We start from the raw sequence: 71684 nt of genomic DNA, 5'->3' as shown, positions 1-71684 counted from the left end.
ACCCCGGCGCCCCGGAGCCCGCGAGGCACCGGGGGCGAGACGAGGGGACCCTCTCCAAGCTTACAGGCAACCCCGACGGAGGCGCGAGACGAACCGCCACCCTGGGCGCTCGAAGGCGAGGGCGCGCCTGGCCCCGCGGCGGGATCGAGGGACGACCCGTCCTCTACCACGGCCAACGGCGAGGGCGAGCGGAGCGGCGAAAACCTCGGCGGGAAGCCGGGGTTGGCGGAGAGGCTCGGCGCGTTGGAGGAAGGGATGCAGGCGGTGCGGCAGATGCTCCAACAGCTGACGGTGGCACAGGGACCCCGCGACGGAGGAGGCGCAGAGGCAACCCCGGTCGAAAGGCGGCAGGGCGAGTGGGACGGCGGCGACGGCGGAACCCGACCCAAGGAGCCCAACCGACGACCTGAGGCGCACCGGGAGGCGAGGCAGGGTGGAGACCCAGCGGACGGCGGCGACCACGGCGGGACCCGACCCCAGGAGGCCACCCAACGAGCGGAGGCGCGCCCGGACGTGAGACGGCGGGACAACCTCGGCGGCGGCGGCGTCCGGCCCCAGGAGCCCACCCCACGACGGGAGATGCGCCAGGCTGAGAGGCGGAGGGACGACCAAGCGGGCGGCGACGGCGACGGCGGAGCCTGGAGCCAGGAGGCAGACCGAGGGAGAACCCCCCGCCCTCCCCCCCGAGCGAGGGGACGAGTACCTTGCGAGGAGACCCAGAGAGAGGCACCAATGCCGCAAGAGAACCGGAGACACCCCGACCCGCAGCAGCTCCGGCAGAGCCCGAGGCACGACGCAGAGGGGGCCAGGAGCCAGACCAGGACACCCGCCAAAGACTTTGGCATAAAGTTCGATGGGGACCCCTCGAAACTTTCTTTCTTTCTAACTAACGCGAGGTACTACCTCGAAGAATGGGGTCCCTGCTTCAGAACTGAGCGGGGCAAAATCAATGCCCTGGCTATAAAACTAAAAGGGCGGGCCGCCGATTGGTACGTCCAATTGTGCCAATCCGGCGCCCGGGCGCTGCAGGACAGCACTGAATTCCTGCAGGCACTAGAAAGGCACTTCAGGGACCCCCTGGAGCAAGAAAAGGCAAAAAGGGCGCTAGAGACACTTAGACAAAGCCCGCGCTCCGTGGCTGAGTATGCCATGGAGTTCCACGCCCTAGCCGGAAAAGTAGACACGTGGTCTCAATCGACACTGATTGAGAAGTTCAAACATGGACTCAACTTAAACGTCCTCCGGTGGGCACTTGGCCGCGACAACCCCAGCTCCCTCACGGGGTGGATCCAGCTGGCAGCGGAAGCGGAGAACGCCCACGACACGTTCCTCCACGCAAGGAGGGAAACGCAACAGATGGCGACAGCGCGACCCCCACGCACCAGCGCAAGGCAGGTGAGGGCGGGACCCCAACCCTGGAGGGAGGAACGGGACAGACGCTTCGCAAAAGGGCAATGTTTCACGTGCGGCAGGGAAGACCACAAAGCAGCCGCATGCCCCAAAACGACGCCCAGAGAGAGCCCAAGGAGGGCACAAACAGCACCAACCCCAGCGCCGAGAAAGCGACCAGCAGCAAAGGGGGAGTACCGACGCAGACACGACCCCTACAGTTCGGAGGGGGAGGACAGCAACCCAGATGAGGCGGCGGGAAACGACAACCACCTGGCCTAAGGGGCGCCGAAGGACAGGTGGAGAACACTGACAGGCGCTTCGACAAAGGGGTGAGTGAGGAATGCCCCACCCTCTACGTCCGTGTCACCCTCACCCATCGAAATAAAACCGAAAAGGTCTGGGCACTCATTGATTCAGGTTGCTCCAAAAGCCTCATGCACCCTGACCTGGCAGCCGCACTCGACCTCCGCTGCTATCCACTTCAGCACCACTTGGTGTTCTCGCAGCTAGATGGATCTGCAGCGGGAGGGGGCCCGGTCACCCAATACACCGGAAAAACCGCGCTACGGCTCGGCAGCCACGAGGAAAAATTGGCTTTCATCGTGGCACCGGTGGGGCAACCCCGGCTCATTCTGGGGATCCCATGGCTCGTGCAGCAAAACCCAGTCATCAATTGGAGAACCAGAGAGATTAAGTTTGCTGACGGGTGCTACCAAGCACCGTCAGGGGACAGGGTTCCCCGAGCAGCCATGGGGGGGGCGACGACGACTGCAGAACACAGAGAGACAGCTCTGCCAGAGGGACTGCCAACCAAATACGGGGATTTCGCCGATGTTTTCGGTGAGAAAGAGGCGGACAAACTCCCCCCCCACAGAAAGACGGACTGTACCATTGAACTGGTCCCGGGGGTACCCCTACCCAAACCAAAAATATATGCTATGACCCAGCGAGAGCTAGCTACGTTAAGGGACTTCATAGACAAAAATCTGGCGAGAGGTTTCATTGAGCCAGCGAACTCTCCAGTGGGAGCGCCAGTCCTCTTTCGCGAGAAAAAGGATGGGACATTGCGGCTCTGTACAGACTACCGCGGGTTAAACGCAGCAAGCATTTCAAATAAATACCCCTTACCCTTAATAAAGGACATTTTGTCCCACTTGGTAAAGGGTAAGGTATTCTCCAAACTGGACATAAGGGAAGCCTACTACCGCATACGGATAAGGGAGGGGGATGAGTGGAAGACTGCTTTCAATTGCCCATTGGGGGCGTTTCAATATAAAGTACTCCCTTTCGGATTGGCAGGGGCACCGGGGGTATTCATGCAGTTAATTAATGAGGTCCTGCGTGACCACCTTTTTAAGGGGGGTTTGGTTTATCTGGATGATGTATTGATCTACACAGAAACAGAACGTGAGCACGAACGCTTGGTAAAGGACGTGCTCAAGAAACTTCGCAAGGCAGAGCTGTTTATAAAGCTCTCCAAGTGCGAGTTTCACAAAAAACAAATTGACTACCTAGGGTATAGGATTTCTGCTAAAGGGATAAAAATGGACCCCAGCAAGGTCCAAGCCATCCTGGCATGGGAACGCCCACGCACAAGGAGACAGCTGCAAAGCCTCCTGGGATTCACTAATTTCTACAGGGGGTTCACGCCCAGGCTGGCAGAGACTATATTGCCCCTAACTAACCTGCTAAAAACTAAGGGCTTGGGGGACACGCGCAAATCGAGGAACCCGGGGGCGCTACTGAATTGGACAGCTGACTGTCAAACGGCTTTCGAGAGACTGAAAACCCTTTTCACAGCTGAGCCAGTGCTACAGCACCCCGACCCCACCAAGCCTTTTGTGGTGCAAGCAGATGCCTCCGATTTCGCCATCGGAGCCATCCTGCTCCAAAAGGACTCCGACAACCACCTAAAGCCCTGCGCCTACCTTTCCCGCAAATTCTCCGAGACGGAGCGGAGATGGCACGTATGGGAAAAGGAGGCGTTTGCAGTAAAAACAGCCTTGGAAACGTGGCGACACCTGCTGGAGGGGGCCTCCTGCCCTTTCGAGGTGTGGACGGACCACAAGAACCTGGAGGCACTCAGCACGCCAAAACGGCTCAGCCCGAAGCAGGTGCGATGGGCTCAGTTTTTCAGCCGGTTTAATTTCACGCTGAAATTCATACCGGGCAAGAAAAACTTCTTGGCAGACGCCCTCTCCCGACGACCACAGGACGACACGCAAGCCTCCGACATCGTAGGAACAGTATGGACCGAGAAACAGCTCGGCTGCCCAGCTGTCACGCGGAGCCAGACAAGGAATCAGCGCACGCCAGCACGAACGGCGGGGAGCGATCGGAGGCGACGCTCAATTTCACCGAACTGGCAACAAAGACTCACACAAGCACTACAGCAAGATACATGGTTGCAGAATAACCAACAACATGTATCTTTCAAAGACAATATCGCCTGGAAGGAGAAAGCTTTGTACGTGCCCGAATCACTGCGGGGAGAAATTTTACACAGAGCACACGATGACAAATCTGCAGGGCATTTTGGGTTTGTAAAAACCCTCCACCTAACAAGGAGGCAATTTTGGTGGCCAAATCTTAGAAAGGACGTAAAAGACTACGTAAGCAACTGCCCCATATGTGCTACCACCAAACGTAAAGGAGGGAAACCCCACGGGCTGTTACAGGCGGTAGCCAGCCCCTCCCGGCCATGGGAAGAAATTTCCATGGATTTCATTGTGGACCTCCCACCCAGCCAAAGAAAAACTGTGATATGGGTGGTAAAAGACTATTTTTCCAAACAAGCACACTTCATCCCGTGCGCGACTATCCCCTCCGCACAACAGCTGGCACGTTTATTCCTAACACACATATACAGGATTCATGGCGCCCCCTACAGGTTGGTGATCGACAGAGGCACACAATTCACGTCAAAGTTTTGGCGGGAATTTTTAAAACTAATCGGAACCAAGCAAGCACTGTCCACTGCGTGGCATCCAAACACGGACGGATCAACAGAGATCCTTAACTCAACACTTGAACAGTTCCTAAGGGCATTCATAAATTATCAACAGGACAACTGGGTAGACCTACTACCTTTTGCAGAGGTGGCCTATAATAACGCAGTACACCAGAGTACTGGCCACACCCCTTTTAAGGTGGTCTATGGAAGAGATTTTGTACCGATACCAGAATTGCCGCAACCTGAAACCCTGCCCTGCTCACCAGACGATTGGGCGGCACAGCTGGCAACAACCTGGCCAATCATCCAGACGGCTTTAGCAGACGCACAAACAACGTACAAAAAATATGCGGACAACCACAGGGCGGAGGCACCGAACTACAAAGTGGGAGATAGGGTCTACCTCTCCACTAAGTTCATAAAGACCTCACAACCATCAAAGAAATTGGCACCGAAATTCATTGGACCTTTTAAAATCATACAGGTAATCAACCCAGTTACGTTCAAACTGGAACTGCCTTACAATTTGAGACGGGTCCACCCAGTGTTTCATTGTGCACTACTGAAACCAACGAGCACATCTAAATGGCATACGGAAGAACCTCCACCCCCACCCATAATGATAGACAACCAACAACATTTTGAAGTAAAAGAAATACTGGACTCAAGAAAGCAAAGAGGAACACTCCAATACCTCGTGAGATGGAAACATTTCTCACACCCAGAGTGGGTCCAGGCACGACACGTCATGGCTAGACAACTGACAAGACAGTTCCATGAGGCATACCCAGAGAAACCAGCACCATAGAACATCTTTGGGGGGGCAGCATGTCATGACCTCGTTGCAAGGCACAAAGAGCCTCACAACGTGGATCAGGACCATTAAGGAAAAGGGGGAAGAAGATAATCCAATCAGGGATTAAACAAGCACCCAAGGACACCCACACCCATGATCCCATCAACACCTGAAAAGAGGGACGTCAGAGGAGTGAAGATAAGGAGCACATGGTGCCCCGGAGAACGCAACCGTTGCAGGAAGACAAAGAGGACACCGGGGAAAACGCCCACGCAGCCATCAAGGATCCCATCAAGAGGGATCGGGGCATTGAGGGGTGGGGAAGCCCGGGGCAATACAGGAGGGTATAAAAGGGGCACCCCCACCTACCTACCCCGTTCCCGTTTTTCGTTCTGTCAGCTATCATTCCAATAAACCAGAAATCCTTAATACCCATTAAGTGAGTCTGTGTCTTATTGCGGAGCGAGGCTGGCCCTGACAGGACAACCTGTTAGAAAGAAAATTGGAAAATCTCTGCCTTAATTTAGACAGGAAGGTATTGGTGTTATTTTAATTGTTTATTCATTAACCAAATGTATGTGGCCGTCCATTTATCCAGTGAGAATCCAAGCAGCAAACAAAATGATTCCTTTAGCTTAGCAGGAGTGACTTGGATGTATCCAGATTTAGGACTTCAGGTGAAACACAACTTCTAATATAGGAATCAATGTCACAAGCAAGTGTTTATCAGACCCAGCAGGGAAGCCAAAAAAAAAGTACTGGACAAAGAGAGACTGGGAGGAGGGCTTGGGTCTCCAGAAGGTAGACCTAAAGGCATTTTCAGGAGAGAGATGAGAGGATTCCTGGAAAAGCACAGGAACTGGCCAATCACAAGCCAGAGTCAACACAACAGACCAAGTACTTAGAGTGCCTTGACCATCACAGGTAGCAGCATATCTTAAGCATTACCTTAACAGATTGAAAAAAAAAAAGTTTCCTCCTGTAATTGCAGGTCCAGTATATTTTCAGAACGGGAAGGTTGGAGGCTGTATAAAATTCTCAAAATCGGCCAAGTCAAGAAATGGTTTCTTGAGGAAGGTGTGGACCAGTACCATCTTCAAGGCCAGCAGCATCACCCCTTCACTCCGGGAAGGATCTACTATCTCCCTGATCCAGGCCCCTGCCACCTGCCTTGTTTATTTTTGTGCCATTCTATCCCTTTCTTCCCAATAAATGTAGCTAAAGAAACATTGGGCTTCTCCAACTGCCGGGTTGCCCTGTTGCCAGATTGGGAGATTTGATGTTGGGCCGGGATAGAAGCTGATGCATAAACACACCCAGAGCCAGATGAAGGGTTTTATTCTGGCCACTTCATTGCCTGTCCTAATGAAGTCATGTGATCTAGTAGTATATGCAAGTGTCAGGCCTAGCGCAAGAACAACGAACAGTCGGTGCATCCAAACTCCATTAGATATTTTACTAAATGAAGGTGTTCAAATTTTGATACGAGTGAAAAGATACTCATAATGGTATCGTTCGAGTTTTCAGAACCTTCCTTTAATGGACAAAAGCATCCTTTTCAAAGATGCCTTCATAGTTGAAGAAACTCAAAGATGCTTATGGAACACGGCATGGAGTGGGGCAAATATTTACTGAGGAAGTATTTAGGAATTGCATGCAACATGTAAATTATCCTGGAATTATCCGGGTAGGTGAGACTTAAAGCATCCCATCGATCAACATCTTTGTGTTCATCTCCAATTAAATTATATGATAAGAATACCTCAATAGTTCATATATTCAGTAAATATACAAAAATGATACCAATCTTCGTAGCTCAGGGTTGAACTGTGGAGTCCCTGGGGTCCTCTGAGCTTGGTGGCTTTCTTGCAGAGGTTTCACTACCCAAAAAATCTAGTTTCTTGAAACTTAGTTTGGTAACAAAATGTCTGCAAGAAACAGCCAAGCTCAGAGAACCCCAAGGACTCCAGAATACAAAAATGATCATCTCTTTGTGAGCAAAGAAATAAAAGTTTGCCTATTGGCATCAATTCCAGCTTAGGCCAGTTAACAGGGTATCCTGCAATTTGCCCGGATAATTAAGTTGTCTTGGTGGCCTAAACAGCCTCTTAATGTTCTACAGTTTCATTTGAAGAGTTAGGTCTCTTCCCAAGACAGACACACCGAGTGCCAACGTGGGCAGATGACTAAAACTCCTTTGAATCCCTTGTACTGGAAAGTCACCAGCGTGGCTCTCCCTGCAGAAGACTTTCTCCCTGGCCCTCTGCAGCACCCAAGGAACTTCCTCCTTCATTCATTTGGCTATTCAGATGTCAGAAAGAGCCTCCTGTTGCTTTGAAGTCTGAGATTTACGTCAAGCAAAACCTTTGCCAGAAAGAAAGAAAGAAACATACAGATAAGCAGGAAATAAAATCCCTGAAGTTTTAGTTTAGGGGCAACACCACACCCGGAATTATTTGGACAATGAGAAGAAGAGCTATCACATCTGCAGCCTCCACATGGTTGCCCATCTCCAGATCAGGTGCAGAGATGGACCAGCCACAGACAGGGCTCCAGATTTCACATATCTGTTTTCGTGTGTGAGTTGGGCAGCCTTATAAATCTGTTGCATAAAGAAACTGAAATCTGTTTCATAAATAAATTTATTTATTTAAATATCAGTGGCAACTGAGATGAGACAGAGATTATCACAACACTCTCCCTCTGAATATTACAATAGTGGCACCATCCCAGGGGCAAAGGAACGAGAGACAGGTACTGGCGGCTGACGATGTCCTGTTCTGCTAGGAAGGTTTTCCTTTTTGAATTCTCAGGCCTTTTAGCCAGGAGTTCAACTGAGAAAGTGCAGCTGGAAGGGAGGCAGGACTCCCAGGCTGCTCATTTCGATTCCAACATCAACCCCACAGTGACTGTCTTTGCCACACATACACACACCAGCTTATACCAAAATATTGCTCTGCACTCTGTTTTGCTGGATTTTCAAACACTTTACAATTACCGGATGGATGGTCTTCAGAGTGCAGGAGCATCTGACGGATGGCTGGGAGGAAAGAGAGGGCAAGGAATGGAGCTGGTGCAGCCGCGGGTGGCATTGCAGTGGGAAGCCTTTTGGGAGGATGCCAAGCTCCCAGCAGGGCAAGAGGTTTCAGGGAGATAAAGGAGCGGGGTCTGCTGCGTTCCCCTCGATGGGCAGAATTGGGAAAGGTAGAGAGTTCGGAAGGGCTGGTGGGGGTGGGAATCAGCCGCCTGGCCTCGGACACGGAGCACCTCCAAAGACAAACTGGCTGCACGTTTTCCCCACAGCTGTACCACCAGCTCATTTCAAGAACTTTCAAGAACTCTCTTCCAAAAATTACAAAGCCCACGAGAAGGTGCCGAAGGACAGATTTTGACCACTGTGACACTTGAAAGTATTTTGTTTTTTATATAGGCCTTGAAGAAATTGTGACATGTGTGAGAGACAGAGAGAGAGCACTGTCTAGTGAATGTTATGGTATGTTATGGTAGAGGCAATTCTGCAATATTAATTGCCTGTCACATTAGAGTGATATGGGATTTATGTGCGGTTTTTCTAAAATGAATTTATAAACTTGGGAGTGCAAGAGCATCTGGGTGATTGCTGAATTATTCAGGAAGAGAGAAAGAATTGCTCTGAGAATTTGAAAGCACACTAGGCGCTTTGTCTTTTAGCAAAAAACAAAGCAAAAAAACCCCCACAAACTGTGCTGTGACTTTTAAATGTAAGAAATGTACATTTGAACTGACTTCGACCTGAAAGACCAGTTTAAGGACAGATCGTCATGGAGAAAATCTACCCCTGTGGCCTCTAGGAGTTGAATACAATGAGATGGCCCATCATCAATCAATTGCCTCATCAACCTCACGAGATACTGATGTTCTATGTCCAATCAAAAATGTTGTTGTCTAAAGCAGGTCAGATAACTTGCTTCCGTTCCCTCTCACCTGTCTGCGCCAATTTATGTAAGACTATAAGAAGGGACTCCACCCCCCTTTAGGCCCCATATTTTTTCTATCACTATCAACAGAATAACTTGTGCTTCAAAGTAATTGTGTCCTTGTCTCCAGTTGGGTAAATTCTCCTACACTCACCCAAAGCATCTGTACACTCAAGAACAAAGGGAAAAGGGGAAGTCATATTAATTAAAAAGTGGTAGCCCTTTTCTATCATTTGAAGAAATGATAAAGTTGAAATAATGGAGCTGGGGAAAAAAAGAACTTGGTATTTTTGTTTAATTTTTTTTTCAAAAAACTTTAAAATATCAAGTGCTGTTAGAATTATTAACTGACATTTCTGGGAATCACCTACCCATAATATACTATACTGTTTTATTTTGCCATCAAATATTCTTTTGTATTCAGATCTGGTCTCAGGAAAATAATGTAGCATTTGGGGAAAAAGATGAAGACCAGCAGGCCAGCATTGGAGGCCAAGATGGAGAAGATCTGCACAGCCACCATGGATTTCCCCTTGGTGCTCAGATAAGTGGGCACAAAGGACACCCAAACACTGCAAAAGACCAACATGCTGAAGGTGATCAGCTTGGCTTCATTGAAGGCCCCTGGGAGGTTCCTGGCCAGGAAAGCCACCGTAAAGCAGACAGCTGCTAGGAAGCCCATGTAGCCGAGGGCAGTGTAAAACATGGTGACGGATCCTTCGTTGCATTGTAGGATTATCTCTCCAGGCTGAGAGTGCAGGTCAGAATCAGGAAATGAGGGAGAAGTGCCAAGCCAGATGCTGCAAATGACAACTTGGATGCCAGAACAGGAAAGGACAATAGAGTTGGCCAAGCTCTTCCCCAGACATCTCTGTACTTTATTCCCTGGCTTTGTGGCCAAGAAGACCAGCACCACCATGATCGTTTTGGCCAAGACAGAAGAAATGGCAACTGAGAAGATGATGCTGAAGGTTGTCTGTCGGAGGAGGCAGGTGGCTTTTCTCGGCTGGCCAATGAAGAGGAAGGAGGTGAAGAAGGAAAGCAGGAGAGAGACAAGGAGGATGTAGGAAAGGTCCCTGTTGTTGGCTTTGACGATTGGAGTGTCTTGGAATTTAATGAAGATTCCTAAGACAAAGCTTGTGGTTAAGGACAAGGAAAGGGCAATGGTGATTTGGATGATTCCCAGACTTCCTTGATAGGATAAGAAGGTTTTAATCTTAGGGATACAGTGATCTTGACTGGTGTTTGGATGTTGATCTTCTGGACATTTGGTGCATTTTTCTGCATCTGAAAACAGCAAGAGTAAGATCTCCCATTACGCATGTCCTTTAATCAAATACATAGTTTGGCTGAACCTGGAGATGGTGTAAGATGGGGTCTCCCCTCCCCTGTCCTAAGGGAGACTGGGCTGCCATCTCTTGAGGATGCTTTAATTTCTGTTCCTGACATCAGCAGATGACTGGACTCATGGCCTCAATGGCCTCTTCCAGGTATGAGTCTCATAAATGGGCATCCCTTTCTCTGATGACCTCACTGCTTGTCCCCATGTATAGAGAGGGTGTGGTTGAAGCAAGTTTTAAAAAGTGCATTTCCAGATTGGGTCCTCTAAAAGGGCCGTTTTTCTGCCTGGTCAGTTGTTACCCTGGTTGGCAGCTCCCCCTCCCTCTTTTCCCCTCCCACCCGTGCCTGGACAGCAAGGACTATTCTCCTCCCTCTCCTTGGTCATGTCTTGGTGGCTCATGACAAAAACCCACCTGAGTGTTTCACTTTTTACTTTTTTTCCAGCTAGAAGGGAAACCTGGGAGAGCTGTGCTTCTTTTGACTGTGTTGTTTTTTTAACAACACTGTTTCAGCAGGGATGGATGGATGGGAGGGAGGGAGGGAGGGAGGGAGGAAAGATCTAGCTCTTACACTTCCACTGCTGAACCTATTTGAAAAAACAGCCACCCTTGAGCCGTCCACCTCTGTCTTAGTGGACCAAGGAAAGCAAGAGAAACCATCAGAGGGCTGGAAGATGTTCACCATTTCACTGGTGAACCCAAGAAAAACTGGCACCGTTTCTCCACCACACATGGAAGACAGCCCAGCAACCAAGGAAGAAGGGGCCATGCAGCACAGCTGGAGGGTGGGGTGTGACTGTGGTCATATTGATGTAAGTCAATCAGAGGGGAAACCTTCTAAAGGGCCATTTAGGCCAACAGGTCTCTGATTCCAATTCAGTCTAGGGATTCAGTTTTGGGAGTGCTATAATCTGGGGTTTGTGAACATGGCAATGAACAGTAGACAATGGAAGAGGCAGAGAGAGAAGTCTTTGGACTCTGGAAGCATCCTAGACAGTTTTCTGCCTCCTGACATCTCAGGAAATCTGGAGCCATGAACCTTGACTTCCCATTAAAATTGTTCCATCCAGACATGGACCTTTCAAGAAGACTGGCACAATTGTCTTCCAAAGACCCACCCAAGGTCAATATGCCTGGAATTCTGGAAATTCTCACTATTCAGTGAAATAGGGTGAATAGCAATTTGAAGAATGAAAGATGTTTCTAAAGATGAAGAGTCAGAAATATGTTATGTTATGTTATGTTATGTTATGTTATGTTATGTTATGTTATGTTATGTTATGTTATGTTATGTTTTAAATTTACTCACCGCCCATCTCTCCCCTCTGGGGGGCACTCTGGGTGGCTCCCTGGTAATTTTTAAAAAGCTAAGCTTAGAAATGTCTATCAAAATATCCTTTCATGGAAAATGTTGGTATGTATGATCTTCCCAAAAGTCTGCCCCATTTGTCTACTATCACCCACCTTCCTGGGTGGAGATGGTTCCTTCTGCACAAGGATAACAATCATAGCAGCAGATGGGCTTCCCTTCTTGAGCCACCTTCATGAATCCAGGACGACAGCTTTCCACACACCTGGAATAGGGAAGGGGCTGAACAGAGAGAGGAAGAAGATCCAAAAATGATTAGTGATTTAATTTTCCAAAAGGGAGCAAAGGATGATGGGGTTCATGATCTCCAGTTCAAGGCTTAGCTTTGCTGAATTTGAAGTCCAGAAAAACTTATAGCTCATCAAACTGATTCCGCTGCATGTTGCTTCCCTGTTTTTATTCTCTTCTATTTTTTTTTGAAAAAAAATAATTCTTTAAAAAAATGAAATGTTAAAAAATATATATATATATTTAAACTGAAAATTTAAAAAAAATATATTTTTTCTATTAAATAAAAAATTGTAAAGAGCCTCATGTGGTGCACCAGTATTGCAACCGAAACTCTCCCCACGACCCGAGTGCGACCCCAGAGGAAGCTGGATTCTCAGGTAGCCGGCTCAGGTCAGCTCAGCCTTCCATCCATCCAAGGTTGGCAAAATGAGTACCCAGTTTGCTGGGGAAGGTGACAACTGGGGAAGGCAATGGCAAACCAACCCGCTATAGTCTGTGAAGAAAACATCACGAAAGTGGCATCCCCCCAAAGGGTCAGACATTACTCGGTGCTTGCACAGGGGACCTTTTTCCTTTCACAGTTTTTTTTTTTTTGGCACACTACAATTTTCAGTTTAGATTCTAAATGTACATACTAAATAACAGAAGGGCAGGTTGGATTGCTCCTTTGCCTTCGAGAAATCAGTTATGTTTCCCATAGCTCCCTTTACTAAGGATTAATCAATAGTTCACTTGAATTGTTAAGGCTATATTTCTTATTGGTACCTGGATATCTAATCAAATAACATCTTGCCCCTTTGGCAGAATGTAGATGACATTCACTCCCTGCCCAAAGAGGGCTATACTGGCAGTAAGAGCTGCAGAAAAAGTGAAATAAAGGTTTTCCCTACCTTGTTCAGCACTTCAATCCCATCCTGGTTGATCGTAAACTTGAAATCCAGGGATCCATGTCTTTCTAGACTCCCAAATATTACTCTGCTAATGGACATATTATCAGAAATGACCCAGTTCACAATGTCTAGGTCTGCTGCCAAGTCTCCCTTCTCATCCAAATATACCCCTTCTATGGAATTATTGTAAAACTGAGAATTTTGAAGAAAAGAATGAAGCTGGAATGGAAGAGAAAATTGGCCTATTTAGACAGGACTCACAAAGCTCTGTGGCAAGAGCCTTTCATGGGTTTTGGGAGAGGACTGAGTTTCTCTCTCTCTCTCTCTCCCCCCACACACAAAATCCATGTTTCAGATTCAGTTTTCAAATCTGTGCTGTAGCACCTTCTAACTTACTGTATATCCTAATTATATATGATATGGACAAACGCTGTAAGATGGGACAGACAGAATCCTGGGCAGGCTTTCTGGCATCCCTGCGATGTCTTTTTCTGCAGCTGGTCAACCTGACATTAATTTTGAAAGGCTGTCCAAGTTTTTCTCTGCCCCATCTTACACAAAACAAAACAAAGTGGGATCATTTTGCGTTTCTTTTCACACCTATCTCCGGATTGCGTGATCTCCTGTCCAAGTCCCTCCTTCATGGCTTGTGCCTTCCTTCACCCTTTAATAGCACTCTCCCTAAGCTTAGGTCTAAAACATGTTACAAAATGTCTACCGTGATTGTTGACCAGGGAATAAAGCCATTTTAGGAAGATCCAAGGATGACCTTTCCAAACAAGGATGATGCAGAGACCTCCTTCCCCTCTTCCCATTGGAATCGCTCATCGCTGAGTTTGGGAAACTAGTGCAGGCTACCCTGAAGGATATCTGCATAAGATTATGTTGCCTGAGCCTGCCTGCTTCCAGGGCCGTCTCCTTGATCAGTCAAAGGAAAGATCTGGGATCCAAATGCCTACTATTTAAACTGTTGTGAGTCTACAGCTGCTCAAAAACTGGGGTTTTGGGAAGCCAAGGAACACACAGGCTTCCGGTGGGTCATGGTGGACTTATCAGTGCTGCTTTTTGAAGTGGAGTCGGTGGTGCAGCATTTTCCAGGTGCAGGCTGGTTCCTGCAGTCTGAAGTATTCCCAGGAGGTAGGGAGAATCCTAAAGGCAAAACTGAAATACTTTGGCCACATCATGAGAAGACAGGACACCCTGGAGAAGATGCTGATGCTGGGGAGAGTGGAGGGCAAAAGGAAGAGGGGCCGACCAAGGGCAAGATGGATGGATGGATGATATTCTAGAGGTGATGGACGCATCCTTGGGGGGCTGGGGGTGTTGACTACCTTCAGAAAGCTCTGGCGTGGGCTGGTCCATGAAGTCACAAAGAGTCAGAAGCAACTGAATGAATAAACAACAACAACAAGAAGGGAGAATCCAGGAAATCACCCCATTTGTTCTCCAGACAGCAGTTTCGGGGGCAGGGGGCATTGTGGGATGGAGCTCCTGCAATCAATCTGTGATTGGGACTGCTGGGTGGCAGGGCTGTCATCAAGTCTGAGGTTGCAAGAAAGCCGAAAAATGGACTCTAGATCTAGGCACCCATTTCTAAAACACTTTATTTTTTTTGCATATTTGTTACCTAAGATGGGCTTTTTACACCAAAGAAAAGCTGAACCTCTGGGTGATTTTCATTATTTTTAGGATTGTTTAATTTAGAAATCTGGAGATAGATAGATGGATAAATAGATAGATAGATATAAAATTGAAAGTCAGGATTATTGTTTTTTTATTTTTTTTAGTAAGTTTTCAGAAATATTGAAGACTTCCTTTACTTTGATGAATCTGCGGAGCTTAAATTTGACCTCTCTGTTTTTACGATCCTGTGGGAAACTGTGTTTGTTATTACTTTCCCCTAGGCTGATTGGATGACTTCTGTAAGTAATAAGTCGGATACTTTCACTGAAAAATGAAACTACCTTTTGAATGGAGTTCACTTTACTGAGTCTCTAGAGGGTGCAGTAATCTGAGATGGTGAGATACGGAAGAAATTAAACGGATTTTCGATGAGCTTTACCTGAAAGTCACTCAGGTTTTTGACCATCTCTCTTAAGCTTTGGATCTTAAATTATGGAAAATTATAGAAAACTGATAATGATGTAAAATACCCAAATACAAAGTCAATTTCCTGAAGAAGAAGATGGGGATTAGGGACTTGGAGTTAAACCAAGAATCAGGTAAGATTGAACTGTTGAAATTTGAAGGTTAGAGAGAATTTTGTCAGGATGGCTTCTTAAGGGGTTAAGATTACTGTGTCTGTTCTTTGGATGCTACTCTTATTTTTGTGAAAAGGATATTAATAAAGTTAGCTTTCTTTTATATGTGTTAGTAATAAAGTACAGTTAGATTACTTTTTGTTAGTTATAGCTGGCAGAGAGGATTAAAAATCATTTATTTAATTAAGTTATTGCTACAGATGCCAGTCTCAACAGGTGACTCTTACAGGGAGGAGGGACAATATTTAGTTATTCCTCTTTGGTGAAAACCTGTGTCTGAAGATTTTTTCCTCAGGTTTTTAAATGGGGGGGAAATTGTGTTAGATGGGATTGTTGGACTGCAAGTTGAAAATGGACTATGGAAATAATGTTTACCATAGTTAAAATTGGAGTAAGAGATTGATTTTTTTATGCATATCTTTGTTGTAGAAAGTCAGAAGTCACTCTTTATGCATCTTTTTTCTATTCATTTATTTCTGCACATTTATAGCTTTTTTCTTTTTTTTTAGTTCTGTATTCTATCTTTTCTGTATTCTATCTTTTGTATTTTAATTATACTTTGAAAAAAATAATGAAGAGATAGAGATAGATAGATAGATAGATAGATAGATAGATAGATAGATAGATAGATAGATAGATAGATAGATAAGCCAAGGAACCCACTGAGGAGACCCAGTCAAAGGCCACGGATGAGAATCTGCTGCTGTGACTCTACAGACAGAAATGCTGTGTCTTCTCTCCTCATCAAATGTTGGAGGGTCCATCTAACACTCACTCTTGAGGGACAGAACTGTGAAGAGAAGATGCTGAGCACCGTCAGGAAAAGGTGCATCTTTTTCTCCCTCTTGGCCTCTTTCTCCATCTCCAATCCAGAATTATTCAATTTTATTTTCTAATCCTATCCATCCTCCTGTATTTTGCAGAGGAAAGCCCTTGTTGCACCTTCACTCCCACATTGGAGGAGTTTGTAATTCAGACTCCACCTTCAGCCTGGAGAAAAGATGAAGGTCAAAACTTAAGAACCTTGTGGAAGGAAAGCATAAGCTTTGTTTTCTCTCCCAGGCCCTTAAGGCAGCCGGAAGGATGTCACAACACAAACCTGAAGAAAATGTATGTTGTGCACAACAACACTGCAAAAATCTCCTTTTAGAGGCACAACACTGCTCCATCTCTATAGCGGTTTGCAGGTGAATGGGAAGTTCACTAGGAGAAGAATCTCGGCTTTCCTTGAGGTCATAGCCTACACGGTTTATGAGGCTAGAAAAGGTTGGCCACTTGTGGTGACCCTTCACCATTTTGTTTCTCCAGTCCTCTTGAAAAATGAAAACAGTGGCAGAGGAATAAGACTCATTTAACCAAGAGTTAGGGATTGTGTCTGGCTAACGCAGTCTACACCCCACATATCATTGGAATGAACAGGACAGGATTCGGGCGGGGGAGAGATGGTGGTGCTCCTGCTTCAAAGAGAGAAGTCAGAGAAGGGAAACATGCAAGCAAGGCAATAGACGAACCAAGAAACCATTATTGGCAGGAAATGAAATGGCATTTGACTGAATGAGGGAAAGTATGGCTGAACAGTGAACATGGCCAAATTCCTTCTTCCTAATGAAGTTTAAAAGGTGAAAGTGTTGACAAAGAAAGGAAAAAAGGAAAGGGAATTCAAAAGGGAGAGGAATGTAAAGTTGGAATTCAATGTAATGTTTGTCTTTGAATTATATTTTATTTTCCAATTTGATTTTGAGAATAGGAGCCTGGTTCTTATATTTGTAAAGCTGATTCTTAGTCGCAGATGAGAGATGTGCCAGAGAAAAGCAATACCTGCCAGGCCTTCAGCCTTGGAGTCTCCAAGTTCTTCCCACCATTGATCCTTGTCCTCTTAAGTCTAGATAAATAGGCTGCATAGAAGGCCCGGGCCACAGCCCAGATGGTGTTGTAAGTGAAGTAGTTCTCCAGAGACAGGATCCGGTCTATTATCTCCCGAGGTTGAGCCTGCCGTTCTTCTCTCTCTCTGCACCGTCTCCAGACTTTCACAGAAAAGGTATCCTTGGTGTAGGAGCATCTGAAATATGTCAGTGCAAGGTAACGCATCATACGATAAAAATCTAACAACCCACCGTATTTTGCCATGTGGTTTCTCTTCATCAGAAAGGAAAAAATGCTATGAAGGAATTGAATGGATATGTCATCATGTGCCAAAAACATGGTGAAGTCCCATCGGATGGTTGTGATCAGGACTTTCCCTGTAACAGGCTCCTTTAAATCTTCAAAAACTACTTGTATAATCTTTAGCCCCATATTGACCTCATAATCCTCAGCTCCATAAAGAAAGACATTCACTTGTCTCCAATTGCGGTATGGACCATCACTTATGAAAACTTCATTTAGCGTATTGGAAACTGTCTGTGATATAACTGGACAAATGCCATTCCTTAACAACATAGAAGTCAATGTCCTCATGAACCAATGCCCCTGGTCAGTGTCTGGAGCAATCAGACCAACCAGGGTCCACCTGAAATGGAGAAGCAGCTTGACCATCCCTGGGTACTGGACTCCTTCAGCAGGGAGCATCGGATAGAAGAAAGGAGACTGAGTTTTATCGCTCAAAGTCCGGGAAATAAAAGTGTAACTGATCTGAAAAGCAATGAAATATATGTTTATTTCATGCCAATTGTATCCAAAATTGAAGAACACAACTCCGGCCTTAATGAAGCAATAATTACATTCCTAACTAAGATGGCTTATCTACACACTCATTGTTTTATGAAGTGTTTCCCTTTTTGCTTCTTTGGTAGATACTTTTTCAAATTCTTGGAAATGAAAGCTCCCCCAATCTGGACTGTGACCATGGTGGGAGGGAATATGTCTGCTCTGATCCTTCCCTCCCTTTGCCTAACCTGAACCTTCATCCTTAATGCCTACCATGTACACAATATCATTCTCTTCTTCACTTGCAATACAAGACCTCTGACTGAAAGTTGCATGATTAAAAATTCTCTTCCCAGAAAAGATGAACCTGTGGGACTTTGTAGATGCCAGATATGGTCGAAATCTGGATGGAAATGTCAGTCTCGGCCCCTTCGAGAAGAGCCACTGTATTTCTCTGCCTTCCACAGCTGTAGTTGGGAACATTGGCCTCCCCATCTGAAAGCAGGTCCAGCAGAGCATCAGAAGTCATTTGTGCACTGAAAAAATTTTCATAAATATTGTAACCCAAGGTGATGTTTGGTAAGAGGCGGGATTCCTGGTTGATGTCCTGGATGGCAAAAAGGAAGGGCAGCAGTTTCCAGTATTCTGGCGATCCTATCCTAAAAGTGTAAATATATTAGAACATAAAAATGAAAGGAAGATTTTACTTGACCTTTTTTTACAATTGTATTCATAATCCACCAATGCCCAAGAATTCCTCTGAATGAATTACAGTATCTTTAACAATATTAATCTACCTTCTTCTACTTAATTGTTACAACTTCAAAGTTTGAACTATATAGAATCATTACATTCTAAACCAGGAATGGCCACTTAGAGCACCATCTAACACACATACAAACATTTTACAAACACATACAAGGAGCTGCTGTGACTGTTAGCAAAGCCAATATGTTCCAAATTTCTGGACAAGTTTAGATTCTAAAGATCTTGAGTGGAGATTCAGCTTCCAGTGAAATCAGGATAAGATTATGCTATCTAGCATTGATTCGTAATGGGACTCAGAGACATTTGGAAATTCAATGACTAAATAAAGTCTCACCTGTGATTCCTTCGTACTATCAGTGATTTTTTTGTGCAGAAAAGAGAATGTGCATTTTCAATGCAGGGGAATAATATAATAGTCCTTCATTTTTGTGTCCATGTTGACCAGTTTTTAGGCAAAGGAGTATTACAAAGAAGCAACCACCCTCTCTTGACAAGCCATGGTCTAGCGCTACTCAGAGGATGTCAAGGAACGTGAGGTGAGAGATTGCAAATGTGGGGGATCAGGGGGACAATGCCTTGTAAGCTTGAAAGTTGCTTTAATGAAATGCCGGTAGATTCACTTACCGGAAAAATACATTTGAAGGAGTTCTGCTGAAGTTTAAAAGTTGAAACTTAGCCCTGGTTGCAGAGATTATGCCACCAATCAAAAGCTGTCCTGGCCTGTAATAATTTTGTGGGTTCACCCCCTCCCTCTTAGCAGTCAGGAAGCATTTGGCCTTGAGCTTCGTACAGACTCTTTGGGGCCACAGAAGCAGCACAAGCAGCAACATGACTTGTGTTCCTGAGTGAACCATCAGCCCTGTTCTTGCTTTGAGTAAAGATGAAGAAGATGTAGGAAAATCAGAGCCTTCATCCAAGGCAGAAGCTTCAGAGTCTTTCCTAATCCAGATCGGATCCAACCAAGGCTTCACATCTCAAGGGAAGAAAAGTAAACAGAGACCTTGCCTCCCTCAAAGGCTCCCCTTGCTCTTTCTTTCTCCAGAACCATTTATGGATCCACAATTCTCCAAAGCCATGACATCAGCCAACAAGGCTTCAGTCTGGTATTCAGGGGAAAATAAGTTATTGACATCAGTTGTTAGGTTTACTTAAGTCTCCAGAGATTGAGCACATATACAAGTTAATCACTAAGGTTTGGTAATTGTAAGGAAGAGAGACATCACCTCTCTGAACGTTGAATGAGTCAACAGCCAGATACACAAAGGGAGAAGTCAAAGGCGAGCTTCAAACTCTGAAGAGGTTCCACAGAATGGGACAGGAATAATTGTCCCCACACATCTGTTTAAAAATCTCACTATAATCAAGAGATTTTTAATCTGGGTGTGAACAGTCACGTATCAGTATGGATTCAGTTGGTCTTGAATTATGGTGCGCTATGGTTATTGTTTTCATATTAGTCAAGGATCTGCTGAGACAGGTGTTTGCCCATCTTTTGAATAAAGACACTTATTTGTTTGTTTGTTTGTTTGTTATTTCAATTTCTATAGCCACCCATCCAAATTGACTCTAGATGGTTAACAACACTTTAAATTATCATGAAACTTATAGCTACAGAAATCAATAGCTGAGATAAAAAAAAAGAACCAATAAAAACAAATTATGATACTCATTGCATACCACTGCTACACATCTGGAACTGCAAGCCCAACCATGAAAACATATTTTTAAGACCTTGCTAAAGGCCAGCGGGATTTCCCTAATAGATGGGACCCAGAGCATCCTTCCCTGCCCAGCCTGATGGAACAGATAGAGCTATTTGGGGAAGGGCTGTCTCCCAAATAACCTGGCCCCCTTTATGAAGGGCCTCTTGAGTCCTTACTAGCACCTTGAACTGAACCTGGAAACATGCTGGCAACCAGTGCACCTCACAGTTGGGAGGTGTGGCATATGCTGATGGAGGAAGGGACATAACTACCTGCGCCTCTGCAGAGACAAAGAGGAGAGGTAAAGCTGCGTATCACCAGCATGCGGATGGTACCTCACCCCACGGCATCTGATCTGCTCACACGTGGGGAGGCAGCGTTCTCCCCCCAGAGGCAGTTCTCATCCATACAGGCTCACAAGTAATATGGCACCAGGGCTTCCATTTCCTCCCACCAGTGTTCTTGGGGGTGGGCAGGATGACCTCGGATGACCACACACCGTGTGCTGCCACCAGTAGTCTCTGGTGCTTGTGCAGAAGCAAAGTTCCAACCTCTCTGTTTCTGGTCTTTCCATTTCTGACCCCAATTCATGGTAGGAATAGACCCTTTCAGGGGTATGTTGGAAAAACAGGCCAGGACAGATAAAGAGGCCAAGACACACCTCAAGAGGGGAGGGGCTACAATCCCTCATTAGAGACTCATGAAAATTAAATAACCACAAGATCAGGCTGAGCAGCCAGGTATTTCATTGGACATAACGTAGCATGTGCCCAGTGAGGTCCATGAGGCCATTAAGGTGTAAGTAGTGTGACTAGACTACAAAGCCCATGGGCTTTTGAAAGAACAAAGGGTAGTTATTCCATGAACATCGTTTATTTCTAGGGAATTACTTTCCAGAACTTTTCAAGCTTATCAGAATTTCTCAGCCATCTCAGTGTTTTATGGCTGGGCTGACACTTTTGGTTTCCCTGGGAAGAAAGTGGAAGGATCAAGTGTCCTGAGATTAGACAATGTGATGCGCAACTGTCAAGGGCAGATTTTTTTTCTCTGTAGTGGTCTGACTGCTTGGGCACATTAGCAGTTGCAGGGAAAGGGGAAAGAAAACTTTATTTTGTTCACCTTGCACAGAGGCACGGATGGATGGGCCACCGTATAAGATGGGCGGATGGGCGGATGGGCAGGTGGATGGTTTAAAACTCTTTAGAGTCACTTGTAAAGTGGCACAACAGATTTCATAAAAAAAGAAGTATAAAAGAAGCAGAGCAGGTAGACAAAAGCGGAGAAAGATCTTCTCAGCCTGGCCGGAGATGCTGCTTGAGTGAGAAGCAAGTGGACATGGAGCTGTGGAGGCAACAGCTGGGAGAGAAAGGAGCTGGGCATCAGTTGATGGCCAGCAGCAAGGAAAACACAGCTCTGGCTGGAGATGGTGGAGAGCAAGCCCAAGGGGTTCAGGTGCTGGAGAGGAAGACATTGTTAGCATCCCCAAGTTATACTGAAGATAAAACTTGGAGGAGACTGAAACTAGCAGCAAAGTCTTTTGGCTAGTAAAGTAGACATCTAAGACACTGAGCTGTGTTAGTATACCATAGAGTTAGATGTGTTATTAAACTGTACATATTTATGCTTGGTCAAAATATTTATTTTTTTATTTACTTTTTATCCCTTTATTATTTTTATAAATAACTCAAGGCGGCGAACTTACCTAATTCTCCTTCCTCCTCCTCTTTTCCCCACAACAATGATCCTGTGAGGTGAGTTGGGCTGAAAGAAGCAAGGTCACCCAGCTGGCATTCACGGCTAAGACGGGACTAGAACTCACAATCTCCTGGTTTCTAGCCCAGCACCTTAACCACTAGAGCAACACACACACAGAGAGAGACACACACGAGATCCAGTGTTGTGTAGTGGTTAAGGCAACAGGCTAGAAACTAGGAGACTGATTTCAGTCCTACCTTAGGCACGAAGCCAGCTGGGTGACCTTGGGCCAGTCCCTCTCTCTCAGCCCTAGGAAGGAAGCAATGGCAAACCACTTCTGTAATCTTGCCAAGAAAACCGCAGGGACTTTTCCAGGCAGTTGCCAGGAGTCAATACTGACTAGATAGCACAAAACACGCTCACACACACACACACGCAAACACACACAGACTAGAAGTCTTTAAATACATTTATGCACTAAGCCTGTAGAACTATAAACACCACTGCATACACTTGTTCACTGTGTGTGTGTGTGGTTTCATTCCTGTCCAATTTCCACACTCTGCACCCCTGAAAGAGGACCATTGTATCCACTCCCAGCCCTCAGCGGCAAGCCAGGAGAGACCGTCATTGATGGGCTTGAAAGTGGCTGAGAGGTCTTTTATAAAGAGTATATAACTCTGCCAATAAGCAACAAAATAGATGAATCATAACATAAATGGGCTGGAAATGTTGTGATACGTGAGGGACATTCTACCATCTGTGGTGGTCCTGTCAAAAAACTCAAAAATACTGGAAAACGTACACAGTATTTTCTAAGAAATAAAAACAGTTTGAAACCTCAGGGTTTTTTAGTTGGGAATACTTCCAGAATGCCTCATGAAAAATGTCACAGTGTAGTAAGATATCTGCTGATGTCCATGGAGGTAAGGTCATTCTCAAGGGAAAGCAAGTCAGACTCAGTACTGAAAACACATCCAAAGCTCAACTGGAAAAGGTCCAAATTATCCCCTATTTTCCAGGACTTCACATGTTTTTCTCTTGCTGAACCTGTAAATTTTTGTTTTATCTCACTCTGCTCTTAATTAGCCACAATTTTGGAGCAGGCAAAAGGTGGAAACTTCCTGTCCCTCTCTCTTCCCTTTTAGAATATACAGCTGCCCACATTTCTATGCACACAGCCTCAAAGAGAAAAGGGAGAAATATATTTATTAAAAAGTAGTCATCCATTTCTATCTCTTGAAGAGATGATAGTTGAAGAAAAAAGGACTTGGAGCTGTTTTATTTTTTTCTTTTTATGAACAGTAACTGATCTTTTGGGGAACCACCTACCCAAAATTCACTTTATTATTTGACATCACTTGTTCTTTTGTATTCAGATCTGGTCTTAGATAAATAATGTAGCACTTGGGGACAAAGATGCAGCCCAGCAGGCTAGCATTGGAAGCCAGGATGGAGAAGACCTGCATGGCCACCATGTACTTGCCCTTGGTGCTCAGGTAGGCAGACACGAAGGACGCCCAGACACTGCAGAAGACCAGCATGCTGAAGGTGATCAGCTTGGCTTCATTGAAGGTCCCAGGCAGATTCCTGGCCAGGAAAGCCACTGTGAAGCAGATGGCAGCCAGGAAGCCCATGTAGCCAAGGGCAGTGAAAAGCATGACAATTGAGCCTTCATTGCATTTCAGGATGATCTCTCCAGACAGGGAATGCATATCAGAGTCAGGGAATGGGGGAAAGGTTCCCAACCAAATGACAACTTGGACAGCAGAGCAAGAAAGGAGGATGGAGTTGGCCAAGCTCTTCCCCAGCCATCTCTGCAATTTATTCCCTGGTTTTTTGGCCAAGAAGGCTAACACCACTGTGACTGTTTTGGCCAAGACTGCAGAAATGGCAGCTGAGAAGATGATGCTGAAGGCTGTTTGTTGCAGAAGGCAGGTTGGTTTTGCTGGTTTGCCAATGAACAGGAAGGAGGTTAAGAAGGCAAGCAGGAGGGAAGCAAGGAGGACATAAGAGATGTCCCGGTTGTTGGCTTTGACGATTGGTGTTTCCAGGAATTTAAGGAAGGTTCCCAAGACAACGACTGTAGTTAAAGACAGGAAGAAGGCAATGGAAGCCAAGACGATTCCCACATTTTCCTTATAAGAAAGGTAATTTTTAGTCTTGGGAATACAGTGAACACGGTTGGTGTTTGGATGCTGATCTTCTGGACATTTGGTGCATTTTTCTGCATCTGAAAAGAGCAAGAGAAAAATCTCCCATTAAGCACGTCCTTTAGTCAAATGCATTGCTTGGGTGAACTTCATGAGGGTGTGAATGACTGTGGCTGGATAAGTCAGCATGCTTCTTCATTTCCCTACAGCTCAGAGTTCTTAATTTTATACATTATTTTTTCATGTTGCTATTTCATCAATGAACCTGTAGAGAAGGGAGGGAGGGAGGGAGGAAGGTCCACCATTCACCAACCACTGTTGAAAATTAAGGTCCGGCCTTTTATCAGTGCTTCAGGGGACCAGTGAGACCCTGCCTACAATGGAATCAAGTACAGGCATAGGACCACTTAGTACAGCTTGTGTCAGCAGAAGTGGAAAAGATCTACATTTTCCATGGAATGTTAGGTGGAGCTGACCTTCAGGATGAGCTGAATATGGGTTGAGGACATGCTGTATTTTGTACAAACAGCAAGAGGGCCAACTTCCTTTGGGGACAAGAAGGAAGTCTGGCTCACTCATGATATCTCCCCCGCCTCCCCTCCTCCATTCAGTAGTTAATCCATCAGTTGAAAGGTCCCTTTACTTCATCTGGTCTAAACCCCTTTTCAGTACAGGGACTGAAAATTGGGAGTGCTGTAAGCTGGCTAGTGAATATAGCAAGGAAGACTCGAACATGAAAGAGGCATAGCGAGATGTCTCTGGGCTCCGAATGGATCGAAGACAGTTCCCTGCTTCTTAGCTTCTCAGGAAATCTGAAGCCATGAATTTTGGCTGCCCATTGAAATGGTTCCATCCAGAGTTGGACAGTTGCAAGAAGACCTGATCCTCTTCTAAGATCCAATGAATGCTCTGATACCCTGGAAATTATCACTGTTCAGAGAAAAGGGGTAAAGGGCAAAATGAAACATGAAGCATGTTTGTGCATGATAAAGAGCAATGCCCAGTCCTCATTAATCCAGTATCTTTCAAAATCCTATCCCAGTTTAAGCTCCAAGGTTATTCCTTATATATTACTATGAAATAGATTGTACAAATTATAACAATATGAATATTTAAAAGCCAAGTTGAGAAATGCCTGTCATTCATAGCAGATGTTGTGGTATAGAGTCTTTCCAAAAGTCTGTCCCTTTCCTCTGCTGTCACCCACCTTCCTGGGTGGAGATGGTTCCTTCTGGACAAGGAAGACAGTCATAGCAGCAGATGGGCCTCCCTTCCTGAGCCACCTTCCTGAATCCGGGATGGCAGGTTTCCACACACCGGGAAGGAGGGAGGGTCTAAGGAGAGAGAGGAAAATATCCAGTAAATGAATCATGAATTTATGTCCTGGAATGGGTTAAAAGGGGAAGGGTTGTGGGACCACTTGTCATGAGTACTGATGGGAGCAGGAGGCGGCCCCTATCCAGGGGGAAAAACGCATGTGTAGTTTAGAGGCTTTGAACTTTCCTTTGAAGGAACTCGGAGAAGACCCTCCCTGATTTTGGGTTTATCTCTGAGGGTTTCCCATGGCCTTTCAGTTTGGCAGGATTTTCTGTCTAGTAGAGTAGGACGATAAACACTAGAGACTCAAGCTACCATCTCAGCATGGTTCTTCATTCTAAGATAGGACATCACTAGTTCAAGGCCCATCTTTGCTAAGTAAAAAAAAACCTGAAGCTCATCAAATGATATGGCTGAATATTCCTTCCCTCTTAGCTCCTAATTTTCTATAGACCACAATTTTTAGTTCAGAATCTAAATTTTCATACTAAATTACACAAGAGAAGGTTGGATGGATTCTTTGCTTTAATGAAATGAATCACATTACCCCATGGCTTAAATCTACATCCCTTTATAGTGGACTAAGAAATACTTTATTTGCTTTTGAGATATCTGGCCTCCCATCTTCTAGTCCATAACTCTGGAGATCTCTGTACAGATATTCCTCAGTCAACAACCGTAACTATAAAAAAAATTTCTATTGCTAAGCAAAGTGGTCATAAAGTGTGATGTCACAAGACCACAGTGTTTAGCGATGGCAGTTCTGACAGTCCACAGTTACAGTCATTAACCAAGGATCACAGGTCCTTAAGTGAGGACCTCACTTCTTTGTGACATCCGAATTACTTCCTGCTCCTCTTTGACTTTGCTTGTGGGAAGCCAGCAGGAAAGGTCGTAAATCAGGATCATGTGACTGCAATGGTCAGAACCTCAAGGACCAGTCATAATAACCACACCTTCAACACTGTTGCAAATTTGAATGTCACTGAACTAGCGGTCGTTAAATGAGGATCACCTGTAATGGTATGCGGGAATGACCTTGGAAGTTGGGAGGAAGAGCTATAGATGGCAAAAGCAGCATGTAAAAGATGTCTCAGCCTGCAGAAGAGGGAATGGCATGGGAAACATTTCAGAAGGGGTCCTCCCTAGTTTTCCAGAAAGTGAAAGGAAAGGAGGGTAGAACTTCTTTCAGTCTTGCAAGACTCAGTTAATGTAACCTTACAATAAAGATAGAGCTAGTACTCCTGGGTGTGCTTTTTGCTGGGACTACCTCACAGGGCTAACAATCTCACAGCAACAGTAAAAACAATTAAAACCAATATCTGGGCAGGGGGGAGGGAGGAACAACTCTGTTCAACTGGACTTGAATAATTAAGGATATGCTCCATTTTAGATACCTGGAGATCTAACCAAAGAAAATCTTCCCTCTCTAAGTGAACGTTGGTGACCTGCTCACTCCTTGGCCAAGTGGTGCAACCATGTTGGCAAAAGGTTCAGGAAGGGTGAAATAAAGACCTTTTCCCACCTGCTTCAGCTTTTCCATTTCTGCAGTAGCATTCTGGTGGATCATAAATTTGAAATCCAGGGATTGTTCTTTTTAGACTCCCAAATTTCACTCTACTAATGGACTGATTGGTAGAATACACCCAGTTTACAATGTCCAGGTCCACTACCAGCTCTCCATGCTCATCCAAATACACCCCTTTGATGGAATTATTGTGAAATGGAGGATTTTGAAAGAAGGAATGAAGCTGGAATGGAAGAGAATATAAGGATTGTAAGAATTGCCTACCCTAATAGACTCAGACTCACAAGCTGGAACTTAATGATATCTGATTTATTAAAGAATAGTATGCAAATACAAAGAAAGCTGAGAATGAGCAAAAGCATGCCAAATACAAACTAAAATCCCTCGGCACAAACGTAATCCCTCCTCTCGCCCTGCCGTTTCAAACTCCCCCCACCCCCAGGTGCTGGTAACCATTTCTGCTGATGTCCTGGGAAAGAAACCTTGAGCACACGAGATAACCCAAACATATTCCAATCCAGCTGCAAACAGATAACAATCCCATGAGACAGAATCCTCCTCCCCTCCCAGATGTAACACGCATCAGCCAAATGACATGCAAAATGTTACGATGTAATGGTAACATTGGAACGGTGAACATGACATACCCCGCCCCAAAAGTGAAACATTAAGGAGCACATTTCAGAGGATAAGCCAGATGAAAGCGTCTAACTAAAACAGGAGATTGAACATCACGGGCAGACACCCACTCAGGGTGGGGGAAGTGCTTCCAATGAATCAGGTATTGCAGGGCACCACGATCCCTGCAAGAATCAAGGACCTCCTTCACCTCAAAATGTCGCTGTCCGTCAATCATGATCGGAGCAGGAGGTGGAGGCTGCGGGTGCCAATGTTCAGAGTGGCTGACAGGCTTGAGCAAGCTGCAATGAAAAAGAGGATGCAAACGTTTCAGATTGTGAGGCAAAGCCAGTTTAAACATGACAGGGTTCACGATCCCCACAATGGGGAAAGGACCCACAATCTTAGGAGCCAACTTTTTGGAGGGCTGTGGGGACTTTATGAACTTGGTGGAAAGGTAGACCTGATCCCCCACTTTAAAATCAGATTGAAGGGCTCGCCACTTATCGGCGTGCAACTTATAAGTAGACTGGGCATCAGCCAAGGCCTGTTGAATTACCGGCCAGGAATCATCCAGCTGAGCAGCCCAATCAGAAGGAGAACAGGGCTGCATGGGGGGTTGGGGCAACTCAGGGATGGGGACAAAATCCCATCCAAAAATAACATGAAAAGGTGTATGCCCTGTGCTCTGATGAACGGCATTGTTATAAGCCTCCTTAGCAAAAGGCAGCAAATCGACCCAATTATCCTGTTGATAATTGACAAATGCCCTCAAAAACTGCTCCAGGGTTGAATTGAGAACCTCCGTAGATCCGTCAGTCTCCGGATGCGACGCAGTGGACAAGGCCTGCTTGGTGCCCACCAGCTTCAAAAAGACTTCCAAAATTGGGAAGTGAACTGTGTCCTGTGGTCCGTGACCAAGCGGGAGGGGCTACCATGGATCCGGTAGATGTGGATTAGAAAACGGCGGGTCAATTGCTGAGCAGATGGAATAGAAGAACATGGAATGAAATGGGCTTGCTTGGAAAAGTAGTCCTTTACCACCCAAATCACAGTCTTTCTCTAACTAGGAGGCAAATCCACAATGAAATCCATAGAAACCTCCTCCCAAGGATGGGAGGGCCTGGCAACTGGCTGCAGCAGCCCGTGCAGTTTCCCCCCTTTCCGTTTTGACATGGCACAGACAGGACAAGAAGCAACATAACTTTTTACATCACATCTTAAGGTGGGCCACAAAAACTGGTGCCGTACCAGGTGCAACGTTTTGACATTCCCAAAATGACCAGCCACCTTATCATCATGACATCTATTTAAAATTTCCCTGTGCAAATTGTCAGGCAGATAGAGGCGGTTTTGCTTCCAAGCTAACCCTTTGTCAAATGTCACATTGTATCTATTCACCTGTAACCAAGTATCAGATTTCACCTCATGCAGAAACTGTTGTTGCAAGTGAGAGGGCACTGGAGTCCTTCCCCCAACTGGTGAAACTGAAGCAGGAGGCAGCTGTGCATGAGTTTGACTGCATGTGACAGCCTGCAAACCTAATTGGGGTTCTGTCCACACCGTACCCACAATGTCAGGTACCTGGACCGCATCCTGGGGTAGGCGGGACAGTGCATCAGCCAGGAAGTTTTTCTTGCCCGGAATGAATTTCAATTTAAAGTCAAAGCGACTAAAAAATTGAGCCCAGCGGATCTGTTTAGGACTAAGCTTCTGGGGTGCGCTGAGCACTTCCAAATTTTTGTGGTCAGTCCAAACCTCAAAAGGACATTTAGCCCCCTCTAAAAGGTGGTGCCATGCCTCCAAAGCCGCCATGACAGCAAAAGCTTCCTTTTCCCAAACATGCCACCGCCTTTCCATCTTGGAAAATTTCCAAGACAGTTACGCACATGGCTTCAGGAGGTTGTCAGCATCCACTTGCAGCAAGAGCGCTCCAATTGAAAAATCAGAAGCATCCACTTGAACCACAAAGGGTTTAGTGGGATCAGGGTGTTGAAGAATGGGTTCAGCAGTGAACAGGCTTTTGAGTTTGTTGAAAGCCACCTGGCAGTCAGTTGTCCAATTTAGCAATGCCCCCGGGTTCTTTACCTTGCGTGTGTCCCCCAACCCCTTGGTACATAACAAGTCAGTAAGAGGCAACACAATTTCTGAGAACCCCTGGATGAATTGGCGGTAATAGTTGGAAAATCCAAGGAAACTTTGGAGCTGCCTACAGGTATGCAGGTGCTCCCACCGCAAAATGGCTTGAATCTTCACAGGATCCATCTCAATGCCTTTGTCAGAGATCCTTTACCCCGGGTAGTCAAGCTGAGTCTTATGAAATTCACACTTAGAAAGCTTGGCATAGAGCTCCACCTTTCACAGTTTGCTAAGCACCTGTTTTACCAAGCGCTCATGTTCCTCTTCAGTTTCAGTATATATCAAAACATCATCCAAATAGACCAGTACACCCTTGAACAAATGTTCATGTAACACTTCATTGATCAATTGCATGAACACCCCTGGTGCCCCTGCCAACCCAAAAGGCAAAACTTTATACTGAAAAGAACCCAGTGGACAATTGAAAGCAGTCTTCCATTCATCCCCCTCCTGTATGCAGATGCGGAAATAGGCTTCCCGCAAATCCAGCTTAGAGAAGATTCTCCCCTTAGCCAGATGTGCTAACATGTCTTTTATTAACGGAAGAGGATATTTATTTAATATTGAGACCGCATTCAATCCGCGGTAATCCGTACAAAGTCTCAATGTCCCATCCTTCTTTCCCTGAAACAAGATGCGCGCACCTACTGGCGAATTCGCTGGTTCAATAAAACCCCTGGCCAAGTTCTTGTCCACAAACTCCCTCAATGCCACCAGCTCCTTCTGAGTCATGGCATAAATTTTCGGCTTGGGCAGTTGAGCGTCGGGGACCAACTCTATCGCACAGTCAGTTTTTCGATGGGGTGGGAGTTGGTCCGCTTCTTTCTCACCAAACACATCAGCAAAACCTTGGTATTGCTCCAGCAAGCCCACCAGTGCTGTGACAGTGAAATGCGGGGTTGCTGCCGCCGCCCTCCCCACTGCAGCCTCCCAAGCGTCTTCCTCCCCAGAGGCTTGATAGAAACCATCCCCAAAAGTCAAGGTCCTGTGCACCCAATTTATATAGGGGTTTTGTTGGACCAACCAAGGAATCCCCAGAATGACTAGGGGATGACCCACAGGCGCCACCACAAACTGCAGCCCCTCACGGTGGCTGCCCAATTGTAACGCCACCATTCCCGTGAATTGGGTGACCGGTTTCCCTCCCACAGTAGAACCATCCAGCTGGGTGAAAATCATGGGACGCTGCAGTGGAAAGCTGCAATGTCCTCTTGAGAAAATTCTCTTACACTAACACAAAGCATTCATACACTCAAAAGCAAATAGAAAAGAGGATTTCATATTTATTCAGTGATGGCTTATTCCTCTCATGAGCTGAAAAAAACAGGAACTGCTCTTTTCTTTTCACTTATTTTAAGAAACATTGAAAGATCAAAGGCTGTTAGAATGATTAATTGCCAATTATAGAAAACCCACTTTTCTATGTTATTTTGACATCAAGTGTTCTTTTGTATTCAGATCTGGTCTTACAAGAATGATGTAGCACTTGGGGATGAAGATGCAGCCCAGCAGGCCAGCACTGGAGGCCAAGATGGAGAAGACCTGCACAGCCACCATATACTTGCCCTTAGTGCTTAGGTAGCTGGGCACAAAGGAGAGCCAGACACTGCAGAAGACCAGCATGCTGAAGGTGATCAGCTTGGCTTCGTTGAAGGCCCCAGGGAGGTTCCTGGCCAGGAAAGCCACCATGAAGCAGACAGCAGCCAGGAAGCCCATGTAGCCGAGAGCTCCATAAAACATGGCGACAGAGCCTTCGTTGCATTGCAGGATGATCTTTCCAGGCTGGGAGTGCATGTCAGAGTCAGGGAATGGGGGAGAAGTGTCCAACCAGATGCTGCAGAGGACAACTTGGATGCCTAAGCAACAAAGGATGATGGAGTTAGCCAGGCTCTTCCCCAGCCATCTCTGCACTTTATTCCCTGGTTTTGTAGCCAAGAAAGCTAACACCACTGTGACTGTTTTGGCCAAGACAGAAGAGACAGCGAGTGAGAAAACAATGCTGAAGGCTGTTTGTCGGAGAAGGCAGGTGGCTCTCCTTGGCTGGCCAATGAAGAGGAAAGAGGTCAAGAAGGAAAGCAGAAGTGATACAAGGAGGATATAGGAGAGATCCCGGTTGTTGGCTTTCACAATCGGTGTTTCTTGGAATTTAATGAAGATTCCCAAGACAAAGCCTGTGATTAAAGAGAGGATCAAGGCAAGGCCAGCCAGGATGATCCCCAGATTTTCTTGATAGGATAGGAACGTCACAATCTTGTCTATACAGTGATCCTGATGGATGTTGGAATATTGATCTTTTGGACATTTGGTGCATTTTTCTGCATCTGAGAAAAGGAAGAGTACAATTTCCCATAAAACCTATACTTTAAAGAAATGCATCATAAATTTAGGGTGGTGTCCATGACTGCATGTGAAGATAATCAGTCTGAAGTAAGAGGGGGGACCCCAAGAGATGTGGGCTGTTTGCCAATGTTTTCACACGAGCTGCACTGTCACCTGTTGAGCATACTTTAATAAGGTTTCTAGAAAGGAGCAGAGAAGACAAATTTTAGGGCTAAGCTAGAAACCTCTCATTGGAAGACACCTTCCCAGAGAAAACAAGGCACTGGCTCAGTAGGGGACACCCCACTCCCTCAGTGCACAAAACTGTCAGCTCAGCCATAAAACCATTCAATGCCCCCTTCCAAGTCAAAGTCTTCTAAAACGCCATCAGTTTCTCTGAGGAACTTAACCCATGGATGTTCTCCGAGGAACATCCCATGGATAAAACGAGTTAAAAAAATGTAATTCCAGATTTAGCTCTGGAGATATGCAGATTTTTCTAGCTGGTCTGTGCTTACCCTGTTTGGTGAATTCCCCTCCTTCTTTTCCCCTCCCTCCCATGCCTGGACAACAAAGACCACTCACACCCCTTTCCTTGCGCACATCCTTTGAGGAATGATGAGAAAAGCCCACCAGAGTGTTCTGCTTCTTCCTTTCATTCCAGCTAGCAGGGGAAACCATCTTAACTGTTCTTCATTTGACTATGTGGGGTTTTCTTTTAATGTCAGTTTCATCATGAAGAAAGAAGGAAGGAAGGAAGGAAGGAAGGAAGGAAGGAAGGAAGGAAGGAAGGAAGGAAGGAAGGAAGGAAGGAAGGGTCAGTCCACCATTTTCCTGTTCAACTACTGAACTTGTTAAAAAAAAAGAAAAAAAGTCCAGGGTTTCAGCAATGCATGAAGGGACCACCACCAACCTCTCCCTCCACTTCCTGCAATAGAATGAACTGCAGGTGAAGGACCACCTAGCACAGTTTACGTTAGCAGAAGACACTTGCCATAGAGCAAGAAAAGCTAGGTGGAGGTGACCTAAAAGGGGGTTCAAGGTGAGTTGGGGCATCATCATAGATTCCTGTTCTAAATAGTTAGTGACCATCTTCCTGCCAGAGCAAGAAGGCAGTGTGACTCAGCCCCAATCCATGATTTCTTTCTTCCTATCTCACTTAGAGACCATCCAGGAGTAGGAAGCACCATTAAGGCCACCATGTCTGTCATCCCTGCTGAGTATAAGACCCATGTTTGGAAATATTGTTTGCTGGATTTTGTGAACAGAAAGAAAATGGAAGAGGCACAAAGAGAAGTCATTGGGCTCTGGATTCCTACACAGTTGCCTTTATTTTGGGTGCTCAGGAAAGCCATGAATTTCAGATGCCAAAAAACAGGGTTCCATCCAGACAGGGACAGTTGTGGAAAGACCTGATCAATACTCTTCCAAAGAGCCAACCAGTGTCATCCTGTCCTGGAACTATAATTCTTCCCACTGTTCAGAGAAATGGGGTGACGAGCAAACTGAGACATGAAAGGTGTGTGGACAAGATGAAGCACAGGAAATCCCATCTTCCTAGTAACACTAAGCCCTAGTTGTCCAGTATCTTTTCAATTCCTACCTCACTTTAACCTCCAAGGTCATTTCTTATCCCTCACCATGAAATAAATACAGCGAGAAATGAACAAGAAAGGTGTCCATCTGAGAAATTCCTTTGAAACAGCCCTTGCATGGAAAAGATCAAGGTAAAGGCACTTTCCTGAGAACTGCCCCTTTCATTTGGTGTCACCCACCTTCCATGGTGGAGATGGTTCCTTCTGCACAAGGATGACAGTCATAGCAGCAGATGGGCTTCCCTTCCCGATCCACCTTCTTGAATCCGGGACGACAGCTTTCCACACACCGGGAAGGAGGCAGGGGCTGAGCAGAGAGAGGAAGGAGATCCAGAAAATTAATTGATTTTATGAATGGAGGCAAAGGGGGAAGTGTTGATCTGCAATTCAACACTGAGGTTTACTCAGTTTGAAGCTTTGAAAACACTGGAGTTCATCAAACAGGTTCAACTGCATGTTGCTTCCATGTTATCGTCTCTTCTAATTTTTCACAGAATACAATTTTTAGATTTAGAATCTAAATTAATATACTAAATTACTCAAGGAAGGTTTGGGAGAATATTTTGTTTTAGCAAAATGAACCCTGTTGCTCAGAATCCTCTGGCAGTAATATATACATTTGCCCAGGACTAACATATAGTTTACTTAAATATTTAAGGGTATATTTCTTATAGACACCTTGACCTCTAACCAAGGAATATATTGCTTCATTTAAAGAACTTAGATGACATTCAAAATGACACCTTGCCCAAAGAATGCAAACTTGTTGGTAGGAGCCTCAGAGAGTGTGAAATAAACTTTTTTCCCACCTTGTTCAGCACTTCCATCTCTGCAGTCCCATTTGGGTTGATCATAAATACAAAATCCTGGGATCTTTGTCTTTCTAGACTACCAAACCTCACTTTGTTAACAGACATATTGGAGAAAATCAGCCAGTTCACAAGGTCCAGGTCTGATGCCAGGTCTCCCTTCTCATCCAGATACACCCCTTCTATGGAATTATTGTAAAACTGAGAATATTGCAGGAAGGAATGAAGCTGGAATGGAAGAGAAAATGGATATTTTTAGACAGGAATCCAATGTTCTATTTTAAAACCCTTTGCTTGTGCTGGGGGTGAACTGAAGATTTCTTTAGATACAAAAGGAAGGTATCAGATTCATTTTCCAAGTTCTTCAAGAAACAATCTATAAATAATTAAATTGTAAAACCAGCTAACTTACACCTTAATTATATATGAACTGGATAAACACTGAGATGGGAAAGAGAGAAACTTGGACAGGCTTTCAAGATTCTCTTATTATACCCAATAACAATCAAGTGGCATTCTGGAAATCCCTGCAGTGTCTATTTGTTGACCTGTCCTACCTGGAGGGGATGACATCAACCTTGAAAGTCTGCCCAAGTTCCTGTCCCAATTTACATTAAGCAGAATCTGGCAAGGGTTATTCTGAGTTTCTTTCCCAGATCTCCTTCTATCTCTGGACTACGTAATCACCTACCCACTTCCTCCTTAACACAGAAAACTCCTTCTAGTCCTCCCAATTACAGTGCCTCTTACTGCATTTGTTAAACCAGTGTAGTTGTGGGAAAGGACACCTGATGAAGTCTAGAAAGTGAAGAATCACATGGAGGAGACCCAGGGAAAGAGCACTGACTTGAAGCTGCCGACAGAGAGCCCTTCTCTTCCCTCCCTGTGAGTGTTGGTGGAACCATCATTGAGACCCTTTGGCCAGATGGGCAGTGAAGAAATGTAAGGAATAAAGAAATAAAAGAAATAAATCTTTCAGGACCAGACTTGTGAGCAGAAGCAGACCAGCATTGCAAGGAAAGTTTCCTGTTTTCTCTCTCTCCCCATCTCCAGTCCAGAAACATTTCCCCTATCTCATTATCACTACCCTAGTAACTGTGTTTGTGTGAAAGCTACTCCCTCTTAGCAGATGTGTGAGTGTGTGTTAATGTTCATGTATGGTGTGTTAATGTTAAATCTTATCAATTTATCTCCTCCTTTGATGTTGGAGGAAGCCTCCCACATTCTGCTGGGATGTCCTGTGCCAAGAGTCTCCATTTTCCTCTTTCTGCCTTTTCCTACAGCTGACCATGATGTGAAGTGATCATTCCTGAAAACTCCCCCATGTCCTCTGAACGCCTTGCCTTTCTCTCTTTGAACTGAATAATGGGGTAAATTTTCAGAGATGCTTAACCGATCCCTCTCTGAGTGCCGGATACATCAGCCTCAAATATTCTTTGTGATAAAGTTCCCCAAACTTCCATCTGTGTTACTACTTGATTGCCCTCTACATCATTAGCTTCAAACATTAATGAATAAATGGTAGTGATTGGTAATTAATTATTATTTTGGTCTGTTCCTCTTCAAAGCACCTGCCCATGGAATAACTTAGAGAATGCATTTCCGAATAGAATCGTGTTCTTGGGGGCTCCAGTTCTTAAGAACCTCCATGAAAACACTTCTCAAAAACCGTTTAAGTGAGCTCCATTTGTTGAACAAGGCAAGAAGCTATTGGAGAATATTTCTGATTGCATCTAATTTGCAATTTCTGAACTATTATCTTTTTTCTGGGTGATCTTGATGATCTTCCTCTATATTTTTCTGAAAGGAAGTGCACAATTGCACACAGACACAGACACACACTCACACAGAGATGTGGCAGAATGGCCCCTCTGATATTTTATGGGGGAGTCTCTCAGCTGTCCCAACAGTTCCCCTTTTTGAACATGCACAGAGAATTCTGTCCACCAATGTTAAAAAGAAACACAAAGCTCCTCGCAGAGACACAGATTCCCGTCTCTTTAGGTGAATGGGAAGCTCACAAAGAGAAAAACCGTTGCTCACCTGGAGGATTACCATGGATGCCTTTGCCCTACGAGTGTGTTGTGCTAGCGTAACTCTGCATCAGGTTTACAGATGGGTCACTTGACAAGGAGAGGAACTCCAAATCCCTTGTCAGTCTCCTGCCAGTTAAGCTCAACTCCCAGAGACTTTACGGAATATCCATGTACTTTTCCTCCCTCTTGTCTTTTTCCAGATTTTTTTCTCCCAGTTTCCAGTCTAGCCATTGAAGTCCTAATTGGGCCTTAGACTACATACTTTATCAGCCCAGAAAATGTTCACCACATGTTGCAACTTGGTGCCCTTCACATTTTCCTTTCTACAATCCTACTGGAAATGTAAAAGTTTTGCAAAGGAATAAAACCTTTTTTAACCAAGAAATGGGGATTGTCTCTGGGCCAAGGCAGTTCTTCAGAAGAAGGGCAGCCCAGCAGGGGAGGGGTGAGAAGGGTGAGACTGTCTAATGTACCCTGCAGATCATTGGAATGAAGAGGACAGGATTGGCTGGGAGATGGGGGTGCTCTGCTTGCCAAGAGAGATGTCAGAGAAGGGAGACATGCAAGCAGGACAATAGACCAACCAAGAAGCCATTATTAGCAGGAAATGCAATGACATTTGATTGAAAGTATGGCTAAACAGTCAAGACATCGAAATTATTTCTTTCTGATGAAAATTAAAAAGAGAATCTATTGCAAAAGAAAGGAAAACAGTGAAGGGAATGCAAAAGGGAGAGGAATTGAAAGTTGGAATTCAATTCCATTTCTGGGTTTGAACAAATGAATTTGTCAGAATAGAAGCCCAGTTCTTACATTTGTAAAATTGATTCTCAGCTGCAGGAGAGAGACGTGCAGCAGTAAAGAAATACCTGCCAAGCCTTCAGCCTTGGAGTTTCCAGGTTCTTCCCAACTTTGATCCTTGTCCTCTTGGATCTGGATAAATAGGCTGCATGTAAGGCCCGGGCCACAGCCCAGATGGTGTTGTGAGTGAAGTAGTTGTCCAGAGACAGGATCCGATCAGTTATCTCCTGAGGCAAACTGTCTCGTTCTTCTCTCTCTCTGCACCGTCTCCAGACTTTCACCGAAAAGGCATCCTTGGTGTAGGAGCACACAAAGGATGTCTGTGCAAGGTAATGCATGGTGGGGAAAAAATGGATCAACCCTCCATACTTAGCCATGTCATTTCGCTTCATCAGAAAGGAAAAAATGCTATGGATGAATTGAATGGGAAAGATACTGTTTTTCAAAAAAATGGTGAAGTCCCATCGGATTGTTATGATCAGGACTTTTCCTTTAACCGGTTCCTTGAAAGTTTCAAATACTCGTTGTATAATGATTAGTCCAATATTGAATGAATAAGCTTCAGCACCATAAAGAAAGACATTCACTTGTCTCCAATTGCGGTATGGGCCATCACTTATGAAAACTTGATAGATTGTTTTGGAAAAGGTTTGTGATAAAACTGGACAAATGCCATTCCTGATCAACATGGAAGTCATCATCCTCATGAACAACTGTCCATTGTCAGTGTCTGGAGCCAGCAGACCAACCAAGGTCCACCGGAAATGGAGGAGCAGCTTGACCATCCCTGGGTACTGGACTCCTTCAGCAGGGAGCATCGGGTAGAAGAAAGGAAAATGAGTTTTATCTCTCAGAATCTGGGAAACAAAATTATAATTGATCTGAAAAGGAAGGAGAGATAGTATTTTATATGATACACATAATATCCACATTTTAAAATAATAATTCTGGCCTGAATGGATAGTTCCACTCCTTAGTGGCTTACCTACTGACCCATTGCTTTATGCATTGTATCCCTTCCCATTTGCTTCTTCAGTGGAGAATTTTCCAAATTTCAGGAACTAGAAAATTCCCCACTCTGGACTGGGACCATTGTGGAGGGGATATGTCTGCTTTAAATCTTCCCTTCCTTTGAGTAACCTGAACCTTCATCCTCAAAGCCACTATCACTCTTTTTTTTTTTTTTTTATAGGAGAGGACATCTGATTGAACGTTGCATCACTAAAAAGTATCTTCCCAGCAAAGACATACCTGAGGGATTTTGTAGGTGTCCAACATGGTAGAAATGAGGATGGAGATGTCAGTTTCGGCCCCCTCAAGAACAGCCACTGTGTTCCTCTGCCTTCCACAGCTATAGTTGGGAACGTTGGCCTCCCCGTCCGAAAGCAGGTCCAGCAGAGCATCCGAAGTCATTTGTGCACTGAAATAACTTTCATAGATATTGTAACCCAGGGTGATGTTGGGCAAGAGGTGGGAATCCTGGTTGATCTCCTGGATGGCAAAAAGGAAGGACAGGATTTTCCAGTATTCTGATGTTGCTATCCTGAAAGCATCAATGTATTAGAACATGCTAAATAAAACAGGCATTTTAATTAAGCTTTTTTAAGGTTAATATTTCTAATCTACCCAAGTCCAAGGGTTTCTCTGAATGGATTACAATATTCCTAAAATCATTAACATAAAAATAATTGAAACACTACTCCATATTAATAGATTTGTTGTTATTTATTTGTTCAGTTTCTTCCGACTCTTTGTGACTTCATGGACCATCCCACGCCAGAGCTTCCTGTCAGTCATCAACACCCCCAGCTCCCCCAGGGACGAGTCCGTCACCTCTAGAATATCATCCATCCGCCTTGCCCTTGGTCGGCCCCTCTTCCTTTTGCCCTCCACTCTCCCCAGCATCAGCAGCTTCTCTGGGGTGTCCTGTCTTCTCCTTATGTGGCCAAAGTACTTCAACTTTGCCTTTGATATCATTCCCTCAAGTGAGCAGTCCAGCTTTATTTCCTGGGGTATGGACCGGTTTGATCTTCTTATATTAATAGATATTATATAAATAGTTATTAATAGATATAATAGTTATTAATAGATATCACTAGATTAATTTCAAAGACATGACGCCAGTTTGTGACTGGAAAGGAACTTACCTTCTGCAATACTTAATAGTTGGAAGTTCGACCTGTGCCTCTATATAAAATGTAGAATCACTAAATCCTAAGGCTGGAAAGGCCACTTAGACCATCATCTCCACATTCAGACACATCCGTACAAACACATACAAGCAGCTTCTGTGACCGTTAACAAGGACAATATGATAGTGACTTCTGGACAAGTTTAGATTTTGAAGATCTTGAGTGGAGACTTAACTTCCATTGAAATCATGGCATCGGTTGAGAATGGGACAGAGATACATAGTGACTAAATAAATTCCTGTCTGTGATTCCTCTATATTACCAGTGACTTTTGGTCCAGAAAATTGAATGTGGAGGTTATCTCATTTTTAATGCAGGGAGAAAAAATTCAGCATTCCTGCATTTTTGTGTCCTTGTTGATCTCTTTATGGGGCAAGGGAGGAGTGGAAGGGGGTAGAAGGGTGCAACCCCCCTCTCTTCTCTCTCCCCAGCCCAGCTCTGCTCAGGATGTGTCAAGGAAAGGGAGATGAGAGAGAACAAAAGTAGGAGATCAAGGGGACAGTAGCTCCTAAGGTTGGAGGGTGGCTCTAATGAAATGCAGGTAGATTCACTTACCACAATAATTCATTTGAAGGGGTTGTGTTGAAGCTTAATGGTTGAAACTTAGCCCTGGTTGCAGAGATTATGCCACCAATCAAAAACTCTCCTGGCCTGTAATGATTTTGTGGGTTCACCCCATCCCTCTTTGGAGTCAGGAAGCATTTGGCGTTGAGCTTCATACAGACTCTTTCGGGCCACAGAAGCAGCACAAGCAGCAACATGACTTCTGTTCCTGAGTGAACCATCAGTCCTGTTCTTGCTTTGAGTAAAGATCAAGAAGTAGAAAACTCCAATGCCCTCTTCCAAGGCAGAAGCTTCACAGTCTTTCCTAATCCAGACGGGGTCCAGCCAAGGCTTCACATCTGAAGGGGAGGGGAGTAAACACAGCCCCTGCCTCCCTGAAAGGCTCCCCTTGCTCTTTCTTTCTCCAGAACCATTTATGCACCCAAAACTTTCCAATAACGTAATATCAGCCAAGAAGGCTTTCGTCTGCTATTGAGGTGAAAACATGTTATTGAGCTTGCTGTCAAATGTTCTTAAGGTTTGCAGAAAACTCTCTAGAGATTGAGCAACAAGACAGCAAGTAAATCGCTATGATTTGGATAAAGGCAAGGAGAGACACCACCCCTCGGGATGAGTCAACAGTGGACCACAAAGGGAAAAGTCACAGGTGGTGTTCTAACTTTGAGAATGAGCCAATGATGGGAGAGGAGAATTTGGCCCCAGACCTCTGAAAGAGACTATCATTATGCAAGCCAGTATCAAGAAAAAAAAAATAGTAAGGGTGTGAACAGTCCCACATAATTATGAATTTAGTTGGTCTTGATGGATTTTGACACTATTTGTCTATGTTGGACTTTGACTGTATTTGTCAAGTTAGCCAAGGTTCTGCGGAGATGGGTGGTTGCTCATCTGTTGAATGCAGACTCATATTCATTTCTTTATTGCTTGCTTCAATTTAAGACTCTGGGTGGGTAACAACAGTAAATACATCATAAAACACAGAACTATCGAAACACCACACACATAATCAACAGTCAATCAAAAAGACCAGAAGGAGCATCAACAAATCAACATAACCATTGCATGCCTCTGCTACACCTCTGGATCCCCAGCCCAGTAAGTCTGCCCCAATCTGGAAGAAGGGCCTTTTCCAGAACAAGAGTTGAGTTGCTGGATTCAATGGCCAAATATGGACGCTTTCATAATATCCCGTACTATGAGAGAACCTGTATATGCGGTTCACCTGATACTGAAAATATTCCCCATATCCCGTTTAACTGTCAACTAGATGCCTCCATCAGGCATAGATGTTTATCTCCACTATTCGAAGGAACATTTCCAATAAATAAATAAAAAGAACAAAGAACTATTGGGCAGAACTAACATATATATATTGTACGAATAATTGCTACGTTCATATTGAAGGATGGGGCTTTAAGATCCCAATATATTGAACAAGTTGGGATATCCTGTAAAGGTGATTCTCTCATCTGATTATTCTCTCTTTGTTCTGTGATCACAATTATAGGTATCTTATTTTATTATTGTATCCCTTCCTATCACCTGATTATGCTTTGTTTATATTTTAATTTTATCTTGCTGTATTGATAAGGTCAGATAGATAGATGATATTCTAGAGGTGACGGACTTGTCCCTGGGGGAGCTGGGGGTATTGATGACCAAGAGGAAGCTCTGGTGTGGGCTGGTCCATGAAGTCACAAAGAGTCGGAAGTTACTGAATGAATAAACAAAACAAAATTGGGAAGATCAATTCGACTAATCAATAAAATGAAATGAATTAATATTAAAACAACACACACATAATCAACAATCAAAAAAATCAGAACCAGCACCAACAAATCAACATAACATTGCACACCTCTGCTACACATCTGGATCCCCAGCCCAATGATGCAACCAGATCTTTAAGGCCTTGCCAAAAGGCCTGTTTAATCTCTGGAGGATGATGTTCCAAAAGGTGGTGTCAAAACCATCTCTCTCTGGGCCCTCCAGATGACATTCCCTAATTGATGGGACCCAAATCATCCCTTCCTTGCCAGGCTTAATGGACATGTAGACATAATTGGGGAGAGGTGGTCCCTCAGACAATGTAATGGTTGCCTACTCCAAAATACTCAGTCTCACAAGCCCGGGCTTAAAGATAACTGATTTATTTAAGGAATAGTATGCAAATACAGAGAAAGCTGAGAATGAGCAAAAGCGCGCGAAATACAAACCAAATACTCTCGCTTCAAACCCAATCCCACCCCTCACCCCAGCATAGCAACCACCCCCTCCCAGGTGTTAGCAACCGTCCCACATCGGCCTGGGAAAGTAACCTTGAATACATGTCATAACCCAAACACACATTCCTGCAGAGCAGCGTGGAGATTACAGCCCAGCACGGCTGAAATTCCCCTCCCCGCAAATGACAGACATGGAACAGGAAAGTGACATGAGAAACGTTATGATGGATTCAAACCATTGAAACGAGGAACATGACATATCGCCCCCCTAAAAAAAAAAAAAAAAATTGCTAAGGAGCCGGCTTGGCTGGATAAGCAGCATGAAATTTAGCAATGAGGTCCGGAGAGCGGACATCGGGAGCAGCAACCCACTCAGGATGAGGAAAATGCTTCCAACAAATGAGGTACTGTAAAGTAGACCTCCGGCGCCGAGAGTCGAGGATTCCCTTGACCTCAAAGTGTTGCTGGTCATCAATCATAATGGGTGGGGGAGGTGATTGCTGAGGATGCCAGTGGTCGGACGGGAGAAATGGCTTGAGCAAGCTGCAATGAAAAACAGGATGCAAACGTTTAAGGTTATGTGGCAAATCCAATTTAAAGGTCACAGGGTTTATTTGCACAACAATAGGAAAAGGCCCAACAAATTTAGGTCCCAATTTCTTGGATGGCTGTGGTGATTTGATAAACTTTGTGAAGAGATAGACTTTATCCCCTACTTTAAATGGAGGTTGGGGGGAGCGCTTTGCATCCGCATGTTTTTTATAAGAGGATTGGGCATGGTGCAATGCTTGTTGAATTTTCTGCCAAGAGTCGGTCAAATTCTGTGCCCAATCAGTTAGAGATGAAGGCAGAGATTGTGGATGCAGGAGTTCTGGTATGGGGACAAAATCACGGCCGAACACAGCTTTAAAAGGCACCTGGCCAGTGCTTTGATGAACGGCGTTGTTGTAAGCAACTTCAGCGAAGGGAAGCAGGTCGACCCAGTTGTCTTGCTGATAATTAACGAATGCACATAGATATTGTTCCAGTGTGGAATTAACCGCCTCAGTAGATCCATCTGTCTCCGGATGCCATGCCGTAGAGAGGGCTTGAGTGGTTCCTACCAGTTTCATAAATGCCCGCCAAAATCGTGATGTAAATTGTGAGCCTCTGTCGCTCACCAAACAGGAGGGGATCCCGTGAAGGCGGTACACGTGTACGAGAAATAGGCGGGCCAGCTGTTGCGCGGTGGGAATGGACGCGCAGGGGATAAAATGCGCTTGCTTGGAGAAGAAGTCTTTGACCACCCAAATCACTGTTTTATGTTGACTGGGGGGTAGGTCAACTATAAAGTCCATGGAGATTTCTTGCCAAGGATAGGCAGGGTTAGCTACAGGTTGCAGCAAGCCTTGGGGTTTTCCAGCCTTGCGCTTAGTTGCAGCGCAAACAGGACAAGCGGCTACATAAGTTTTAATATCCTTGATGACAGCTGGCCACCAAAATTGATGTCGGGTGAGATGGAGGGTCTTAAGGTATCCAAAATGTCCCGCCAGTTTATCATCATGACAGCGAAGCAAGATCGTCTTTCGCAAGGCCTTTGGTACATAAAGACGATCATTTTTCCAGGCAAAGTCTCCATCAAAAGTAACAGTGTTTAAATTTGCCTGCAACCAAGTATCAGATTTCAGGTGGAGAAGAAACTGTTGTTGCAAATCGGAGGGAATTGGCAAATGTCCCTGACTGGAAGGAGGAGTCATGGCTGGCCGTTGAGCTGTGTGGGCGCGCGTCTGACTGCGCATCACTGCAGCCAATCCCAATTGTTTTTCCATCCACACTGTATCCTGAACTAGTGCAGCAGGGCCGGAATCTTGGGGTCTGCGGGATAAGGCGTCTGCCAAAAAGTTTTTCCTCCCCGGAATGAACTTAAGGGAGAAATAAAAATGGCTGAAAAATTCAGCCCATCTGAGTTGCTTAGGGCTGAGTTTCCGACTAGTGCTTACGGCTTCGAGGTTTTTATGGTCAGTCCAAACCTCAAAAGGGTGAGAAGCCCCCTCTAATAAGTGGCGCCAAGTTTCCAAGGCTGCTTTTACCTCAAATGCCTCTTTTTCCCAAACATGCCATCTCCTCTCTGTCTCCGTAAACTTGCGAGACAAATATGCACAGGGTTTCAAACTGCCTGAGTTGTCGGCTTGGAGCAAAAGGGCTCCGATAGAGAAATCAGAAGCATCGACCTGCACCACAAACGGTTTTGTCGGGTCGGGGTGCCTTAGGATGGGTTCAGTTGTAAAGAGCTGTTTGAGCATGTCAAACGCCTGTTGGCAAGCTGGAGTCCACTTAAGTAGCACGCCTGGATTTTTGGAACGCCACGTATCCCCCTGAGCTTTAGTTTTCAGTAAGTCAGTGAGAGGGAGGGCAATTTCCGCGAAATTTTGGGCAAATGCCCGATAGAAATTGGCGAAGCCAAGGAAACTTTGTAATTGGTGTTGCATGCATGGGGGTTCCCAGGCGACAATAGCTTCAATTTTAGCAGGGTCCATTTCAATGCCCCCTTCTGAAATCCTGTAACCCAGATAATCAATTTGCGACTGATGAAACACACATTTTGACAGTTTAGCATACAACTCAGCTTTTCGCAGTTTGGCAAGCACTTGACGCACCAAGTGAATATGTTTGGACATTGTTTCAGTATAAATCAATACATCATCCAAATATACCAACACTCCTTTGAACAGGTGGTCATGCAAGACCTCATTGATGAGTTGCATAAAAACCCCGGGTGCCCCCGACAAACCAAAAGGCAACACTTTATATTGAAAAGCCCCCAGAGGACAGTTAAACACTGTTTTCCACTCATCCCCTTCCCTTATGCAAATACGAAAATAGGCTTCCCGTAAATCCAGTTTTGAGAAAATTTTACCTCTGGCCAGATGTGATAACGTATCTTTGATGAGGAGCAAAGGATATTTGTTTAAAATTGAAACTGCATTTAGCCCACGGAAATCTGTACCTAGCCTCAAAGACCCATCTTTTTTTGGTCTAAAAAGAACAGGTGCCCCCACTGGCAAGTTAGCCGGCTCAATAAAACCCCTGGCCAGGTTCTTGTCAATGGACTCCCTCAATGTGGCCAACTCTTTCGGGGACATAGCATAGATTTTTGGGTTAAGCAATTTTACATTGGGCAGAAATTCAATGGCACAGTCCGTCTTTCGGTGAGGCAGCAAACGATCTGCCTCCTTTTCTCCAAACACATCTGCGAAGTCTTGATATTGCTCAGGCAGCCCTTCTAGCAGCTCCAGCATCTGTACTGTGGTTGTGCCTGCCCGTCCACCCTCATTGTCTCCCAATAAATCCTTCTCTGGCACCTTATAAAATCCATCAGCAAATGTCACAGTCCTATGCAGCCAGTTGATAATGGGATTTTGCTTGACAAACCAGGGCATCTCCAAAATGAGTAATGGGCCCCCCACTGGCGCTATGACGAAGGGCAATTTCTCCCAATGACTACCCATTTGCAGTGCCACCAGTCCCGTGGAGTGGGTTACTGGTTTCCCCCCAGCCATAGTCCCGTCCAATTGTGTAAAAATCATTGGCCGCTTCAAAGGGAACCTGGGGAGATCTAATGCGGCTACGAAATCGGGGTGCATCAACGAGCGTGAGCAGCCTGAGTCCAGCATAGCCCACACCTCCACAGTTCGAGTACTGGATCCCAATTTCACCTTGACTGTCAGGGTAGGAAAATTCCCACTCACCGAATCGTGGTCGCGCCCATCTTCTTCCACCTGCCCCACGGCACCCTTCAGAGCAGGTGGTTGCCTTTTCCTGCTGGCTGTTCAAAATCCAGCTCTTCCTCCTCTCCCCCAAATGGGTTGTCGTTAGGTTCGACCTCCGCGCGGGCAGCCCTCACCTTTCTCGGTCCCGAAGGAGACTTGCCGGATGACTTCCCTGGCCGCTCCTCGGATCTCTTCCTTGGGCATGCAGATGTGCAATGTCCCTCTTTCCCACATCTTAGGCACTGCCCTTTCGCAAAACGCTGTTCCTTCTCTTCCTCCCAACTTTTCAGTTTGGGCTGGCTTGGGAATCCCGGGGCACGGGTGCTTTTACTTGACTTCCCTTGCTTCAGTTCCTTGTTATGTGCAAAAGTCTCTAGGGCATTTTCAGCATTGCCCGCCAGCTGAATCCACCCATACAACGTTTTGGGATCATCACGTCCCAAAGCCCAGCGGAGGACCTCCGTCTCCAGTCCCTGTTTGAACATCTCCACTAGAGTTGACTGGGACCAATCCTCCACCTTTCCAGCCAGGGCTTTAAACTCCAAGGCATAGTCCGCGACAGAGAGAGATCCCTGGGAAAGTTTCCTCAGCGACCATTTCGCTCGTTCTTGGGCCAAGGGGTCTTCGAAGTGCTGTTTTAGTGCCCACAAAAACTCCTCAAATTCTTCCAATTCCGTGGCTTCGGCTTGGCATAGCTGTACATACCAATCCGCTGCCCTCCCCTTTAGTTTGTTGGCGATGGCATTGATTTTGCCATGTTCTGAGCAAAAGCTTCGCCCCCAGTCCACCATATAATTCCTGGCATTGGTAATGAAGAAGGACAACTTGGTAGGATCACCATCAAACTTTACCATGAAAGGCGGAGGGGTTCTTGTCGACTCTCTCGGTTCAAATGGTTCCGCGAAAGCCAACGAACGCCTGCCCACGGTCGGTGACCCTTCCCTGGTCACTCCCGACTCCTTTCCCCTCACCTGCCGGAAAGCCCGAGTCCTACTTCTTCCCCTGGGTGATGGGGACCTCGGCCCCGGATTGCGTTGTCGGGTTGGCATTTCCTCCAGACTCTCTCGCGGGAACCCCGACCCTCTGGGGGGGTTCCTTTATTATGGCAAGTATGGATTCGATTTTTTCCTCTAGGGCTTTTATGCATGCGCGGGTAACCGGTTCTTCCAATGGCCCCTTGGTCACCACTACCGTAGGTGACAACGGGATCTCCAGTTCCCAGGACGCTTGGGGCGATTCGACCTCGGAGTCTCCTTCCTCCCCGGTTTGATAGTCATCCCCTGTAGCGCCGCTCACTTCAGATGGTAAACCCTGGTCTTCCCTCTGAGTGCCCCACTTATCCCGGCGGGCTGCTCTCTGAGCTCGGGAGCTTGGGGCCACAAGCGCCCTTGTGGTGTCTGGTTCTTCCTCACCCCCTTCACTCTCTTGCAGCCTGGGTTCGGACATCGCTAGCGTTCCCCTTCCCCAAACACTTGGATGGGGCTAGCGGAAAGTTTACTTATGGATTCTCAGCTTTATGTAATGGTTGCCTACTCCAAAATACTCAGTCTCACAAGCCCGGGCTTAAAGATAACTGATTTATTTAAGAAATAGTATGCAAATACAGAGAAAGCTGAGAATGAGCAAAAGTATGCGAAATACAAACCAAATACCCTTGCTTCAAACCCAATCCCACCCCTCGCCCCAGCATAGCAACCACCCCCTCCCAGGTGTTAGCAACCGTCCCACATCGGCCTGGGAAAGTAACCTTGAATACATGTCATAACCCAAACACACATTCCTGCAGAGCAGCGTGGAGATTACAGCCCGGCACGGCTGAAATTTCCCTCCCCGCAAATGACCGACACAGAACAGGAAAGTGACATGAGAAATGTTACGATGGATTCAAACCATTGAAATGAGGAACATGACAGATAACCTGGCCCCTAGTCCTGAAGGGCCTTATGAGTCATTACTAGCACCTTGAATTGAATCCAGAAGCGTACTGGTAACCAAAGCACCTCACAGAACAGATGTGTAATGTATGCTGAGGGAGGAAGGCATAAAATCTAGGAAAAGTTTCCTTAGGTCAGGGGAAGATTTCAATGAATTTAAAAGTAGAGTGGACCTATGGAAAGCTACACAGAACCAACACTGGATGGTACCAGCAGAGGAGCTGGCACCTGGGTTCGGCAAAAGTTGGGAAGTATGCAATTCCTTGAACAGACTGCGCGCAGGCATAACAAGACCCAGAGATACTCTGAGCAAAGGGGACTGTCCGGTGGCCTCTGCCCTTTGTGACTTTGGAGGCATGCAAACAACAACACGTATGTACACTTGCCCTTTGTGCCCTGATCAATGCACATTTAAGGACCTCATGACAGCGTGACAGAACACAATTACTGTTGCCAGTTCCTGGGCCAGATCTGTTTAACTTTTATATATATTTACTTTTATATTTTATATTTTAAATTCTATGTTTTACAGTGTGCTTTATTTTAATTGCTTCTGACATAAATAAATAAATAAAAATGGAGGAAGGCACAAAGCTGCCTCCACCACTGTGTTCTGTGCCACCTGTACTTTCTGGATGCTTTTCAAGGGAAGCCCCTTGTAAAGCACATTGCAGTAGTCCATTTGAGAGGTGGCCAAAGCATGATTTACTGGGAATGATGGGTAAATAGACAACTCACTAAGGGAAACAATCTTTGCTCACCTTGAGAACAACTATAAGTGCTTTGCTCTATTAGCACATTCTGCTCTACAAATTTTGCTTCAAATGAAAGATGGCTCAATTGACAAACAAAGGAAACCCCCAACCTTGCTCAAGAAAGATGGTTTCTTTCCTTCTTCCAGAGATTTTTTCCACTTTCCATTCTTGCAGTCCAAGTTCTAACCTGGCCTCAACCTGCTTAGCTTCCCAGCCCGGAGAAAGTTGGCCATGTGCAGCCTCTTGTGGAGAACTTTCACCATTTGGTGTCTCCAATCCAACTGAGACTTTAGAGCAGGAGAAGAGGAATCAAAGGGGTTGTTAGTCAAGGAATGGAGACCCACTCTGGGCAAAGGCAGATCTGTGAGCAGAAGGGCAACCTAGTAGGTGGAGGGGTCAAAGGTTTTCACTGCCTAATGTAACCATAAGCACAACACACATTGTTCGACTGGGTGGGACAGGTTTGGGTGGGACATGGTGGTGCTCCTGTTGGCAAAGAAAGTCAAAGAGGAAAGACGCACAAGCAAAACAGTTCATTTATCAAGAAAGCATTATTAGAAGATAAAGAAACAGTATTTGATGGAATGGGAGAAAGAATGGTTCTACAGTGAAGACAATAAAAGATTATCTGCCATGTCTTCAGCCATGGAGCTTTCCCGTTCTCACCACCTCTCCTTCTTGGCCTTGTAGATCTGGATAAAGAGGCTGCATTTAAGGCCCAGGCCACAGCCCAGATTTCTTTGTCAATGAAATAGCCGTGCAGAGACAGGATCCGATCGGCCACCTGTTGGGGCACAGCCTCCAGCTTCTCCCTCTCTCTGCACCGTCTCCAGACTTTCACAGAAAAGGCATCTTTGGTGTAGGAGCACACAAATGATTTATCTGCAAAATGTGTCATGGACGAGTAAAAATGCATAAATGAATCATAATTTGCCATTTTATTTGGCTTCATAAGAAAAGAGAAAAAGCTATGGATGAACTGAATGGGGAACTCATTATTTATCAAATAAATGGTAAATTCCCAGAGGACTGTGGTCATCAGGACTTTTCCTGTAACAGGTTCCTCAAAGCATTCAACTACTTTATGTACAATTAATACCCCTATATTGATCCACTCAGGCTCTGCACCATAAAGAAAGACATTTGCTTGTTTGCAATTTTCATATGTTCAGGATCTATCACCACTTTCTCCTTTACATCACCTCTACGAACTGCAACTGAGTTAACTCACAGGTGACCAAGATGAGGATGGAACCTTGAAAGTTAAGCCTGGGAGAATTTGGCTCCCAATAGTTCCAATGAATTCTATTTAGAAAAGGGCAGGATAAAGGGAGACATGAGCATGGACATGGGGAATTACACATTGGCATGGATTAGTTGGCCTTTCTCCAAGGGGGTGTTGGCTATTTGTCTCTAGGTCGCTGAGGATCCTTTCCTGAGACGAGTAAGAGATGATCCTTTCTTGTTTGTGAGTCTGGAGCTAACCAGCATGGCATATATTGAATATCTAAATATGGGGGGAGATGGGCAGTGATAAATTTGGTAAATAAATGAATAAATAAATAAATAAATGGCATTAATTAGCAAAATCTTTGGAGCATGCACTAGCCTGGAAGCTCCTGACACAAAATGTCACACATGCACACTAATTCTATGCACACAACAGGAAAGAGAATACAGGAATCATAATATATGATGATTTGAAAAAAACAGGGCTTATTCTTTTGCGGTTTGTTTGTTTTATTTGTTTAGGAACATTGACCTATCAAATACAGTTACTCAGACTTACTAAGTGACATTTGGGGGTTACTTTTCAATCTTGCATTCAGATCTGGTCTAATCAAAACAATGCATGATTCAGAGATGATGGTGCAGCCCGCTAGGCCAGCACCGGAGGCCAAGTTTGAGAAGACCTGTGCAGCCTTCTGACCATGTGATTCTGTAGAATATGGCCACACAGCCTCCATTGCACCGTAGGAATTTCCCCAGGCTGTGAGTACATCTCAGAGTCAGGGATGGAGGGACAAGTCCCCCAAAACTTTGGATGACAAATTGGACACCAGAGCAAGAGAGGATGAGGGAGTTGGCCAAGCAGCAGAGCCTTCATTGCATTGTAAGTTGATCTCTCCAGGTTGAGGTTCAAGTCAGAGTCCGGGAATAGTGCAGACATGCCCAGCCAGATGCCATATCTGACCATTTGGAGACAAGAGCAAGGAAGGATGGTGACTGATGAACAGGAAGGAGGACAAGAAGGAACGCAGGAGGGAGAGAAGGAGGATGAAGGAGAGGTCCCAGTTGTTGGCTTTGATGATTGGCATTTCTTGGAATTTAATGAAGATCCCCAAAAAGGCAATGAGAGCCAGGATGATCCCCAGATTTTCTTGATCTGATAGGAAAGTTCCAAAATCCTCTTGAGAAAATTCTCTTACACTAACCCAAAGCATTCATATACTCAGAAGCAACTATGAAAGTGAATTTCATATTTATTAAAAGCGATGCTTTATTTCTATCAAGAATTGAAAAAAACAGGAACTCCTCTTTTCTTTTTAGTTATTTTAAGAAACTTCGAAAGATCAAAGCCTCTTAGAATGATTAATTGACGATTATAGAAAACCCACTTTTCTATATTATTTTGACATCACGTGTTCTTTTGTATTCAGATCTGGTCTTAGCAGGATGATGAAACACTTGGGGATGAAGATGCAGCCCAGCAGGCCAGCACTGGAGGCCAAGATGGAGAAGACCTGCACGGCCACCATGTACTTGCCCTTAGTGCTCAGGTAGGTGGGCACAAAGGAGAGCCAGACACTGCAGAAGACCAGCATGCTGAAAGTGATCAGCTTGGCTTCGTTGAAGGCCCCAGGCAGATTCCTGGCCAGGAAAGCCACCGTGAAGCAGACAGCAGCCAGGAAGCCCATGTAGCCAAGAGCTCCATAAAACATGGCGACAGAACCCTCATTGCATTGCAGGATGATCTCTCCAGGCTGGGAGTGCATGTCAGAGTCAGAGAATGGGGGAGAAGTGCCCAACCAGATGCTGCAGAGGACAACTTGGACACCTAAGCAGGAAAGGATTATGGAGTTGGCCAAGCTCTTCCCCAGCCATCTCTGCACTTTATTCCCTGGTTTTGTAGCCAAGAAGGCTAACACCACTGTTACTGTTTTGGCCAAGACTGAAGAGACAGCAAGTGAGAAAACAATGCTGAAGGCTGTTTGTCGGAGAAGGCAGGTGGCTCTCCTTGGTTGGCCAATGAAGAGGAAGGAGGTCAAGAAGGAAAGCAGAAGTGATACAAGGAGGATATAGGAGAGATCCCGATTGTTGGCTTTGACAATCGGAGTTTCCTGGAATTTAATGAACACTCCCAAGACAAATCCTGTGGTGTTGGACAAGAACAAGGCAATGGAAGCCAGGATGATCCCCAACTGTTCTTGATAGGATAGGAAGGTTTTAATCTTGGAGATACAGTGATCTTGATGGATGTTTGGATGCTGATCTTCTGGACATTTGCTGCATTTTTCTGAATCTGAAAAGTGGAAGAATAAGATCTCCTATAAGCCCCATATTTCACCTTGGATGAAATTGGAAATAGTATAGCCAACTCTGTTTGGAAGAAGTCAGCGTGCAGTCAGAAGGAGGACCTCAAGAGATGGGAGCTCCCTTGCAATGTTCAAGAAGACGCTGGGCTGCCATCTGTTGAAGATCCTTTAATTTGCCTTTCTGGAATGAGCAGGTGATTGGACGTGGGCTCAATTGTCGCTTCCAGGTCTGATTCTTCGAAAAGAGCATCAATTTCTCTGATAAAGTCAGCCAGTTTTTTTGTTCAGGTGAGTTTAAAAAAAAAAAAAAAAAGATTTGTTCAGCTTTTTCCTAGAGATGGCAACTTTTATTTCTGTGGCTACCATAGGTAGCTTCCCTCTTTTCTCCACCCACGCATTCCTAGACCAGAAGAACCAATTGCTTCCCTTTCCCTACAGGAAGACTTTGACCCTAGAAATTCTCTATAATCAGAGAAATGGGGAATTATCAAATTGAAATATTAAAGGTGTGTATATAAGATGAAGAGCAACAGAAGCCATCTCCTTTCTAATGTTGAAAACCCAAGCTTACCATGCTTAGCAATATTTGTTTACTATTATATACCTCCTTTATTATTAAAGGAGGTATATAATAGTAAACAAAACCAAGCTTAAAAATGCCTACTAAAAGACCCTTTCATGACAAATGTCAGGGTCTATGGTCTTCCCCAAAGTCTTCCCCTTTTCTCTGGTGTCACCCACCTTCCATGGTGGAGATGGTTCCTTCTGGACAAGGCAGACAATCATAGCAGCAGATGGGCCTCCCTTCCTGAGCCACCTTCCTAAATCCAGGCTGACAGCTTTCCACACACCTGGAAGGAGGCAGGGGCTGAGCACAGAGAGGAGGAACAACCAGAAAAAATATTTATTTATTTATATAGTTAGTTACTTAGTTAGTTAGTTAGTTAGTTAGTTAGTTATCAATCAATCAAATTTGTCACCACCCATCTCCTCCCACCAGGATGGTGATTGAATAAATTCAAAAAATGATTTATGAATTTATTTCCAGAAAGGGGTGAAGGTAGATTGGTTACCTCCAGTTGTAGACTTAGGTAAAGGAAAAGGTTTCCCTTGACGTAAAGTCCAGTCGTGTCCGACTCTAGGGGGCGATGCTCATCTCCGTTTCTAAGCCTTAGAGCCGGCGTTGTCATAGACACTTCCGGGTCATGTGGCCAGCATGACGACACGGAACGCCGTTACCTTCCCGCCGAAGCGGTACCTATTGATCTACTCACATTTGCATGTTTTCGAACTGCTAGGTGAGCAGGAGCTGGGATTAACAGTGGGAGCTCACCCTGCTGCGTGGTTTCGAACCGCTGACCTTCCGATCGACAGCTCAGCGGTTTAACCTGCAGTGCCACCATGTCCCTCTCAGTTCTAGACTTAGGCTTTGCTAAATTCCAGGAGACCATTAAAAATATGTCTGCAGTTTGCTTTCCTGTTTGTCTTCTCTTTAATTTTTTTTCTGCAGATTCTAAATTTACATACTAAATAACTGAAGGGCAGTGTGGTGGGTTCTTTCCTTCGGTGAAAACAGTCATGTTGCTCCCATGGCTCAAATCTACCTCCCTCTGCACAGGACTAATAAGCAGTCTACTTGAACAGTTAAGAATATATTGGACATCTGGCAAAAGAGCATGTTGCCTCTCTTGGAGAACAGAGGTAACATTCAAAACCACTCCCTGTCCCAAGAGAGCAACTTCTTGGTAAGAGCTTTAAAAAGAGTGAAATAAAGACTTCCCCCACCTTGTTCAGCTCTTCCATCGCTGCAGTAGCGTTCTGGTGGATCCTCAACTTGAAATCCAGGGACCCCTGTCTTTCTAGAGTCCCAAACTTCACTCTGTTAAAGGACCTATGGCTGACAACCAGCCAGTTCACAATGTCCATGTCTGCTGCCAGGTCCCCATTCTCATCCAAAAAGACCCCTTCTATGGAATTATTGTAAAACTGAGGATTTTGAAGGAAGGGATGAAGCTGGAATGGAAGAGAAAATGGATGTATTCAGATAGGGCATCCCAACTTTTATGGCAATACTGTTTTTTGTGTGTTGTGATGGGGACTGAAAATTTCTCTCTCTCTCTCTCTCTCCATGTAAAACCAAGATTTCAAATTCATTTTCTTACTTTTCCCTGAGAATATCTATAGAGATTTGAATCTTAGCACCAACTAATTTACTGTTTAACTGTATATGGTGTGGACTAACACGGTGAGATATGAAAGAGAGAAAATTGGGTGGGGTTTCAGGGTTTGGTTACCGTCACCTACAATAAGAAAGGAGCACTCCTGGAATCACTGAGGTATCTTTTTCTTGACCCGCTCTACTTGAAAGAGCTGACATCCATCTTAAAAACCAGTCCAAGTGTTTCTCTGACCTTTACACTAAACAAGATTAAGGAGGTGACATTTTATTTATTCATTTACTTATTTATATTTCGAATTTTGTCATCACCCATCTCACTCAAAAAGCTAATTATGATTATAATTATTTAATTCATATATTTATATTTGTAATTATGTAATTATAATTACTTAATTAATTTTGGGTTGATTAATTATAATAATATAATTTATACATTTTAAATTTATATCTTAAATCTCCTTCTATCTCTGGAGTGTATAATTCCCTGTATAAAGGTGTGTTCCTTCCTTCACCTCTAAACATCTCTATTGCTCACTGTTGTGTTTGCTAAACCAACAGGTTTATGTAGCAAAGGACATCTGTGGAAGATTATCTTGCCCAAACCATGAAATCTTCCTGGGCCATTTCCTTGGTTAGTCAAGCCAAAGGACCAATATATGGATGTCCAGCCTCTAAACTGGTGTGAGTCCAGAGCTGGTAACGAACTGGGGTTTCAAGAAGCCAAGGATTACTGTGAGGGACCCAGGCAAAGATCACTGACAAGGAGGTTCAGAGAAGACTTCCTGTCCCATCAGTATTGGAGGATCCATCTAATACTGACCCTTGAGGGCCAGAACTGTGAGTGGAAGCAGCCTAACATGCAAATAATGGCGCTTCTTTTTCTCCCCCCTGGCCTCTCTTTCTCCAACTTGGAAAGATTATTTCTATTTCACTTAAAATAGCCAAGTAACTCCCTCTTAGCAGATGTGTGAGTGTGTACATGTAATTTGTGTTGGGTGTGAATGCAACATCGTGTACATTTATCTTCCGCACTGCTGTGCCAGGAAGCTTCCAATATCCTGCTGTGCTGTCCTGTGCCAAGAGTCCCTCTTTAACTCTTTCCGCCTTTTCCTGCAGCTGAACACGGTGTAAAGTGATCACTCCTGAAAACTCCCCATGTCCTCTGAACTCCTTGCCTTTCTCTCCTTGAATTGAGTAAGGGGGTAAATCATTCAGGAAAATCAATTGAGCTCTATCTGATTGCCTTTTAGTAAACCTCGAATGTTCTAAAAAAATTCACATAAACTTGTAATTGCTTTATTATTTGACTGCCCACAATCACATTAGCCTCAGATATTAGTTTAAAAATTATACTGATTGGTTATTAATTATTCTCTTGGTTTTGATATTCTGCAAATAAAAAAGCACATTTCATAACCTAGAAAATTGGTGTTCTCTGGGCTCCCAGTTACAATAATCACCATAAAGCATTTACAGAGACGGTTCAAGTGGCAGCCATTGTTGAAGAAAGCACGTAATCTCAACTAACCATCTTCCAAGCAGGAGTAGGGATTTGGACACACACTCACACTGCAGGGAGAACACACAGCACTACATCTGCAGTGAGCCAAATAGATCCGCCCTTGATACAGAAAAGTCCGTCTGCTTCATCTGCCACTTCCACACTTAGCCAAGGTGCTGTAGTGGTTACAGCATGGCTTAGAACTGGGGAGACCAAAGATTCATTCCTCCTCAAGGACGCTCGCTGGGGAGTCTGTGCCAACTGCTTCCTCTGTAGTCAGCTTATGTTTCCCTCAGGGTTGTTCTCTGAGAAACAGTGGAGGAACTACTACATGGAAGCCACCTTGAGCCTGGAGAAAAGATGAACTTGGAGGGCAAATTGTAAGAACCTAAAGAAGAAGTATGTTGCGCTTAATCACACTGGAAGAATCTTGTCCTTTTAAACCAGAATGAAACCCGGTGCCCCCCATGGACACAACATTGTTCCATGTCTCTAGAGCTTTTTGGGTAAAAAGGCAGCTCACTATGAGTAACAATCTTTGCTCACCTTGGGAACAACTATAAGAGCTTATGCTTTACTGGCATATTCTGCTCTACAAGTTCTGTTTGAAATGAAAGATGGGTTTTCAGACAAAGAAAGAAAACCCAGAAGAAAGATGGTTTCTTCCCTTCCAGATTTTTTTCACTTTCCATTCTTCCAGTGCAAGTTCTAACCTGGCCTCAACCTGCTTAGCTTCCCAGCCCAGAGAAATTTGGCTATGTGCCGCCTCTTGTGCTTCAGCAAAGGATCGTTACCTTGCCGTGGTGCTGGAGATTGAGCACCTCAGTGATGCCATGAGCTAAACCGTGAAGGGCCACCCAAGAGGGGAAGGTCATGACAGAGAGGTCAGACTAAATGCGATCCCTGGGGAAGGCAATGGCAACCCACCCCAGTATTCTTGCCGTGAAAACTAAATGGATCAGTACAACCAGAGATATGTCGGTATACCATCGGAAGGTGAGACCCCCAGGTCGGAAGATGGTCAAAATGCTACTGGGGAGGAACAGAGGATGAGCTCAACTAGCCCCAGACGTGATGACGCAGCTGGCTCAAAGCCGAAAGGACGGCTAGCGGCCGACAGTGCTGGTGGTGAACGGCGAATCGGATGTTCTAAGGATCAACACACCATCGGAACCTGGAATGTAAGATCTATGAGCCAGGGCAAATTGGATGTGGTTATTGGTGAGATGTCAAGATTAAAGATAGACATTTTGGGAGTCAGTGAACTGAAATGGACTGGAATGGGCCACTTCACATCAAATGACCACCAGATCTACTACTGTGGACAAGAGGACCACAGAAGAAATGGAGTAGCCTTCATAATTAATAGTAAAGGGGCTAAAGCAGTGCTTGGATACAATCCAAAAAACGACAGAATGATCTCAATTTGAATTCAGGGCAAACCATCAAACATCATAGTGATCCAAATATATGCCCCAACCACAGATGCTGAAGAAGCTGAAGTAGAACAGTTCTATGAGAATTTGCAGCACCTACTGGACAATACGCCTAAAAGAGACATTATTTTCATCACAGGAGACTGGAATGCTAAGGTGGGCAGTCAAATGATACCTGGAGTTACAGGTAAGCATGGCCTGGGAGAACAAAACGAAGCAGGACATAGGCCGATAGAATGCTGCCAAGACAACTCACTCTGCATAACAAACACTCTCTTCCAACAACCTAAGAGACGGCTTTATACATGGACTTCACCAGATGTACAAGCTGGATTTAGAAAAGGCAGAGGAACTAGGGACCAAATTACCAATATCCGCTGGATAATGGAAAAGCCAGGGAGTTTCAGAAAAACATCTATTTCTGTTTTATTGACTATTCTAAAGCCTTTGACTGTGTGGACCATAACAAATTGTGGCAAGTTCTTAGTGGTATGGGGATACCAAGTCATCTTGTATGCCTCCTGAAGAATCTGTATAACGACCAAGTAGCAACAGTAAGAACAGACCATGGAACAACGGACTGGTTTAAAATTGGGAAAGGAGTACGGTAGGGCTGTATCCTCTCACCCTACCTATTCAACCTGTATGCAGAACACATCAGGTGACATGCTGGGCTTGAGGAATCCAAGGCTGGAGTTAAAATCGCTGGAAGAAACATTAACAATCTCAGATATGCAGATGATACCACTTTGATGGCTGAAAGTGAAGAGGAACTGAGGAGCCTTATGATGAAGGTGAAAGAAGAAAGTGCAAAAGCTGGCTTGCAGCTAAACCTCAAAAAAACCAAGATTATGGCAACCAGCTTGATTGATCACTGGCAAATAGAGGGAGAAAATGTAGAAGCAGTGAAAGACTTTGTATTTCTAGGTGTGAAGATTACTGCAGTTGCTGACTGCAGTCAGGAAATCAGAAGACGCTTAATCCTTGGGAGAAGAGCAATGACAAATCTCGATAAAATAAGTTAAGAGCACAGACATCACACTGACAACAAAGGTCCGCATAGTTAAAGCAATGGTGTTCCCTGTAGTAACATATGGCTGCGAGAGCTGGACCATAAGGAAGGCTGAGAGAAGGAAGATCGATGCTTTTGAACTGTGGTGTTGGAGGAAAATTCTGAGAGTGCCTTGGACTGCAAGAAGATCCAACCAGTCCATCCTCCAGGAAATAAAGCCAGACTGCTCACTTGAGGGAATGATATTAAAGGCAAAACTGAAATACTTTGGCCACATAATGAGAAGACAGGACACCCTGGAGAAGGTGCTGATGCTAGGGAGAGTGGAAGGCAAAAGGAAGAGGGGCCGACCAAGGGCAAGGTGGATGGATGATATTCTAGAGGTGACGGACTCGTCCCTGGGGGAGCTGGGGGTGTTGACAACCGACAGGAAGCTCTGGCGTGGGCTGGTCCATGAAGTCACAAAGAGTCGGAAGCAACTAAACAAATTAACAACAACAGCCTCTTGTAAGATCTTTCACAATTTGGTGTCTCCAGTCCAACTGAGACTTTAAAGCAGGGGAAGAGGAATAAAAGGGGTTGTTAGTCAAGGAATGGAGACACACTATGGGCAAAGGCAGATCTGTGAGCAGAAGGGCAGCCTAGTAGGTGGAGGGATCAAAGGTTTTCACTGCCTAATGTAACCATAAGCACAACACACATTGTTAGAGACTGGATGGGACAGGTTTGGGTGGGACATGGTTGGTGGTGCTCCTGCTTGCAAAGAAAAAATCAAAGAAGAAAGACACACAAGCAAAACAATTCATTTATCAAGAAAGCATTATTAGAAGATAAAGTAATAGTATTTGATGGAATGAGAGAAAGGATGGTTCAACAGTGAAGACAATAAAGAATTACCTGCCATGCCTTCAGCCTTGGGGTTTTCAAGTTCCTACCATCTTTCATCCTTGTCCTTTTAGATCTGGATAAAAAGGCTGCATTTAAGGCCTGGGCCACAGCCCAGATTACTTTGTAAATGAAATAGCCATCCAGAGACAGGATCCGATCGACCACCAGCTGGGGCACAGCCTCCAGATTCTCCCTCTCTCTGCACCGTCTCCAGACTTTCACCGAAAAGGCATCTTTGGTGTATGAGCACACAAATGATTTCTTTGCAAAACGTATCATGGAAGAGTAAAAATGCGTAAATGCATCATAGTTTGCCATTTTCTTTGGCTTAATAGAAAGAGAGAAAAAGCTATGGATGAATTGAAAAGGAAACTCATTGTTTATCAAATAAATGGTAAAGTCCCAGAGGACTGTGGTCATCAGGACTTTTCCTGTAACAGGTTCCTCAAAGCATTCAACTACTTTATGTACAATTAATACCCCTAATTTGATCCACTCAGGCTCTGCACCATAAAGAAAGACATTTACTTGTTTCCAATTTTTGTATGGTTCAAAATGGATCTCCATTTTCTCCATAACGGTGGAAAAGGCTTGTGATAAAACTGGACAAATGCCATTCTTGATCAGCATGGAAGTCAGTGTCCTCATGAACCTCTCCCCCTGGTCAGTGTCTGGAGCAATCAGACCAACCAAGGTCCACCTGAAATGGAGGACCAGCTTGACCATCCCTGGGTACTGGAATCCTTCAGCAGGGAGCATCGGGTAGAAGAAAGGAAAGTGAGTTTTATCAGTCAGAACCTGGGAAACAAAACTGTAACTGATCTGAAAGGAAAGAAATAAGATGGCATTTTATTTGATATGCATAACATCCAAAATTTGAGATAATAATTCTGTCCCTGATAGTTCCACTCCTTACAGTGAAGGCTTCTCTACTCACCCTTTGCTTCATGCATTACTTCCCTTCCCCTTTGCTTTTTCAGTGGAGAATTTTCCTATCACCAGAACTTGAAGGTTCCCCATTCTGGATTGGGAACGTGGTAGCAGGGGATATATCTGCTTGAACCCTTCCTTCCCATGGATAACCTGTACCTTTATCATTATTTCTTCCAAGCTGCATAAAAAAGCTCTGTCCTTCACTTACAACACAGGAACTCTGATTGAAAGTAGTGTAACAAAATATTCTCAAAGAAGACATACCTGAGGGACTTTATAGGTGCCCAACATGGTCAAAATCTGGATGGAGATGCCAGTCTCTTCTCCTTCAAGAACAGCCACTGTGTTTCTCTGCCTTCCACAGCTGTAGTTGGGAACATTTGCCTCTCCATCTGAAAGCAGGTCCAGCAGAGCATCCAAAGTCTTTTCTGTATTAAAATAATTTTCATAAATGTTGTAACCCAGAGTGATGTTGGATAAGAGATGAGAATCCTGGTTGATCTCCTGCATGGCAAAAAGGAAGGACAGCCTTTTCCAGTATTCCGTTGCTGAAATCCTGCAGGTGTAAATACATTAGAAGGTAATCAGCGTAAGGAACATATTTTAGCCTATTTTTAGAATAATACTTCTGATTCATTTAAGCCCAAAGGTTTCTCTGAATGGAGTACAGGATTCCACCATACACAAACCAAAATTAGCATAAAAATAATAAAATTAATTATTAATTTACATTAATAAAATATTAGCATATTATTATTAGACTGCAGTTAGAAGTTTGACTTACTGTATATTTCATTATCAAATATAAAATCATTAAAGCAAAAATTTAGAAAGGTAACGTCTAACTTATATCTAAAACATTATAGGTTTTGGGTATCTGGCATCAATTTAAAATGGGAATAACAGAGATCGGGGGACTCTAAGACTTAATCTGATCTCAGATCCTTTCTATATTATCAGTGAATATTGGTAGAGAAAATTGATTGTGGAGGTTATCTCGTTTTCAATGCAGGAAAAAAAAAATATAGAGAATTCCTGCCTTTTTGTGTCCATGTTGATCCCTTTATGGGCCAAGGGGAAGGTGGAAGGGAGGACCTCTCCAAGGATGGAAGGGAGGAACTATCCAAGGATATGCACTATCTAAGGGAAGTGGACGTTTATTCTTCAGAGCCAAGAAAAACAGAGGATGCCTACTTGACGATACATGATGAGTTTTGCACTCACCAGCTGCAGGGTATAAAATCCAAAAAGACAAAATAGGAGAGGAAGAGAGGAAAAGTAGTAGATCAAAGGGACAATGTCTGGCAAGATAGGAGGGCTGGAAATTTTAAAATCAGTCTGCCATGAAGTGGACTTACGTGAATAGTACAGTTGAAGGACTTGTGTTGAAGCTTAATGCTTGAAATGTGATCTTGGTTGCAGAGACTATCCCACCAATCGTAAATGCTCCTGGTTTGAAATGATTCTGTGGATCCACCTCCTCAATCTTCCGAGGCAGGAGGCATTTGGCTCTGTGCATCCCACAGGTTCTCTGGGGCCAAAAAAGCAGCACAAGGAGAAGTAACAGCAACATGATTTTTTGTGGTCCTCAGTGGGCCTCCTGTACTGTGCCTGCCTTTGGCCAAGAACAAGAAGAAAACAGCAGCACAAGCAGCACCGTGACTGGAGGTGGAAGAAACCAAAGCCTTCTTCCAAGTCAGATGTTTCAGGCCCTTTCCTAATCCAGAGCCAGTCTAGCCAAGACTTCACAACTGAGGGGGAGGGAGGTAAATGCACCCCCACCTGCCTTACCACCTCCCTAGGATTTTGTCCTCTCCAGAGCCATTTATGCTTCCTCTGTCTCTGACGTAGACATCACCCAGCTTTGCTTCTGCGTCTGATCTTGACTTCAAAACATGTTTTGTGTCCTATCTTCAGCTGGACCGCAGGAGAGTCTCAAGGCACTTAGCAGAAAGGCAACAAGGAAATCACTGTGATTTGGATAATTGCAAGGAGGAGAAACATCACCTCTATGAACTGCAACTGAGTTAACTCACAGGTGACCAAGATGAGGATGGAACCTTGAAAGTTAAGCCTGGAGAATTTGGCCCCCAATAGTTCCAATGAATTCTATTTAGAAAAGGGCAGGATAAAGGGAGACATGAGCATGGACATGGGGAATTACACATTGGCATGGATTAGTTGGCCTTTCCCCAAGGGGATGTTGGCTATTTGTCTCTAGGTTGCTGTGGATCCTTTCCTGAGACGAGCAAGAGATGGCCCTTTCTTGTTTGTGAGTCTGGAGCTAACCAGCATTGCATATATTGAATATCAAAATATGGGGGGAGATGGGCAGTGATAAATTTGGTGAATGAATGAATGAATGAATGAATAGATAGATAGATAGATAGATAGATAGATAGATAGATAGATGGCATTTATTGGCAAAATATTTGCAGCATGCACTAGCCTGGAAGCTCCTGACACCAAACATCAGACATGCACACTTATTCTATGCACACAACAGGAAAGAGAACAGGGGATGTTGGCAGAGTGCTAGAAAGCATTTGGCCCAGGAGAGATCAGTAAAGTCACACACCAGGCATTTCTATCAAAATAAATTTATTTACAGAAAGCACAAAAACATATTTACAGGCTTCTGCATTCTCACAGGCTCTCAGAGAGGAGGGAGATCTCCTTCAGCTGCATACTCTCTACATGCCTAAAAGGGAAGGAAAGCTGAACCTAAAACAAGTCCAGGCAAGGTTCCTCCCCCTCAGTGCAACTATTAACATCTGAAAAGAAGGCAATTAAATTCAACCTCCTCACCCGGCCAAAATCATGAGTTACCCCAGAAACCTTAATCTGCAGCAGAAAAACAATATACCAAACTCCCCTTTTTATACTACAGAATAAGATGCAAACCAATTTGCTTTGTTAACTCTTTGTGTCTTGGTACAGCAAGAGGTTTGGTTAAAATATCAGCGACCATGTCTTTTGATTCACAATATTTTAACATTATTTCTCCTTTGGCTATCATATCTTTGATATATTGATATCTAATATCGATATGTTTTGTTCTATTTCTGCAGGCTTCAGATTTTGCCATAGCAATGCAAGCTTGATTATCCTCATAAACAGTTATAGGCTGGTTCACTTCCATGCCTATGTCTTTTAACAAACGTTTAAACCATGTAACCTCATTACAGGTTTGTGTTAGAGAATAAAACTCTGCTTCTGCAGTGGAAAGAGCAACAAGTGTTTGCTTTCTAGAATGCCAGCCTAAGCTTGACCCAGCAAATTGAATTAAAATCCCAGAAGTGGATTTCCTGTCACTGACATCTGCTCCCCAGTCAGAATCGGCAAAAGCCTGCAATTTCTCTGTTCCAGAGGCATTTAGCTTCAGGAAACAATTCTTTGTTCCTTGCAAATACCTCATTAACCTCTTCAGTACTGCTTTTCCAGTAGATGTAGGCTTCTCTACCTGTCTACTTAAAATGGCAAGAGAATTTGAGATATCTGGGTGAGAGTGATTTGTGATGTACAGTAAACTTCCAATGCAGATCTATATTTCTCTGCCTCAGTTATTTGAGTTTCTCCTATATCTTTCTGAAAATCTGTTATCATCGGAGTAGAGACTGGTTTACAGTCTTGCATATTAAAATCCTCTAGGAGCTTTTGAATTTCACTATGTTTGCTTAAAAGAAAGCTACCATCCTTCTCCCTGTGTATTTTCAAGCCTAGGTAATTTGTTACTGTTCCAAGGCTTTTTAATGTGAAATGGCTTTTCATGCAGGCTTCAAAATCAAGCCTTTGTTTTTCTGTTGATGTGAACAGCAGCAAATCATCAACATAAATGCACAGATACATACAGCCTTGTTTGTCTTCCTTCATATATACACATGGATCTGCTTTTCCTTTTTCAAAACCAAAATTCTGCAGTTTTTCATCTACTTTTTGGTTCCAGGATCTAGCAGCCTGTTTTAACCCATAGATTGACTTCTGAAGTTCACAGACTAGATTCTCCCCTTTTTCATAGCCAGGGGGTTGCTGCATGTAGGTGATTTGTTGTCTAAATCACCATAGAGAAATGCAGTTTGAATGTCATAGTGGTGAACTGACATTTGAATGCAGCAATTTTTAACAGCAATCCAATTGATTCACCTTTAGTAACTGGTGCAAAAGTCTTGTCAAAGTCTAAATCTTTCCTTTGAGTGAACCCTTTTGCAACTAACCTTGCTTTATATTTTTTGGATTTTTCCATCAGCATCCCTTTTCAGTTTGAAAACCCACTTACAACCTAGACAGCATTCATTGGGAGGTAGATTTACCAGTTTCCATGTTTTATTTTCTTTCAAGGATGCTAATTCCTGTTGCATGGCAGAATGCCAATTGTGTGCAATCTGAGGTGGTAAAGCATTCACTTGTTCTAAAGACTCAGGTTCTGTGAATATGTGAAAAGCCTTTACTGTTTCAGCCTGGAAACGTGATGGAGGAACGCCTTTATTACTCCTCTGAGATCTGTGAGGTAATACAGGGCTTAAATTTTGGCTCCTATCACTTTCCTGAGAAGCATCTGTCTCATCAGACAGATCTTCAGTTTGCTTTTCTGGTTTAATGTCCTCATCAGGCAAAAGATCACCATCAGCAAGTCCTTGCTGTTCTCTTGTGGTGGTCAGATCAACTGGAGAGCTAGAGTTTAATGTCCCCCAGTTTTGTTCAGCAAAAGAAGCGCTTTTGCTAATTATTAATTTCTCTCCCATTATGAACCTGTAGCTCCTCTGGCCCCATGCCATGTAGGGCTTTAAAGTTATGCCCCTTAATGGATCGGGAAGCCCTCTGGCCAGTCACTCATGCCCGAGTCACCACCCGTATAGACTATTGCAATATGGTCTACATGGGGCTGCCCTTGAAGAGTACCCGGAAGCTGCAACTGGTTCAAAATGTGGCTGTGTGAGCAATTTTGGGTGCCCCAAGGATGGTGCATTTAACACCTTTGCTGTGAGAGCTGCATTGGGTGCCAGTCTGCTTCCGGGTCCAATTCAAGGTGTTGGTTATCACCTTTCAAGCCCTACATGGCATGGGCCCAGGTTACCTGAGGGACCGTCTCTTCCCCATTACATCGACCTGTCCCACCCGGTCAGGGAGAGAAGACATGTTCCAGATCCCATCCATGAAAGAACATTGTTTGGCAGGGCCCGGGAAGAGAGCCTTCTCTGCCATGGCCCCTGCCCTATGGAACCCTCTCCCCCCAGAGTTGAGACAAATCTCCTCTCTCCTGGGGCTCCAGAATGGAGTGAAGACCTCACTCTGCCAACTTTCATGTGGTGTGAGGAGGAACCAACCCTGGGGGTGGCTGGCACACTGAAGGTTCTCCCATAAATTAAGATATTTTTTTTAACATCTCTGTCTTGGATTGTACTTTTATGTAAGGATATTGTTTTATTTTGTTTTAATGATTATTTATTTTTGTTTTTATTGTAAACCCGAGTGAGATGGGTGGTGACTAAATTTGAAGAATAAATAAATGGTTTTTTTTTCTCCCATTCAATTAATCCATAGTATATATTTCCTTTCTTATGCAGGGAAACCAATTGGCAAGCATGGTGGGTTGATGCATTTTCCCCCTACCATGCAATACATTGCACAGATATCCCTTGTGTGTTCCTACAGCAAAAATGCCTTTCTGGAGATGATGCAGAGACAGAAACGGACTGCAGGCCCTGCACCAGGAGGAGATTGACCGGATCCTGTCTCTGGACAACTAGTTCACTCACAACACCATCTGGGCTGTGGCCCGGGCCTTCCATGCAGACTATTTGTCCAGATCGAAGAGGACAAAGATCAGAGATGGGAAGAACCTGGAAACTCCAAGGCTGAAGGCTTGGCAGGTATTTCTTGTCTGTTGCATGTCTCTCTCCAGCAGCTAATAATGACTTTTGCACTTGTAAAACCTAGGCTTCTATTTCAAAAAAAAAGTACAAAAATGAAATTTAATTCCACCTTTCCATTTTTCTTCCTTCTGCATTCCCTCCTTCTTGTCCTTTGTTTTCAAACAGATTGTCTTTTAAAATTTCATATTAAAGAAAGCTTTGGATGTCTCCGCTGTTTTGCCACCCTATACCTCATTCCATCAAATATTTCATTGTTGTTGTTGTTTATTCATTTAGTCGCTTCCGACTCTTCATGACTTCATGGACCAGCCCACGCCAGAGCTTCCTGTCGGTCATCAGCACCCCCAGCTCCCCCAGGGATGAGTCCATCACCTCCAGAATGTCATCCATCCACCTTGCCCTTGGTCAGCCCTTCTTCCTTTTGCCCTCCACTCTCCCCAGCATCAGCATCTTCTCCAGGGTGTCCTGTCTTCTCATTGTGTGGCCAAAGTATTTCAGTTTTGCCTTTAATATCATTCCCTCAAGTGAGCAGTCTGGCTTTTTTTCCTGGAGGATGGACTGATCTTCTTGCAGTTCAAGGCACTCTCAGAATTTTCCTCCAACACCACAGTTCAAAAGCATCGATCTTCCTTCGCTCAGCCTTCCTTATGGTCCAGCTCTCGCAGCCATATGTTACTATGGGGAACACCATTGCTTTAACTATGCGGGCCTTTGTTGTCAGTGTGATGTCTCTGCTCTTAACTATTTTATCGAGATTTGGCATTGCTCTTCTCCCAAGGATTAAGCGTCTTCTGATTTCCTGACTGCAGTCAGCAACTGCAATAATCTTCACACCTAGAAATACAAAGTCTTTCACTGCTTCTACATTTTCTCCCTCTATTTGCCAGTGATCAATCAAGCTGGTTGCCATAATCTTGGTTTTTTTTGAGGTTTAGCTGCAAGCCAGCTTTTGCACTTTCTTCTTTCACCTTCATCATAAGGCTCCTCAGTTCCTCTTCGCTTTCAGCCATCAAAGTGGTATCATCTGCATATCTGAGATTGTTAATGTTTCTCCCAGAGGTTTGAACTCCAGCCTTGGATTCCTCAAGCCCAGCTTGTCGCATGACGTGTTCTGCGTACAAGTTGAATAGGTAGGGTGAGAGTATACAGCCCTGCCGTACTCCTTTCCCAATCTTAAACCAGTCCGTTGTTCCGTGGTCTGTTCTTACTGTTGCTACTTGGTCGTTATACAGATTCTTCAGGAGGCAGACAAGATGACTTGGTATCCCCATAACACTAAGAACTTGCCACAATTTGTTATGGTCCACACAGTCAATAAAACAGAAATCAATGTTTTTTCTGAAACTCCCTGGCTTTTTCCATTATCCAGCGGATATTGGCAATTTGGTCTCTAGTTCCTCTGCCTTTTCTAAACCCAGCTTGTACATCTGGCAATTCTCGCTCCATGAACTGCTGAAGTCTACCTTGCAGGATCTTGAGCATTACCTTACTGGCATGTGAAATGAGTGCCACTGTTTGATAGTTTGAGCATTCTTTAGTGTTTCCCTTTTTTAGTATGGGGATATAAGTTGATTTTTTCCAATCTGATGGCCATTCTTGTGTTTTCCAAATTTGCTGGCATATAGCATGCATTACCTTGACAGCATCATCTTGCAAGATTTTGAACAGTTCAGCTGGGATGCCGTCATCTCCTGCTGCCTTGTTATTAGCAATGCTTCTTAAGGCCCATTCAACCTCACTCTTCAGGATGTCTGGCTCTAGCTCACTGACCACACCGTCAAAGCTATCCCCGATATTGTTATCCTTCCTATACAGGTCTTCTGTATATTCTTGCCACCTTTTCTTGATCTCTTCTGCTTCTGTTAGGTCCTTGCCATCTTTGTTTTTGATCATACCCATTTTTGCCTGGAATTTACCTCCGATGTTCCTAATTTTCTGGAAGAGGTCTCTTGTCCTTCCTATTCTATTGTCTTCTTCCACTTCCGCGCATTGCTTGTTTAAAAATAATTCCTTATCTCTTCTGGCTAACCTCTGGAATTTTGCATTTAATTGGGCATATCTCCCCCTATCACTGTTGCCTTTGGCTTTCCTTCTTTCTTGGGCTACTTCTAGTGTCTCAGCAGACAGCCATTTTGCCTTCTTGGTTTTCTCTTTCTTTGGGATGCCGCCTCCTGAACAATGCTGCCAACTTCTGTCCAGAGTTCTTCCGGGACCCTATCTACTAAGTCCAGTCCCTTAAATCGATTCTTCACCTCCACTGCATATTCCTTAGGAATATTAGTGAGCTCATATCTAGCTGATCTGTGGGTCTTCCCTAATCTCTTTAGTCTGATCCTAAATTGTGCAAGAAGAAGTTCGTGATCTGAACTACAGTCAGCTCCAGGCCTTGTTTTTACCGACTGTACAGATGTCTGCCACCTTTGGCTGCAAAGGATGTAATCAATCTGATTTCGGTGTTGTCCATCTGGTGAAGTCCATGTATAAAGCCGTCTCTTAGGTTGTTGGAAGAGAGTGTTTGTTATGCAGAGTGAATTGTCCTGGCAAAATTCTATCAGCCTATGTCCTGCTTCATTTTGTTCTCCCAGGCCATACTTACCTGTAATTCGAGGTGTCATTTGACTGCCCACCTTAGCATTCCAGTCTCCTGTGATGAAAATAACATCTCTTTTAGGCGTGTTGTCCAGTAGGTGCTGCAGATCCTCATAGAACTGCTCTACTTCAGCTTCTTCAGCATTTGTGGTTGGGGCGTATATTTGGATCACTGTGATGTTAGATGGCTTGCCCTGAATTCGAATTGAGATCATTCTGTCATTTTTTGGGTTGTATCCAAGCACTGCTTTAGCCACTTTACTATTAATTATGAAGGCTACTCCATTTCTTCTGTGGTCCTCTTGTCCACAGTAGTAGATCTGGTGGTCATTTGATGTGAAGTGGCCCATTCCAGTCCATTTCAGTTCACTGACTCCCAAAATGTCTATCTTTAATCTTGACATCTCACCAATAACCACATCCAATTTGCCCTGGCTCATAGATCTTACATTCCTGGTTCCAATGGTGTGTTGATCCTCAAAACATCCGATTCGCCGTTCACCACCAGCACCGTCAGCCGCTAGCCGTCCTTCCGGCTTTGAGCTAGCTGCGTCATCACGTCTGGGGCTAGTTGAGCTCATCCTCTGTTCCTCCCCAGTAGCATTTTGACCATCTTCCAACCTGGGGGTCTCATCTTCCGATGGTATACCGACATACCTCTGGTTGTACTGATCCTTTTAGTTTTCACGGCATGAATACTGGGGTGGGTTGCCATTACCTTCCCCAGGGATCCCATTTAGTCTGACCTCTCTGTCATGACCTTCCCGTCTTGGGTGGCCCTTCACGGTTTGGCTCATGGCATCATTGAGGTGCTCAAGCTCCAGCACCACGACAAGGTAACGATCCTTTGCTGAAGAAATATTTCATTACCTGCCAGAAACAGTTTCTTGATTTATCTACTAGTAAACAAATTGATGCTGATCTTGGGAAAGATTTGAGGGATCTCTTAAGGGGTGAACAAAGGAACAAGCCATTAAGGAAGGAGCTGGGTGGTCACATACTCCAGAGATAGAAGGAACACAAAATAACCCTGGCTTGATTTTGTTTAATGTAAATTGGGACAAAGAGAAATTGGGCAAGCATTCAAGGCTGATGTCAGCCCTAAAGGTAGGACAGGTCAAGAAACAGACCCTGCAGGGATTCCAAGAATACTATTTTATTTATTGTTAATAGGTATAACAACAGAAAGGGATGCAGTGGTGCTGCAGGTTAAACTGCTGAGCTGCTGAGCGTGCTGATCAGAAGGTCGGCGGTTCGAATCCACGTGACGGGGTGAGCTCCCGTTGCTAGTCCCAGCTCCTGCCAACCTAGCAGTTCAAAAACATGCCAATGTGAGGAGATTAATAGGCACTGCTTCAGTGGGAAGGTAACAGCATTCCATTTAGTCATGCTGGCCATATGGCCACAGAAGTGTCTACGGACAAACGCCGGCTCTCCGGCTTTGAAACGGAGATGAGCACCGCCCCCAAGTGTTGGACATGACTAGACTTAATGTCAAGGGAAACCTTTACCTTTACTATCATAACGGAACCTTAAAAACCTGTCCAAGTGATTCTCTGACCCTTCTTAGCATTTGTCAGGTTCAAATGTAATTTAACTGTAAGTTAGTAGGTGTTTCAATAGTTTAGAAATGGTCTCCTTAAGAATTTGGAACATGAACCTGAAACCGGCATTTTCTTTTTAGAGAGATAAATGTTCAGTTCACCCCCAACACAAATGAAGGGGTCTTTGGATGTCCTCTCTAAAGGTCCCCATCTCCTCTTCCAGTCCAGTTTCATTCCTTCCTTCAAAATCCTGAGTTTTACAATAATGTCATAGGTGTTGTGTATTTGAAGGAGAATAGAGATGTGGCATCAGACCTGGACATTGTAAACTGGGTGATTTTCCCAACTATGTCTGTTTTGTTGTTGTTTATTTGTTTAGTCGCTTCCGACTCTTTGTGACTTCATGGACCAGCCCACACCAGAGCTTCCTATGTCTGTAAGCAGAGTGAAATCTGGGATTCTACAAGGAAAAGTTCCCAAGATTTCACATTTATGATCAACCAGAATGAGAAACCAGGAGCTTGATCATTCTAGTCCCACCTTAGGCATGGAAGCTGGCTGGGTGAATTTGGGCCAGTCCCTCTGTCTCAGCCCAAGACCCAACCAGGCGTTTTATGAGAGTTCTAGTCCCACCTTAGGCATGAAAGCTGGCTGGGTGTATTGGAGAATTTCATTCTTTCTGAAACTGTAACCAACAGGATCACACTTTTGGGACAAGGAGTAGCTCTGCATATTCTCTTGGTTCTCCAAGACAGGAAACATATTCTTTGGTCAGATGTCCCGGTATCTATTACAAATACATCCTTAACTATTCAAGAATGTTATTAGTCCTGGGCAAACAGAGGTAGATTTGAAAGATGGAAGCAGTGAGATTCATTTTCCCAAAGTAAAGTGTGAGTCCAACCTTTTATTGAGTTAGTATTTAAATTTAGAATCAAAATCTAAACATTATAATGTGTGAAAAATTAGAAGAAAAGATAAACAGGGAAGCAATATTAAGTCGAATCTGTCTGATGAGCTCCATGCTTTGGATAGCCTTCAAACTGAATAAAGTTAAGCCATGAATTGGAGACCAAGTCCTTCCCCTTTGTCTCCTTCTGGAAATAAATTCATTTTCTGATGGATGTATGTATGTGTGTGTTTGTGCCAGCTCAGCCCCTGCCTCCTTTCAGGTGTGTGGAAAGCTGTCCTCCTGGAGTAAGGAAGGTGGTGCAGGAAGGGCAGCCCATCTGCTGCTATGACTGTCTTCCTTGTGCAGAAGGAACCATCTCCACCATGGAAGGTGGGTGACTCCAGAGAAAGGGGTAATCTTCAGGAGAGTATCTTTACCTAGACCTTTTCCAAGCAATGGCTTTCTTTCTCTTCTTTCTTGCTCATTGTGAGTAAAAAAAACGAACTTGGGGTTAAACTGGGGTAGAAGTTTAAAAGATCCTGGGTATTACTGGGTAATGAGGGTTTA

At 44.6% G+C, this 71684-nt stretch overlaps 2 protein-coding genes and 1 pseudogene across 2 annotated transcripts; all 3 read right to left on the bottom strand.

Annotated features, from left to right (window-relative positions):
• Window positions 1–9647: 9647 nt before the first annotated feature.
• Window positions 9648–17276, bottom strand: LOC134488829 (uncharacterized; annotated as a pseudogene).
• Window positions 17277–31180: 13904 nt separating this feature from the next.
• On the bottom strand, window positions 31181–46279 carry LOC134488828 (vomeronasal type-2 receptor 116-like). Its single transcript, XM_063291164.1, has 6 exons — window positions 46180–46279; window positions 45449–45591; window positions 38567–38806; window positions 37384–37635; window positions 34562–34706; window positions 31181–32076 (listed from the first exon to the last, which is right to left on the bottom strand). Exons 1-6 carry the CDS (start codon window positions 46277–46279, stop codon window positions 31181–31183), a joined length of 1776 nt encoding a protein of 591 aa, XP_063147234.1.
• A 3811-nt stretch (window positions 46280–50090) lies between these two features.
• Window positions 50091–60729, bottom strand: LOC134488827 (vomeronasal type-2 receptor 26-like). Its single transcript, XM_063291163.1, has 5 exons — window positions 60484–60729; window positions 54056–54283; window positions 53012–53138; window positions 51377–52257; window positions 50091–50120 (listed from the first exon to the last, which is right to left on the bottom strand). Exons 1-5 carry the CDS (start codon window positions 60727–60729, stop codon window positions 50091–50093), a joined length of 1512 nt encoding a protein of 503 aa, XP_063147233.1.
• Window positions 60730–71684: the final 10955 nt, after the last annotated feature.

This window comes from Candoia aspera, chromosome 2 (assembly GCF_035149785.1).
Source record: "Candoia aspera isolate rCanAsp1 chromosome 2, rCanAsp1.hap2, whole genome shotgun sequence".
In the NCBI taxonomy this organism is placed as follows: Eukaryota; Metazoa; Chordata; class Lepidosauria; order Squamata; family Boidae; genus Candoia; species Candoia aspera.
The sequence above is the reverse complement of the archived record's forward strand: the minus strand, read 5'-3'. Positions and strand labels throughout refer to the sequence as shown.

Coding starts and splice junctions, on each gene's coding strand:
- LOC134488828 (XM_063291164.1), bottom strand. CDS start 46,279: ATGTGGGAAAGAGGGACATTGCACATCTGCATGCCCAAGGAAGAGATC. Junction 38,807..45,448: donor CCATTGAATTTCTGCCCAAT/GTAAAATTGCTT, acceptor TTTGCCATCCAG/GAGATCAACCAGGATTCCCA. Junction 34,707..37,383: donor CAAGGCTGAAGGCTTGGCAG/GTATTTCTTTAC, acceptor CTTCCATTCCAG/CTTCATTCCTTCCTGCAATA.
- LOC134488827 (XM_063291163.1), bottom strand. CDS start 60,729: ATGCAGGAGATCAACCAGGATTCTCATCTCTTATCCAACATCACTCTG. Junction 52,258..53,011: donor AACCATCTCCACCATGGAAG/GTGGGTGACACC, acceptor TCCACTTTTCAG/ATTCAGAAAAATGCAGCAAA. Junction 50,121..51,376: donor ATCTGAATACAAAAGAACAC/GTGATGTCAAAA, acceptor ACCCCCTTGGAG/AAAGGCCAACTAATCCATGC.